This window comes from Zea mays, chromosome 2 (genome assembly GCF_902167145.1).
Source record: "Zea mays cultivar B73 chromosome 2, Zm-B73-REFERENCE-NAM-5.0, whole genome shotgun sequence".
Classification (NCBI taxonomy): domain Eukaryota; kingdom Viridiplantae; phylum Streptophyta; class Magnoliopsida; order Poales; family Poaceae; genus Zea; species Zea mays.
The window spans coordinates 84,789,579-84,861,667 of record NC_050097.1 but is presented as its reverse complement, the minus strand read 5'-3'; the positions used below and the strand labels follow the sequence as shown (position 1 = coordinate 84,861,667).

General features: G+C 43.2%; 1 protein-coding gene across 6 annotated transcripts; it reads right to left on the bottom strand.

Annotated features, from left to right (window-relative positions):
* Positions 1-28,673: 28,673 nt before the first annotated feature.
* Positions 28,674-43,028, bottom strand: LOC542319 (acetyl-coenzyme A carboxylase). Of its 6 annotated transcripts, none has more exons than XM_020548014.1 (34): positions 42,652-43,028; positions 40,935-41,220; positions 40,420-40,477; positions 39,572-39,938; positions 39,216-39,422; positions 38,979-39,140; positions 38,779-38,871; positions 38,110-38,205; positions 37,829-38,002; positions 37,660-37,753; positions 37,405-37,592; positions 37,267-37,317; positions 37,086-37,125; positions 36,886-37,010; positions 36,657-36,773; positions 36,488-36,562; positions 36,359-36,415; positions 36,164-36,268; positions 35,993-36,079; positions 35,620-35,811; positions 35,344-35,532; positions 35,011-35,121; positions 34,550-34,639; positions 34,303-34,479; positions 34,060-34,137; positions 33,854-33,976; positions 33,521-33,760; positions 33,023-33,303; positions 32,704-32,935; positions 32,251-32,603; positions 31,951-32,164; positions 31,639-31,818; positions 29,399-31,558; positions 28,674-29,180 (listed from the first exon to the last, which is right to left on the bottom strand). In XM_020548014.1, exons 2-34 carry the CDS (start codon positions 41,134-41,136, stop codon positions 29,124-29,126), a joined length of 6,975 nt encoding a protein of 2,324 aa, XP_020403603.1. In that variant the 5' UTR covers positions 41,137-41,220; positions 42,652-43,028; the 3' UTR covers positions 28,674-29,123.
* Between the last annotated feature and the right edge of the window lie 29,061 nt (positions 43,029-72,089).

Genomic DNA, 72,089 nt, shown 5'->3' with positions numbered 1-72,089 from the left:
AATTTTTTCCAACATAAGCAAAAACATCAATTACCTGAAGAAAATCTTGCTCAGTCATAGAAAGTCCATATTGTGACGCCTCGCTCTTACTGGTTGCTCGTCGTCCTTCACTACTCAACATAGCTTGATTAATCACCTGGATTCGAACATAGTACATCATATCCGCAACAACATCTGCCGCGTTCTTATGGAACACGGAGTGTGCATGCTCGGTATGAGTATCTCCATCAGGCAACTTATAATATTTCTGAAAAAGAAACATAGTCAAGAATCCATAATATGAATCAATCATTGAGCTGATAACTTCGCAAGAAGATAGATAAACATACCCAGAAGTCGTGCCAAACTGCACCATGCGCATTCCCATGTTGCGCGTTAACCGCAAGGCCGTATTGATCCCATCTTGTGACAGGGACCTCAATACCATTCTCAATCACCAATCCAGGCCATCTCATACGACAGATATTGTCCAACACTTTATTTACTTGCCTTACACGATCTTTGCCGGTGAAACTACTATCCAGCCAAGCCCTAACAACACAAGCACAATTGTCAAATTCAAAAATAATTATTTATCATCAATGTGTAAGACATAAGAACAAAGCAAATATGCTCTTACCCATCTCCACTCGGGATTATCTCAACCTTGTTAACTGGTTCTTTAGGAGGGGGGACCCAACTAGTCTTCCGCGGCTTCCGGACCCGTGAAGACCCTCCAACTCCCCCGCTTCCAGAACCTCCACCTGAAACACCAGCTTCTCCTTCCCCTGACCCACTAGCTCCCCCAACTCCCGACCCTCCATCATTGGGCCATTCACCCCACCCTGTCTCTTCCTCATCTTCCACTTGTCTCCACTCCTCTGTCTCTTCCTCATCTTCAGGCTCATCCTATAGATCAAAATTGATAATTTAGTTATTCGAACTCATACAAATATTACATTACAAAACAAATATATTGGTTACCTCATTCCTCTGTACGCCGACTGCCTGACCCTGCAACTCTGGAACATGCTCCAACAAAGCTCTACGCCTGCTCGAGCTTGAACTAGTGCCCTGGAACACTAAGTCCTCCTTTCTCCCAAAAATGGAGGCTCTCCTCGCTAGTCCCTTAGCGAGCTGCTTGACCTTTTTAGACATCCTGTTATTAAAACAAAATCAAATTAGTAATTGAGCATAATGTAAATGAACATAATGTATTGAAATGAACATAATGTAAATGAACATAATGTATTGAAATGAACAATAAATATATAATTACTTTTTAGTCGTATTCAAAATCAGGATCAAATTGTTTTCTACGATTCGATGTTTTCTTCTTTGACTTCCGTTTCCGTTTTTTGGGACTTACTACATCTTCAGGATCTCCCACTAATGATTCTGGCAAAACCTCAGTATCTATATTAAAATTGGTCGGAAGTTCATCTTCTTGGTAAATTTCTTCAACTTCCGCTTCGAACCATTCACCCTTGGTGTGTAACTGTTCACGAGGATTCACTTTGTACACTACCCATGTGGCTTCCAGCTTTATAGATGGATACGGTATGTAGTACACCTGGTCAACTTGGTGAGCAAGAACAAATTTGCTACATGCACTTGTTTTGAGCTCATGTTTGACTTCTACCATGCCAAAATGGTTTTCTACAGTCCCTTGATTGGGATCAAACCAATCACATTTGAAAAACACCACCTTAAGATTTTTGCTCCCGGCAAAGTCGTACTCGAGTATGTCATTAATAACTCCATAATAATTCATCTCTCTTCCACGATCATCGACTGCCCTGCATACAACTCCAGTATTTTTTGTCGCCGCAAATGGACGAGTACATTCAAATTTGGTCGAACGAAAACGAAACCCCTTAATGTCGTAACGACCGTAGCTTCTGACTTTTACGATTGCGTAAGACATCTGAAGCAAGTCCTCGTCTAAATTTGGAATTTTGTCACACTGCCAATCAGATGGTGAAATTAGATTTATAAAACAAAATATATAAAGTAGAACAAGAGTGTTAGGTTATTTACATAATTTCGAAACCAATTAATGAAATTGGGCTTCCCATGTCTTCCTCGAAGCGCGTTTTCATACTGCCTCGAGGACAATTTCTCATTAAGATGCGATTGGAATTCTCTGTTACAACAAGTAAACAAATGAGGTGCGGAACATGATTACTACAAGTAAACAAATTGAAATATGGAGTCATCTTACTTGAAATATTGAGTCATTTCATCCATATTTTCATACATATAGAGCAAAGCGTCCAACTTTTCTTCGCGCTCAGGATGATATTCTGTGGATCCACCAACAGTCTTGCCCTCAATCTCAAAAATTTGGAGATTGCTTCGGGTCCCTACTTTGTCATCATGATACCTCAATGTAGGGGCATTGATATTGTGCTCGTCTGCAAAGTATACACTCGTGAAGGCTGCTACCTCTTTATATTTGAATTCTTCAGCTATACACCCTTCAACTCTTCCTTTGTTACCAACCATTGAACTAAGCTTCTTTAATGCCCTTTCAATATGGTACATCCACCTGTATTGCACAGGACCACCAACCTTAGCTTCATATGGAAGGTGGACAAGTAGATGTTGCATTGGATTGAAGAATCCTGGGGGGAATATTTTTTCCAACTTGCATATAAGGACAGGAATTTCTGTCTCCAACTTCTCCATCACATCTTTGTTTATTTCTTTAGCACAAAGTTGCCTATAAAAGTAGCTTAACTCAGCTAAAGCCTGCCAGATACTGACTTTCAAGTACCCTCGGAACATTACAGGGAGGAGCCTTTCCATCATTATATGATAATCATGGCTCTTCAATCCAGTTATTTTATTTGTCTTTAAGTTCACAGCTCTCCTAAACCCGACCGCATAACCATCTGGGAATTTCAAATTTTTCAACCATTCCATTACTTCTTTCTTCTGTTTAGGTTTTAGACAAAATTGAGCACGTGGCTTTTTTCCATTTTCGTCGAGTTCCTGGGTTGGTCGGTTACAAAGTTTTGCTAAGTCCTTTCTGGCCTTTATATTGTCTTTTGTTTTGTCACCTAGATTCATGCAGGTACTTAGAATGCTTTCACCAACATTACGTTCCTGATGCATGACGTCAATGTTATGCATCAGAATCAATGCCTTAACATAAGGTAGTTCCCATAAACCACATTTATGTGTCCAGTTATGCTCGGTTCCAAAACCTATGTATCCATCACCACTTTCATTCTCTTTCAAATTATTAAGCATAGCCTCAATCTCTATTCCGCTAAGACGCCTGGGCGGTCCCTTTGTCACGATAGTGCCCTTCTTAAAGGTGTTAACCTCGAACCTATACGGGTGTTTTTGGGGCAAGAAGCATCTGTGGCAGTCAAAGTAACAGATCTTCCCTCCAAACTCAAGGCGGAAACAATCTGTATCCTTGCCACATATTGGACATGTCAGAGTTCCATGGCAGCTCCATCCAGCAAATAAACTGTATGCCATGAAATCATGAATGGACCACAAATATGCAACTCGAAGTGTGAATTTCTCGTTTTTGTAGCAATCGTATGCTTCGACTCCTTTCCATAACTTTTTGAGATCATCGATCAAGGGTTGCATCATCACATTCAGCCCTTTCCCAGGATGGTCTGGACCAGGAATAATTAGGGAAAGAAACATGTAATCATATTTCATGCACAGATGAGGTGGAAGGTTGTATGGAATAACAAATACAGGCCAACAAGAATATGATGCTGCGTTCGTATTGAAAGGTGTGAAACCATCTGTCACCAACCCAATTCGAATATTTCTCGCTTCACTAGCAAATTCTGGATCAAAGTCATCTAGAGCCTTCCACGCATCACTGTCAGACGGGTGCGTCATCACATGAGTGTCCCCTCGTTCACGTTCTTTATGCCATCTCATGTGCCTAGTTGTGTTCCTCGAAAGAAACAAACGCTTAACACGAGGCGCAAGAGGCATATAACGTAGTTGCTTTTGGGCTACAGTTGATATGACCATTTCACCATCATCGTTTTTAACCTCTACATATCTCGACTTGCCACACTTTAGACACTTACTATCATTCTCATGATCCTTCCAGAATAGCATACAATTATCTGGACAGACATCGATTTTCTGATAGTCCATACCTAGACCTGAGAGCAGTTTCCTGCACTGATACACGTCTTTCGGCATCTTGTGATTTGGTGGAAACACTTCACTGATTAAGTTCAAGAGCTCGTTGTAACAATTGTTCGAGAACACGAACTTGGACTTGATAGCCATAAGTCGAGTCACGAAAGCGAGGATTGAAACTGTTGTGTGTTCATGCAATGGCTCTTCTGCAGCCTTAAGGAGGTCGAAGAACTTTTTAACCTCTGGAGGAGGCGGCTCCTCATGATTTGGTGGAAACACCAAATCAGGATCCTCCCTTAAATCTTCAAGCATCTCGTCCATTCTATCGTACTCCACGTCGTCAGTGTTGTTGGCTTCCGGCAAATTTTCACGGGGAAAGTCCTCGCCGTGATACACCCATACTTCATAGTTAGGCATGTAGCCATATTTGCAAAGGTGCCCCGACAGAGTTCTCTTGTCTTGACATCTACAAATCCGACACATACTACATGGACAACGCACATCCGTGCCGGTTCTTGATATAGCAAAAGCACGATCAATAAAATCCTCTGTCTTTCTTATCCAATCTGCTGAGGGATCATTCATACGCCAACCTTCATACATCCATCGACGGTCCTCGCCCACCATATTTGATTCTAAAATAGTAGAACACATGATTCATAAATTTTTTCTGGTACTAAACGCATATCGATCGTGTCACTACATCTATAGGAAAAGATAGTTCCTAAACCCACCCATGAGTGACCGGTAGAGCAATGATTTATGACGAGCAACGAGTCCGAACGAAATTTCAGCAGCATAACCCCGTTGTTCTCCATTTACATGCCCATAAATGGTGCAATAGAGAACAACAGGGTTATGTCACCGAAATCTCGTTCGGACCCGTCATCGTCATAAATCCATAGCTCTATCATCCACTAACAGGCTGTCCAAAAAGGGACAATTTTGGACCAATACGAGTCATATGTGTATATATCATGTGACTCGTGCCTATCCGGAATGGGCGACACATAGGTTTCACAACACTACGACAATTTTGCAAAAAATATTACTAACACACAACAAACAAGAGACTAACATAATTCAATTACATGCATCACCTTGCTTATTAAGTTAATTAACCGTATTAACATAACTTTCTACGGTTTAAAAACAGTTAACTCTCGGAAGTTAGCATATTTAATATAAAAAACATAATATAAATACTCAGAAATAGTTACCTGAAGCGACGACGGTGACTGGCGGAGCCGGGCTGGGCAAGTAGCGGGCGGGGCGGAACGGAGACAACGGGATGTGGGGCGGCTGAGCACCCGGCGATGGGGAGGCGGCCGAGCAGACGGGCACGCCGGCGGACGAGCAGACGACGGTGGAGCACGACGGTGGAGCGAGCGGGCGCCGGCCGAGAAGGCGGGCGCGCGGCGAGCCGCCGGGCGGGCGGCGGTGGAGCGTGCAGGCAGGCGCGCGGCGGCGCGTTCCGGCGAGCAGGCGGGCGCGCGGCGGTGGCGAGCAGGCGGCGGTGGCGAGCAGTGGCGAGCAGGCAGGCGGCAGTGGCGGTGGCGAGCAGTGGCGAGCAGGCAGGCGGCGGTGGCGAGCAGTGGCGAGCAGGCAGGCGGCGGTGGCGAGCAGGCGACGGTGGTGCGCGGCGGCGAGCAGGCGCGCGTGCGGCGGCGAGCAAGCGGGCGGCGAGTAGGCGTGCGGCGGCGAGCAGGCGCGCAGGCGCGGCGTCGAGACGGCGTGGCGCACGGCGGCGAGCAGGCGCGGCGGCTAGACGGCGTAGCGGTAGCGGGCGTTCCAAAATGTGAGACGGGCACGCGCCGTTAGCCTAAAATAGATAACTTCCGAGAGGCGCTGAGCAAAACCGTCGGAAGTTAAGGCATACCCGGATCGGTCAACGTCTGAATACGTAACTTCCGAGAGGCGACGGACTAGCCGTCGGAAGTTAACTTAACTTCCAAGAGGCCGTTGGAAGTTAACTTAACTTCCGAGAGGCTCTTGGCCGGCCGTCGGAAGTTAACTTAACTTCCGAGAGGCTCTTGGCCGGCCGTCGGAAGTTAACTTAACTTCCGAGAGGCACTAGTCGCCACTCAGAAATTATTAATTTCCTACGGTTTTGAAAAAAAACCGTAGGAAGTTATTTGTGTCTCGGAAGTTGCTTATTTTGGTGTAGTGTGGAGAAAGATAGTTCTTTGGACCTGAACTTATTCAAGAGGCAGAAAAACAAGTTCGTATAATTTGAGAGAATTGGAGGGTAGCTCAAACCAGGCAAAAGAGCTATGCTGATAATAGAAGAAGACCACTAGAGTTTGAAGAAGGTGATCATGTGTACCTCAAGATGTCACCACTTCGTGGAATGAGGAGATTTAAAGTTAAGGGCAAATTGTTCCCTCACTTTATTGGACCATTCAGAGTTTTAGGCGAGTTGGAGAGATGGCCTATCAACTCGAGCTACCTGATAATCTATCTGATATGTATAATGTATTCTATGTGTCTTGACTTAAGAAGTGTCTTCGTGTCCCTAAGGAACAGTTACCAATGGAAGAGCTCAGTGTTCAGGGAGATTTGACATACACGGAGTATCTGATCAAGATTCTTGACACTTTGACTCGAGTTAAAGAAATAAGGTGATAAAGATGTGCAAAGTACAATGGAGTCACCACGGAGAAGATGAAGCTACTTGGGAGAGAGAAGAAGAGCTTCGCATAGACTTTCCCCATCTTTTCCCTAGACCTTCCTAAATCTCGAGGACGAGATTCTTGTTAAGGGGGGTAGGATCTGTAATACCCAAAATGTATAAAGTGATACTATATTGGATTTCCTTATTTTATGTGCCTTATTTGCATCATAAAAAGAGCATACATATAATTAAAAGTGACTAATAAAAACAAATGACACTAAAATAAAATAAAGTGCATGATGTTGGAGTTTTATATGTTTGTGCATTAAATAAAATAATAAGGATAATAATAATAAGATAATAATTACTAGAAGTTGAATTAAACCCTAAATCGAATATAGGGTTTGAAAATAAGAAAAGAGAAGGGTTATAAAAATATAAATAATATATTTAAATAAATATCCTCAAACTTATCACTTTTATTACACAAATATAGTTTGTGAATGAAGAGCCACCAAGTTTGAATCTAAATTTGAATTTAACTTGGGATTCAAATAAAAGGAAAATGGGATGGAAAGGAAAACGAGAAGAAATGGGAAGACTGCACTATTAGAGAAATCGGCCTTCTTGGCCCATTGGCTCCTCTCTCAGGCGGCCCATTTAACCCACGCCCGTGCTGCCAACCTCTACACGAGAGCCCCACTGGTCAGTCGCGCCACCCACTACTTCGCGAGTCCCATGCACCAAACCTACGACCGCGCGTAGTTGAGTCCGCTTCTGGTGCTGCGCTCTGGGGCTGGCTTGTCAGTCTCTCGCGCACACTCGCCTCACCCTCTCGCCGACGCATGGGTCGGCTTCGTCAGTGTCGTCCCCAACCTGGCGGAACGGCATCCCGCAGCTGGCGCGCGCGATGATCGGATCCGACGACCGAGTATCCCCTGGATAAATAGCGGCAGCCTCTCCTCTATCCTCGTGCGCATCCGTACGCCGCATTCGTTGACCACCTCGCCTCCTTCCCAAACCCTAAAATTGTGCCGCCGTCACTTGCCAGCACTCGGCGGAGGTTGGTCTACTGGTCATCGCGTCTCGCCGCCGTTCCGGCCCTGTGATTGGGTGCGGGCTGTTTGCTACCCGACACTGAAGGCCGCAGAGGGTTCGCTTCCGCCTAGAATAGCCCGACTCCATGGGGATTGCTCATCAGAATCCAGATTCACGTCGCGGGTCCGCCATTGCCAGTAATACCAGTGCTTGCCGCGCCTAACTCCGGTGAGTCGTTACTCATATAGTCCACCAGGCTATTTTCTTCGTGTAGCACCATTCAGGATAGAGAATGGAGCCCCGTAACGCCTAGTGGTCGAACTCCGGTAGGATCACCGTCGTGGAATGGGACCCGCTGCCCAAGTCCGGCGACTGCTGGCGCGGAGTAGCGTTGGGGTCGCGTGCGCCGTTGATCTAGAGGTTAACGGCTCGGATTAGAAGCAGGTCATACCCTTTCACGACATTAAATAGAGGTCGTTGATCTTCGATCGGACAAATAGAGTTAGATCTTGGATCCTCGTCGTTGAATCCTGATCCATCGGTTCTGGTTATACCCTGAGTTGCCGCTGCGGGATCTAATCCTAACCGCGAGATTTGAATCCAACGGCCCAGGACTCACCATACCTCTTCGCGGGTACGTCTTATAAAAGAGACCCTGTCTTTTAAATATATCAACCTGCAGTCCCAGTTTGACCGTAGCTGAGTCTTAGCACATTTTGCGAGATAGCCCTGGTCTTCCTAGAATTTGGCGCCTAGTCCAGAGAACAGAAAAACCAGAGAAATGAATTTAGAAATAGATTTCTAGTATTAAATAAATGCCAGAATTTATTTAATTCATATAAAATTCATATGAACTCCAAATTGGTCAATTCCAGTTCCTAAATTTTTGTAATATTATTGTCTATCCATTAGTGTCTCTGTTTTGGCATGAAAGACATATTAAAATTTATCTAGTACTTAATCTTGTATTAAATACATAAAACCTTAGAAAATTCATAACTCAAAATATATAACTCCAAATTTAATGATTCCAATTCCTATGATCTTATTTTAATGTATAGAGTATTATGGTGTATTTTATTTACATGTTTGGTGTGATGTTAATTTTTGCTATACTATGTATGTGTTGTGTTGATGCGAGTAGACGAGCAAGCTACAGAGGATCCTGAGGTTCAGCTGGTAGAGACTGCTGAGCAAGAGCTCGTTGAAGGCAAGTTGTGCCCTTGATCACTTCTTTTACCCATTCATGTTCTTATTAATCTTAATGATCTGCATAGGATAATTTTGATGGGACCCAATAGGTTACCCTAGATTTTGACTATCTTTATACCTTGTTTCACCACTGGTTTTACTACTAAATTTTTGGGTAGTACATGCTATTGCTTTATGTGGCTTTAGGTATAAAGATATTCATCACTCATTTTTATACTATTTATTATCTGTTTATTATTTACTATTCATGATAAGATCATTATGTTAATGGGAACATGGAGAACCACCTAGGAAAACAGTGCTACCACAAGGGTTTAATGGGATGCCCTTGGCTGATTAACTAGGAAAGCTAGTGGATGACTACCTTACCCGAAAGGGGCAAGGGCAGTAGGGGAGTGGTCAGTGTAGGGAGGTCCTTGGGTTGATTTTGTTGCGATGGCGGTCAGGCGAGGGATTCTTGCACTGGAGCTTCCTATAAACTGTAGCGGGTTTTCTGAAGCTAGTGGAACTTTGTAAAGGCCTCGTAGTGGTACCCTGCCTCGCTTCCTTGGTAGAGGTGTATGGAGTCTGATCAACTCTGTGGCAAATGGGTAACACGACTTGTGGGTAAAGATGCGCAACCTCTGTAGAGTGTAAAACTAGTATACTAGTCGTGCTCACGGTCATGAGCGGCTCGAACACTCACATGATTAACTTATGGAACTTAAACGTAATTTGTCATTTCATTGCATCTAGGATTATTTTATTATTACTTTTATTTATTATTTCTAAGGTTCGGAATTTACTTACACTTAGTAATTGCTAATAAAATTTTGACCAACATATAAAAGCAATGCTCAGCTTCAACTTTTATCTTATTGATCAGCCTTACACTTCACATGAACTCCCACCTTTGGTGAGTTCATGTCACATTATTCTCCACAACTTGTTGAGTGATGAACATGTGTGAGCTCACCCTTGCTGTCTCACACCCCCAACAGGAGAAGAACAGGTGGTCGAAGAGGAGCCGCCTAACACTGAGGCTTTCGACTTGATCTAGGTGGCGTCTCCCAGACAGCTTTCTGGCGCCAAGGATAGATTTTAGTTCCTGCTATATTCATCTTTTATTTTTTAAGACTTCCGCTATGTAATAAGTACTCTGATTATTGTGACATTTATCTCTATACACTCTGTTATTATATATGTTGTCTTCTTTGGCGCATGTATGAAATGCACCCGGCTTTGTTCCTTAAAGCCCGGGTGTGACAAACACCCAAGTGTATCTTGAGAAATCATCAACTATCACTAGACAGTAGAGGTTGCCACCAGCACTTGCATAAGTTGTTGGTCCAAATAGGTCCATGTGAAGTAGTTCCAGTGGCCTTGATGTTGACATGAAAGCTTTTGTAGGATGTGTGTTGGCAACTTGCTTTCCAGCTTGACATGCGCTACATGGCTTGTCCTTTTCAAATACAACATCCTTTAGTCCTCTAACCATGTCCTTCTTTAATACTTTCTTGAGTGTGCTCATTCCAACATGTGCAAGCCTTCTATGCCATAGCCATCCAAGTGATGCTTTGGTAAAGAGGCAAGTTCTTAAGTCTGCATCTTCAGAGGTGAAATCCACTAAGTAGAGATTGTTGTATCTAAATGCTTTGAACACCATTGATTCATCATTCATTTTTGATACAATAACCTCTGTTGGAGTGAATAAGCATTGAAGTCCAAGATCATAGAGTTGACCCACTGATAATAAGTTGAATCTCAAAGGTGCAATCAAGAGAACATTTGAAATTGATAGATCATTTGAAATTGTCACCTTGCCAGGTCCTTGAACTTTTCCCTTTGAATTGTCCCCAAATGTGATTTTGTCCTGTCCATCAACATTCTCATCAAGTGAGGTGAACATCCGTGGGTTGCCTGTCATATGTTGTGTGCATCCACTGTTAATAACCCAATGGCTCCCACCGGTCTTGTAGTTCACCTACATCCACAGACAAATCAAGCTTGAGTTTTGAGGGGCCTATATTGCATAGGACTAGTAACTTTCTTAATCAAGGACTTTGCAACCTAAATTTGTCTAGGTCTACTCTTGCTTGGTGGACCTAGGAATGTAACTTTTACTTTTCCTGTTGCTACTTTTCTTATAACATAATGAGCATTGAAGGCAAATGGTCTTGAGTGCTTTGGCAAGGGAGTTGGTGGTTTGGCTTTGCAGTTGAGGGCAAAATGACCTTCTTTTTCACATTCAAAGCATTTGATAGGCTTATGAGTCTGCTTTGGCTTGTATTGAGTTGTAGCTTTCTTTTGCACAAAGGAATTATATCCAATACCACTCTTGTTGTTTTTCATGACAGTATTCATGAGCAATTCATTTTGGAGGTATTGGCCCTTGTTGAACTTTTGCACACTTGTTGCAAGATGTTCATTTTCACTCTTAAGTTTCTTGACCTCATTTTTAAGCCTTTCATTATCCACTGCCAACTCATTATTGAAGTCATTGTTCTCAATGGCAACCTTTCCTCTAGTAGTTGCATCAGTCTAGTATCTCTTCAATTTTTTGTTGTCTAATGTCAAGACTTCAACTTTTCGGTCGGTTCATCATGTAGACTAGTTTGATCACCTTGACTCAAATCATCACATGAGGTTGCTACATCAATCTTAACAACAGGTTTAATAGCCTCATGTTTATTGCAAGATAAAAGTTCATTTTCAACAAGAAGATTATAATGATCAAATTTAATTTTAGTATAGTCTTCCTTAATCTTTACTAGTCTATCTTTAAATTTCCTATTAGCTTCATTTAACTTGTCACATTTATCCTTAGCATCTTCTAGGGAGGATGTAAGCTCATTTACAGTGGATGACATAGTATTATTTTCTTCTTTCATTTCATCACTAGCTTTCATAACTATGTCATATTTGGCATTCAAAAATTCATTTTCATCTTTCAACTTATCACATTTAGCTTTTGACTTCCTAATGATTTGAGTGTATTGTTTAAGCAAGTCAGCTAGTTCATCATAGGAAGGTGAAGCAAATTCATCATCACTATCACTATCACTATCATCAATAGTATCATTATCATTTTGTACCTTCCGTTCACCTCTAGCCATGAGGCATAGGTGAGAAGTCGATGATGGCGATGGTGGTGGTGAAGAGAAGTCCCCAGCGATGGCAGCAACTTTTTCATCATTTTCTTCTTCACTTGAAGAAGATCCACTTGATGATTCAATGTCAGTGAGCCAGTCACCAACAATGTATGCCTTTCCATTTTTCTTTTTGTGGAACCTCTTGTGCTTCCCATCCTTCCTCTTGAAGAATCTCTTTTCCTTTTTCTCATCATCACTGTCATCTTCTTTCTTGCCCTTAAACTTGTTCTTCTTGGGCTTGTTACATTGATGAGCAAGATGACCAAGCTCTCCACAGTTGTAGCAATCCATTTCAGAAATGGGCTTTCTTTTGCTGGAAAAGAATTTCTTCTTTCTTGAGTCAAATTTGATGCCTTCTCTGTTGAGCTTCTTTAACATCTTGGTGGTCTTCCTCACCATCAAGGCAATGTTGGCATCAAGATCATCATCACTTGAGGATTCCTCCTCAATTTGTACTTTAGCTTTTCCTTCTCTTTCTTGATTTGCTTTGAGAGCCAAATCCTTTCTCTTGGAAGATGACTCATCCTTGTCATTGATGTGCATGTACATCTCATGAGCATTGATCTTTCCCAAAATTTGTGTAGGAGTGGCAACTGAAAGATCCATCTGATGCAGCACAGTGACAATGTGTCCATATTTGTCAATTGGGAGGACACTAAGAATCTTACTCACAACATCCGGTTGTGAAATTTTTCTAAGCCCCAAGCCATTTACTTCCTCTACAAGAATACTGAGACGTGAGTACATAGCATTGGCATTTTCATTAGCAAGCATTTCAAAAGAATTTAATTTTCTCATAGCAATGTGATATCTCTCCTGACGATCACTTCTAGTTCCTTCATGTAGAGCACATATGTCCATCCACAAATCATGAGCATTTTTATGGTTTCTAACTCTATTAAACACATCTTTGCAAAGGCCTCTAAAAAGGGTGTTTTGGCCTTAGCATTCTATTTCTCATAGTTAAACTCTTCACCTACAAGATTTGTGGGCATTGAGAGCACCTAGAGGGGGGGTGAATAGGTGATCCTGAAAAACTTGAACTTAATGCCACAAAAACTTGGTTAAGCGTTAGCACAGTATTGCCAAGTGGCTAGAGAAGAGTCTTAGTGGAACACAATAACCACAGGAGAATCAACACAGGTAGACACAGTGGTTTATCCCGTGGTTCGGCCAAGTACAACACTTGCCTACTTCCACGTTGTGGCGTCCCAATGGATGAGGGTTGCAATCAACCCCTCTCAAGCGGTCCAAAGACCCACTTGAATACCACGGTGTTTGCTTTTCTTTTCTATATCCTGTTCGCGAGGAATCTCCACAACTTGGAGTCTCTCGCCCTTACAAAGATGTTCACAAAGAAGCACGGAGTAAAGGGAGGGATTAGCAACTCACACAAGACACAAAGATCACAGCAAATACGCACACACAAGACCCAGACTTGAGCTCAAAAGACTAGCACACTAGAACGGAGCTCAAATCACTAGAATGTCGAACAAGTGCGCAAGAATGGAGTGTGAGTGATCAAGAGTGCTCAAGGAATGCTTGGTTTTCTCCTCCATGCGCCTAGGTGTCCCTTTTATAGCCTCAAGGTAGCTAGGAGCCGTTGAGAGCAATCCGGGAAGGCAATTCTTGCCTTCTGTCGCCTGGTGCACCGGACAGTCCGGTGCACCACCGGACACTGTCCGGTGCGGATTTCCTTCCTTATTTGGTGAAGCCGACCGTTGGCAGCCTTGGAGCCGTTGGCGCACCGAACACTGTCCGGTGCACACCGGACAGTCCGGTGCCCCCTCCCGACCGTTGGCTCGGCCACGTGTCTCGCGCGGATCGCGCAGCCGACCGCTGGGCCAGCCGACCGTTGGCTCACCGGACAGTCCAGTGAATTATAGTCGTACGCCGTTAATTTCTTCCCGAGAGCGGCAAGTTCGCCTGAGCCAGCCTGGCGCACCGGACACTGTCCGGTGCACCACCGGACAGTCCGGTGCACCCAGACTGAGCAGACTTTGGTTGAACAAAGCCATCTCTTCTCCAATTTGATTTCTCCTGTTTCCAGCACTTAGACACAATACATTAGTCTCTAAAACAATGTACTAAGTCTGAGAAACATACCTTTATACTTGATTTGTACTTTGTCCACCATTTGACACTTAGGCACTTGTGTTGGACACTAAATCACCAAAACACTTAGAAATGGCCCAAGGGCACATTTCCCTTTCAATCTCCCCCTTTTTGGTGATTTATGCCAACACAACATAAAGCAAGTAGAACAAGTACAAAATCAATTCAAATAAGAACTCAAATTTGTTTCGAATCAAATTTGGCATATATGGATCATTCTTTGCCACCACTTGGTTTGTTTTTGCAAATCAAACTCAATTTCCTATCTCTAAGTCAACCACACATGTTGAAACATAAAGAGAGATATTTCACGAGAAATTGATCAAGGATTCAAAAACTCCCCCTTTTTCCCATAATTAAACATTCTCCCCACAGGAGACCAACTTTTGACACTAAGAGCAAATAAGAGTATTTTGACAAACAAAAACTCTAACTCTACTATTTTCAAAATTCACAAGTGGTAGTTGATCCATTTATTGCTTTGGCCTTATTTTCTCCCCCTTTGGCATCAAGCACCAAAACGGGATCAATTTTGGCCCCTTTAACCCCATTGCCTCACCAAAATCTTCAACTAAGAGTAAAAGGCAATAAGATCATAAAGATGAACTTGGAATAAGTTACCCTCTCATCGGAGTGCAGTGGAAGTCTTGCATGGTCCAGGTCCACCTTTTCCCTTTCAATCCTCCTTCGAGACTAAATCAAGCAAACTCAAGAACATGGTTAGTCTCAAATGGTCAAGTTGTAACACATCTCCCCCTAAATATGTGCATCACGTTGCAACGGACTTGTGAGGTCCGGGGAGTGCTTGTACAACTTGAGCACCATAAATAAGCAACAACATACATAAGGAACATGATCAAAGGCATAAACACATGTATGCTATAAATCAATCCAAGTTCCGCGAATCTAAGACATTTAGCTCACTACGCAACTTGCAAAAGGTCTGCTCATCTAAAGGCTTGGTAAAGATATCGACTAGCTGGTTCTCGGAGCTAACATGAAACACTTTGATATCTCCCTTTTGCTGGTGGTCTCTCAAAAAGTGATGTCGGATGTCTATGTGCTTTGTGCGGCTGTGTTCAATAGGATTATCCGCCATGCGGATAGCACTCTCATTATCACATAGGAGTGGGACTTTGCCCAAATTGTAGCCAAAGTCCCTGAGGGTTTGCCTCATCCAAAGTAGTTGCGCGCAACACTGTCCTGCGGCAACGTACTCGGCCTCAGCGGTGGATAGGGCAACGGAAGTTTGTTTCTTAGAACTCCATGACACCATGGACCTTCCTAAGAATTGGCACGTCCCCGATGTACTCTTCCTATCGACCTTACATCCAGCATAGTCGGAGTCTGAATATCCAATCAAGTCAAAGGTAGACCCCTTTGGATACCAGATCCCGAAACAAGGTGTAGCGAATAAATATCTAAGAATTCGCTTTACAGCCACTAAGTGACACTCCTTGGGATCGGATTGAAATCTAGCACACATGCATACGCTAAGCATAATATTCGGTCTACTAGCACATAAATAAAGTAAAGACCCTATCATAGACCGGTATGCTTTTTGATCAACGGACTTACCTCCTTTGTTGAGGTCGGTGTGTCCATCGGTTCCCATCGGAGTCTTTGCATGCTTGGCGTCCTTCATCCCAAACCTCTTGATCAAATCTTGTGTGTACTTCGTTTGGGAGATGAAGGTTCCATCCTTGAGTTGCCTCACTTGGAACCCAAGGAAGAAGCTTAACTCGCCCATCATCGACATCTCGAATTTCTGAGTCATCACCCTGCTAAACTCTTCACAAGACTTTTGGTTAGTAGAACCAAATATTATGTCATCGACATAGATTTGGCACACAAAAAGATCACCATCACAAGTCTTAGTAAAAAGAGTTGGATCGGCTTTCCCAACCTTGAAAGCATTAGCAATTAAAAAGTCTCTAAGGCATTCATACCATGCTCTTGGGGCTTGCTTAAGTCCATAGAGCGCCTTAGAGAGCTTACACACGTGGTCGGGGTACCGTTCATCCTCGAAGCCAGGGGGTTGCTCCACGTACACCTCCTCTTTGATTGGCCCGTTGAGGAAAGCGCTCTTCACATCCATTTGGAACAACCTGAAAGAATGGTGAGCGGCATATGCTAGCAAAATACGAATGGACTCTAGCCTAGCCACAGGAGCAAAAGTCTCCTCAAAGTCCAAACCTGCGACTTGGGCATAACCTTTTGCCACAAGTCGTGCCTTGTTCCTTGTCACCACCCCGTGCTCGTCTTGTTTGTTGCGGAACACCCACTTGGTTCCCACAACATTTTGCTTGGGACGAGGCACCAGTGTCCAAACTTCATTTCTTTTGAAGTTGTTGAGCTCCTCCTGCATGGCCAACACCCAATCTAGATCTAGCAAGGCCTCCTCTACCCTGAAAGGCTCAATAGAAGAGACAAAGGAGTAATGCTCACAGAAATTAACTAATCGAGATCGAGTAGTTACTCCCTTGCTAATATCACCCAAAATTTGGTCGACAGGATGATCCCTTTGAATCATTGCTCGAACTTGGGTTGAAGGTGCCGGTTGTGCTTCTTCCTCCATTACATGATCATTTTGTGCTCCCCCTTGATCACACGCCTCCTGTTCATCATCTTGAGTTGGGGGATGCACCATTGTTGAGGAAGAAGGTTGATCTCGTTCATCTTGTTCCTGTGGCCGCACATCTCCAATCGCCATTGTGCGTATTGCGGTCGTTGGAACTTCTTCTTCATCTACATCATCAAGATCAACAACTTGCTCGCTTGGAGAGCCATTAGTCTCATCAAATACAACGTCGCTAGAGACTTCAACCAAACCCGATGATTTGTTGAAGACTCTGTACGCCTTTGTATTTGAGTCATAACCTAACAAAAACCCTTCTATGGCTTTGGGAGCAAATTTGGAATTCCTACCCTTCTTCACTAGAATGTAGCATTTACTCCCAAAAACTCAAAAATACGAAACATTGGGTTTGTTACCGGTTAGTAGCTCATACGACGTCTTCTTGAGGAGGCGATGAAGGTAGACCCTGTTGATGGCGTGGCAAGCCGTGTTCACGACTTCCGACCAAAAACGCTCGGGGATCTTGAACTCTCCAAGCATCGTCCTTGCCATGTCTATAAGCGTCCTGTTCTTCCTCTCTACCACACCATTTTGCTGTGGTGTGTAGGGAGCGGAGAACTCGTGCTTGATCCCTTCCTCCTCAAGGTACTCCTCTACTTGAAGGTTCTTGAACTCGGACCCATTGTCGCTCCTTATCTTTTTCACCTTGAGCTCAAACTCGTTTTGAGCTCTCCTTAGAAAGCGCTTGAGGGTCCCTTGGGTTTTAGATTTATCCTGCAAAAAGAATACCCAAGTGAAGCGGGAAAAGTCATCAACTATAACAAGACCATACTTACTTCCTCCTATACTTAGATAGGCGACGGGTCCGAAGAGGTCCATGTGAAGCATCTCCAAAGGTCTTGATGTGGTCATCACATTTTTGGTGTGATGAGAGCTTCCCACCTGTTTGCCTGCTTGACAAGCTGCACAAGGTCTATCTTTTTCGAATTGCACATTAGTTAAACCTATCACGTGTTCTCCCTTTAGAAGCTTGTGAAGGTTCTTCATCCCCACATGTGCTAAGCGGTGATGCCACAGCCAGCCCATGCTAGTCTTAGCAATTAAGCATGCATCTAGACCGGCCTCCTCTTTTGCAAAATCAACTAAGTAAAGTTTGTCGTCTAATACACCCTTAAAAGCTAATGAACCATCACTTCTTCTAAAGACAGACACATCTACATTTGTGAATAAACAATTATATCCCATATTGCATAATTGACTAACAGATAGCAAATTATATCCAAGAGACTCAACTAAAAACATATTAGATATAGAGTGCTCGGATGAAATAGTGATTTTACCTAACCCTTTTACCTTGCCTTGATTCCCATCACCGAATATTATTGAATCTTGGGAATCCTTGTTTTTGACGTAGGAGGTGAACATCTTCTTCTCCCCCGTCATATGGTTTGTGCATCCGCTGTCGATAATCCAGCTTGAACCCCCGGATGCATAAACCTACAAGGCAAATTTAGGCTTGGGTCTTAGGTACCCAACTCTTGTTGGGTCCTACAAGGTTAGTCACAATTGTCTTAGGGACCCAAATGCAAGTTTTATCTCCCTTGCATCTTGCCCCTAATTTCCTAGCAATTACCTTCCTATCCTTTCTACAAATGGCAAATGAAGCATTGCAAGCATGATATATTGTAGAAGGTTCATTAATTTTCCTAGGAACATTAACACCATTTCTCTTAGGCATGTGATTAATAGCATTTCTCCTAGCTACATTTCTACCATGCATATAGGAAGAACTAGAAGCAAACATAGCATATGAATCATAAGCATGTGAATCAAAAGCATCATAACTTCTATTTGCATTTCTAGCATGTCTCTTGTCATGATACATAAAAGCATGGTTCTTTTTAGCACTACTAGCCATAGGGGCCTTCCCTTTCTCCTTGGCGGGGATGGGAGCCTTATGGCTTGTTAAGTTCTTGGCTTCCCTCTTGAAACCAAGTCCATCCTTAATTGAGGGGTGTCTACCAATCGTGTAGGCATCCCTTGCAAACTTTAGCTTATCAAAATCACTCTTGCTAGTCTTAAGTTGGGCATTAAGACTAGTCAATTCATCATTCAATTTGGAAATTTTAACAAGGTGTTCACTACAAGCATCAATGTCAAAATCTTTACACCTATTGCAAATCGTAACATGTTCTACACAAGAGTTAGATTTACTAGCTATCTCTAACTTAGCATTCAAATCATCATTTATGCTTTTTAAACTAGAAATAGAGTCATGGTATGTAGACAATTCACAAGAAAGCATTTCATTCCTCTTTATTTCTAAAGCAAGGGATTTTTGAGCTTCTACAAACTTATCATGTTCATCATATAAGAGATCCTCTTGCTTTTCTAGCAATCTATTCTTATCATTCAAAGCATCAATCAATTCATTTATTTTATCCACCTTGGTTCTATCTAGACCCTTGAATAAACATGAATAATCTATTTCATCATCATCACTAGACTCATCCTCACTTGAAGAAGCATAAGTACTAGTGTTACGAGCGCTTACCTTCTTTTCCCTTGCCATGAGGCAAGTGTGATGCTCGTTGGGGAAGAGGGATGACTTGTTGAAGGCAGTGGCGGCGAGTCCTTCGTTGTCGGAGTCGGACGACGAACAATCCGAGTCCCATTCCTTGCCAAGATGTGCCTCGCATTTTGCCTTCTTATAGTTCTTCTTCTTCTCCCTCTTGTTCCCTTATTCCTGGTCACTATCATTGTCGGGACAGTTAGCAATAAAAGGACCAACCTTACCACATTTGAAGCATGAGCGCTTCCCCTTTGTCTTGGTCTTGCTTGGCTGCCCCTTGCGACCCTTTAGCGCCGTCTTGAAGCGCTTGATGATGAGAGCCATCTCTTCATCATTGAGCCCGGCCGCCTCGACTTGCGCCACCTTGCTAGGTAGCGTCTCCTTGCTCCTCGTTGCCTTGAGAGCAATGGGTTGAGGCTCATGGATTGGACCGTTCAACGCGTCGTCGACATATCTTGCCTCCTTGATCATCATTCGCCCGCTTACAAATTTCCCAAGAACTTCTTCGGGCGACATCTTGGTGTACCTAGGATTTTCACGGATATTGTTCATCAAATGTGGATCAAGTACAGTAAAGGACCTTAGCATTAGACGAACGACGTCGTGGTCTGTCCATCGTGTGCTTCCGTAGCTCCTTATCTTGTTGATGAGGGTCTTGAGCCGGTTGTATGTTTGGGTTGGCTCCTCTCCCCTGATCATTGCGAATCTTCCAAGCTCGCCCTCCACCAACTCCATTTTGGTGAGTAAGGTGACGTCGTTCCCCTCATGTGAGATCCTGAGGGTATCCTAAATCTGCTTGGCATTGTCCAAGCCGCTCACCTTATGATACTCGTCCCTGCACAAAGAGGCTAACAACACAGTAGTAGCTTGTGCATTTCTATGAATCTGTTCATTGATAGACATAGGACTATCTGAGCTATCAAATTTCATTCCACTTTCCACAATCTCCCATATGCTCGGATGGAGAGAGAACAGGTGACTACACATTTTGTGGCTCCAAAATCTGTAGTCCTCTCCATCAAAGTGAGGAGGTTTGCCAAGTGGAATGGAGAGCAAATGAGCATTTGTACTTTGCGGAATACGAGAGTAGTCAAAAGAAAAGTTCGAATTAACCGGTTTCCTTCTCTCGTAGTCGTTGTCGTCGTTGTCCTTTTGGGAAGAAGTGGACTCATCGCTGTCGTCGTAGTAGACGATCTCCTTGATGCGTCTTGTCTTCTTCTTCTTCCCATCTTTGCGTTTGTGGCCCGAGCCCGAGTCGGTAGGCTTGTCATCTTTGGGCTCATTGACGAAGGACTCCTTCTCCTTATCATTGATCACAATCCCCTTGCCCTTAGGATCCATCTCTTCGGGCGGTTAGTCCCTTTCTTGAAGAGAACGGCTCCGACACCAATTGAGAGCACCTAGAGGGGGGTGAATAGGTGATCCTGTAAAACTTGAACTTAATGCCACAAAAACTTGGTTAAGCGTTATCACAGTATTGCCAAGTGGCTAGAGAAGAGTCTTAGCGAAACACAATAACCACAGGAGAATCAACACAGGTAAACACAGTGGTTTATCCCGTGGTTCGGCCAAGTACAACACTTGCCTACTTCCACGTTGTGGCGTCCCAACGGACGAGGGTTGCAATCAACCCCTCTCAAGCGGTCCAAAGACCCACTTGAATACCACGGTGTTTGCTTTTCTTTTCTATATCCCGTTCACGAGGAATCTCCACAACTTGGAGTCTCTCGCCCTTACAAAGATGTTCACAAAGAAGCACGGAGTAAAGGGAGGGATTAGCAACTCACACAAGACATAAAGATCACAGCAAATACGCACACACAAGACCCAGACTTGAGCTCAAAAGACTAGCACACTAGAACGGAGCTCAAATCACTAGAATGTCGAACAAGTGCGCAAGAATGGAGTGTGAGTGATCAAGAGTGCTCAAGGAATGCTTGGTTTTCTCCTCCATGCGCCTAGGGGTCCCTTTTATAGCCTCAAGGCAGCTAGGAGCCGTTGAGAGCAATCTGGGAAGGCAATTCTTGCCTTCTGTCGCCTGGCGCACCGGACAGTCCGGTGCACCACCGGACACTGTCCGGTGCGGATTTCCTTCCTTATTTGGCGAAGCCGACCGTTGGCAGCCTTGGAGCCGTTGGCGCACCGGACAGTCCGGTGCCCCCTCCCGACCGTTGGCTCGGCCACGTGTCTCGCGCGGATCGCGCAGCCGACCGTTGGCCCGGCCGACCGTTGGCTCACCGGACAGTCCGGTGAATTATAGCCGTACGCCGTTAATTTCTTCTCGAGAGCGGCAAGTTCGCCTGAGCCAGCCTGGCGCACCGGACACTGTCCGGTGCACCCAGACTGAGCAGACTTTGGCTGAACAAAGCCATCTCTTCTCCAATTTGATTTCTCCTGTTTCCAGCACTTAGACACAATACATTAGTCTCTAAAACAATGTACTAAGTCTGAGAAACATACCTTTATACTTGATTTGTACTTTGTCCACCATTTGACACTTAGGCACTTGTGTTGGACACTAAATCACCAAAACACTTAGAAATGGCCCAAGGGCACATTTCCCTTTCAGAAACCTTGTGTGGTGGCTTTGTAGACACCAATGTCTATAGCCTCTAAATAAGCTTCCATACGAATTTTCCAATATGGAAAATTGTCACCATAATAAACGGGAGGAGGTCCATCCCCACCGGACATCGTTACTCTAGCGGTTAAGCTAATCTAAGAGCAACAAGGCTCCGATACCAATTGAAAGGATCATGGTGCCCAAGAGGAGGTGAATTGGACTTTTCTAAAAAACAACAGTAATTAAAACCTAAGTAAGAGCCCAACTTCACCCCGACAACTAGCAATAAGAGAATAATACTAAAAATAGAACAATGCTAAGACAATACTTCAAATACTTGCTAAACAAATACACAATGTAAAATGCTTGAATTAAGTGCGGAATGTAAAGCAAGGTTTAGATGTCTCCTCCTCTAATTTTTCCCGAGGTATCGAAGAGTCGGCACTCTGCCCTAGTCCTCGTTGGAGCACCCGCGCAAGGGTATCGCTCCCCCTTGGTCCTCGCAAGAACCAAGTGCTCACTATGAGATGATCCTTTGCCACTCTAGCACGGTGGATCCCTCACGACCGCTTACAAACTTGTGTCGGGTCACCAACAAGATCTCCACGGTGATCACCGAGCTCCCAACGCCACCAAGTCGTCTAGCTGATGCCGATCACCAAGAGTAACAAGTTGTAGACTTTCGCTTGACCAAGAGAAGCCTAATGCATGCGATGTGGGCTCTTGGTGGCTCTCGCTAGCGCTAATGAGGTCCAAATGCGGGATTAAGATTCTCAAATCACCTCACTAGGCTTTGTAGTGCTTGCAATGCTCTACCAATGTGTAGGAGTAAATGTGGGCAGCAAGACAATCAATATGGTGGGTGGAGGGGGTATAAATAGCCCTCACCCACCACTAGTTGTTACCACGAATCTGCTACGCATGGGCGCACTGGACAGTCCGGTGCGCCACCGGTGCGCCAACGGTCGACTCCAACGGCTAGTTCTGACAGCTAGTCGTTGGGCAAATGGCACACCGGACAGTCCGGTGGGCTGTCCGGTGTGCCACTAAAATTCAACTCGCGAACAGCGCGCTCTCGGGGTTCTGCGCGCAGGAACCTCTTCCCTGGGCTAGGCTGGCCCCACTGGCCGATGCACACCGGACAGTCCGGTGCCCCAAAGCCAGAAACCCTAGTTTCTGTTTTGTGTTGTTTTTCAATTTGGTTTTCGTTCTAACTCGTGAGTATGTTCTAAAGTGACACATAGCACTATATGTGAGTGTGAATATGCACCAACACTACACTAGAACTCTCTTGGTCAGACTACTCATCGACAACCCCTCTTTATAGTACGGCTAAAACAAAATAAAAGACCTAACTATATCACGAGTGTTCGCAACTCCTCGGAATACGAAGACCTTCACTTTTTGTTTCGTCGCTTTAGCCGTCGCTTCAAGTTCTTATCTTCGGGATTGTTTTCACCGTTGTAGTACATCTACCTGTAATGCGACCTAACTTACCATTTGCCTCTGCAAAACACACGTTAGTCACATATAATATTACGTTGTCATTAATCACTAAAACCAACTAGGGGCCTAGATGCTTTCAATCCACAAGAGTTTGCAATCTCTACCTTTTCTCTTTAGCTTCCGTCTTTACATTAAGTACTTAAGTTTCAATCTTTCAATTCCTAGTTTAGAATACTTAGGATTGGAACTTAGGTTGCATAACTCCTTTTACGGTACAGATAGAAACACTTAGACAAAACCTAGTTTGCATAGGTTTTGTTTAGGAGAATTATTTTTGCCTAGATTAGCGAGAATTTTAGAAGTCCTAATTCGCTCCCCCTCTTAGGCATCCATATTCCTTTCTCACTACTCTTGAGATCAAGTCTCTAACCGACCGATCCACTCGAGACACCAATAATTCTAGTAATTAATGGTCATTGCTTTTGTACTCTTTCTGTCCCAAATATAATTCGTTTTAGACTAAACATGCATTCATTAATCAAGCTATGAATGTAGTTTGTATGAGTGTCTATATTCATTATTACTCATTCGAACGTGGACAGAAAAAGAGTGTCAGAAAGAACTATATTGTGGGACGGAGTGAGTACAAAAGTAATGCTTTGCCCATTATTTTATCATGTTCTTTATCCGTTCCAAAATAAATTTATCCCTTTCTTTCAAAAAAAATATAACCCCTAGAATTTATTTAAATCAAATCAAGTCTATGATACTACATAAGTGTACTGTAAAAAAAGTTATTCTAAATTAAACCATACTAGATAAGTATACTAAGTATATATAAATTTATTCTACTATGCAAGTTTTTGGGCTATGTTTGATCATGTGGTCTATATTTTTGCATATGGTCTTGCAAAAGACTGGTTCATAGAGTTAATTTTGAAATAGAAAATGTAGATGAGTAAGCTGTTGGTGATAACTTAAGGCGCTCTGTTTGGATCTTATCAAGTCGAGTTTATAAGGTGTTCTATTTGGATCTTATGATCTAAATTTAGATGATCTAGGTTATAAAAGCTCTATTCGAATGCTATGGTCAAATTAGCTAGAATTAAGGGTTAAATTTTAAACATTTAGATTTTAGTTAACTAAAGTTAAATGTGGAACTTCAAACCATCTTAGCTCACCTGTGAAATTTTAGTTAACTGAAGTTAAGTATGTTGAACTTTAAACCACCATCTTAGCTCACTTGCGAAGTGGGAATGGCAGGGGGTAGCAGTGGCATGGCAGGAGACCAGTAGTGGTATGGCTGGCACACGTCGAAGCGAGAAAATGGGCGAAGTGATAAGAAAGGGATCTGATAGACGACAGTGGAAGAAAACATTAAGCACTCACATATGGGTCCATAAGTTAGGCCGTATATTAGGGAACTACAGAAACATCTCTACCAATAATCCTAAAAATAGTATTGGAAGAACCCGTTAAAACATTATTCTGAGAGAGATATTAGAGGACTACTGGATGAAGCTATTTGTAACACCTCAAAATCTCATTTTGAGAATTATGTAAAATTTTCCCCTCATGTTGAGTTAAAATATATTTTTCATAAGAATTACCTTACCTTTGAAACTATACATCCTAAAACAATGTTTCCAAAAAAAGGAGCTCAGTAATAATTTGTTCCTTTGATAAATCATATCTTCTAGACTTTACTCTTAAGGATCTTTTAAAACTAGAACTAAATTTTTTAAAATACATATTTTGTGCGCACATTTAAAAGCATCAGCATAAATGAATGAGATGAGAAATAAATAACATAAAATTATATTTTGCATGCGGAGGTGTTGTTATAATGATGCATATGAATGTGAATCCTGAACCTAGATTCGAATTTGAATTCAAAATAATTGCATCATGCTAGAATTTTGGATGAGCATTTAAAACACATAATTGAATTCAAGTTTGAAAACTAGAAATGGGAAATGGAAATGAACAAAAAACAAAACAATTCTACCTCACCTGGGCCGAAATTGCCCCATGCGGCCCATCTCCCTTGCTCTGCGCAGCCCAACCAGCCGAGCTCATGCTCGTACTCACCGCCTGGCGGGTCCCGCCTGTCAGTCGGCCTCTGCGCCCACCAAACCCGCTATCTCTGGCGCTGGAACGTGGGTCCCATATGGCAGCTCCGCCATCTTTATCGAGTCGCACCAGATCACAGAGAATCGCACCCGAACGGACTCCGTCTTCTTCGCTGGATCTGCGCGAAGCTTAACAACCCTCCCTCTGGTGATCTTGGTGGCTGTTACAACCGCCGCATCCGCCTGCTGCGCAACCACGCGGGCTCAGGACCGTATAAATACAGGCGTCGCGGCAATGAGCATCGTGCAGCGCGAGCAAACACATGAGAGGTGAGAGAGAGAGAGAGAGAAAAAAGGTGTGCCGCCATGGTTCCTCGCCCCAACTGCGTTCGGTGTGCTCGGCCCTCGCTGGCAATCGCTCGTCGCCGGGGTGTCGTCATTCCCGCAGAATCACCGTGCACCATCGCGGCTCGGCGACGGGGGCTGGAAGATGAATGGTGGTCACGCAGGAAGCCCTGGCCCCTTCGACTGAAGCCTCGTCCGGGTAGGCATCTACCTTTCCTTCCCTTTAGGTTCTCGTTCTTCAGTACGTAATGTCGATCCACTCTGGGTTGGGTGCCACGGTTGGTCTCTTCCGCGTACCTGGATATAAACTCGAGACCCCTGGGACTCCCGCCTCACATCTCCGAGCTCAGCCATCCTCAAATCTTCGCTGTCGGTGCCCACCCCGTCGTGGCGGATTCGAGATCCAATTCATCAACTGGGGCGGCTGCCATTGGTGGCGCTCGGGGCCCTAGATTGGGCAATGGAGGTCGCCGTGGTATGCCTGACGTACTCATTGCGGTGTTTTGTGTTGTGGGCGACTGGGAGCACGACAATTGCTCGTCGTAACTCCATCACCTCTGTAGTCCGCACCTCCCTGTGGCCGAGCCCCCACTTCATCTTCTGACGGTGGTAAGCACCTTCGTTAAGTTCCCCTCGGTCCCCACTATGCATAGCTTCATTTGGACCAGAGAATTAGTCACCGCAGCTCAATTTCGCACAACCCCGGCGATGGCGCCGCTGCCCTGGGCACTTCCGTGCTGCCCCTACTCGGGTTCAGTCGGGAGAAGAAAAAAAACTGCGACCGTTGATCTGGCCTGGGCGGCTACGATCAAAACACCTCGTACCTGTTCGCGAAATAAAATCTGTGCCGCGGATGGACGATCCGATGGTTGGGTCATGTCGGTGGCGTGGCACTTTCTAGGCCGTAGATCTCGGATCAGTCGGTCGTCTGCGCATACCGGTTGGGGCAGCTATGGATCTAATCTGAACCACAGGATACAAATCGGGCGGCCAGAATTAACCGATACCCTTTCGACCTGCGCGTTTTGCAAAAGAGACCTCCTATTTAACTATAAACAACCCGCAGTCCTGTTCGCGGGGAAGCCTGAGTCTTAGGGTAATTGTGATTATGGCCCCTGTGTTTTTCTGTTATTGGCGCCCAGTCCAGAGCTCAGGAAAAATCAGGAAAATGAATTTAGAATTTGATTTTCAATACACAAATAAATCTAGAAACTTATATAATTCATATTAAATTTATTTTAGCTCCAAATTAATTCATTCCAGAGACATTAATTTTGTTTTAATCTTGTCTACCACCTAGTAACACTGTCTAACCATGAAACTTGAATTAAAATTGTTCATTTGAATTAATCTATTCTAAGTGCTTAATAATTTAGGAAAACCATAACTTCATAACCGTAACCTCGAATTTAGTGGTTCTCGATCCCCCGATCTCATAGCGACGCGTAGAGTATTATTACGTAGTTTGTTCTTATATTTGGTGTGATATTTATTTTGCCTATACTATGTTTGTTTGTATTGCTACGATTAGCAGTGAGGTCACGAGAATCTGAAGAATCATCCTGGTACCTGGAATCTCAAGTCCCAGGCAAGTTGTGCCCTTGATCACTTTTGTTACCTAACAATGTTCTTTATAATCATTTACCATGCATAGGCTTAATTTTGATGGGACTCAATAGGTCACCCTAGATTGTTTATCACATTACCTTGTTTACCCCTGAATCACTTGGGTAGTTTGTTATTGCTTTACATGGTTTTGGGATAATCATTTATTATATCTATGTTCCAATTCTTTTGTTATTCTATTTATGTTCATGTCAAGATCATTAATGTTAATTGGAACATAGAGCTTAACTTGAGAAACACGTGCCACCACAAGGGTTTATGAACGCCCTTGGCTGATTAATTAGGAAAGCTAGCGGAAGACTACCTTACCCGAAAGGGGCAAGGGCAGTAGGGGAGATGCATGCAAGGAGGTTCTCGGGTTGATTTTGCTGCGATGGCGGTCAGACGAGGGATTCTTGCAAGTGCGCTTCTCATAAACTGTAGCGGTTTTCGGAAGCTAGTGGAACTTTGTAAAGGCCTCGTAGTGGATCCCTAGCCATTCACCTCGGTAGTGTCTAAGGGTCTAGCTAACCCTGGCGACATAGGATACACGACTTGTGGGTAAAGGGTACAACCTCTACAGAGTGTAAAACTGGTATACTAGCCGAGCTCACGGTCATAAGCAGCTCAGGACTCTCTGATGATTAAATTATGGAACTTAAACTTAATTTGTCATATGCATTGCATCGCAGGTGAGGTTGTTACTTTTTGTTCTGCTACTTAATTGGGTTGGTATTTACTTATACTTAGTAATTGCTAATAAAATTTTGATCAACTTTAAAAGCAATGCTCAGCTCTAACCATCCTCTTTGGTAAGACTTACACTTCACGTGAGCTCCCACATTTGGCGAGTTCATGCACATTATTCCCCACAACTTGTTGAGCGATGAATGTATGTGAGCTCACTCTTGCTGTCTCACACCCCCCACAGGTCAAGAACAGGTACCACAAGATGAGACACATGAAGGATGATGTGACAAGTTTGTGAGAGATCTAAGTCATCGTCTCCCAGTCAACTTTGGGTTGCTGGACCATTGTCTCCATATAATGTATTTATTTATTTATTTTGTACAAAACCCCGATTATATAGTAAAGATGTGACATTCGATCATGTGCCATGATTCATCATATGTGTGAGACTTGGTCCCAGCACACCTGATGATTATACCTGATGATTATGTTCGCGCCCGGGTCTTGATGCCCCGAAATCCGGGTGTGACACTATTACACCTCCCTAAACCATACAAAACCTAGTCCTAACAAATTCTGATGTCGAATGCTAATTCAACAACTTTATTTCACGTAGAGGTACGGTACATATGCTTACAAAGAACATGTTATTTGAGTTCAAACTTTAATGAACCGCTAAATTGTTTATTTGTATCCGCATTATACACCCTAAAAGTACAGCATGGCGCCACTGGTAATACATCTCAGAACTACGGTTTAACAACTTTCTGCCTTACTGAACCACTGCAAAACCAGAACAGGTTCACTCGCTCTTGCTCTCGGTCTGTCTAAACCTTTGTGCTTACACCTGGCAGAACGCACATATCCAATATACATCCATCAACCATAGCACCAGGTCCAAAAGAAAATTCCAAGAAATAATAGTCGACTTAAATCAGACATGATCAATCAAGACCAAGCAATATCCTTCTATGTATGTACTAGAACAAAAAGATGTGACATGCACACATTGTGTTGGATGTGTTGGTATCATCAATCAAGGACCTTCTTGACTTCCTGAACAAACTTCGCTCTCTGAGAGGGATCCATCTGATGAGCAGCATCCAAAGACAAAGCAGGGTGAGAAGGCAATGGTTATGTGTTAGAATCATCTACTGATAAGATGTCATGTATGTTTGGAATTAAGTGCCCAGCAACATGCAATTGAAATAGAGCTCTAAAGAAGTGAGACGCAACAGACACCAACCAATCGAAGACCACAGGTTAATTGCAAATAAAAAATAAGGTGAAACTGTAAGCAAATTTACCTTATCTAATAGCGTAGAAAGACCCTGCGAGAATGCTTGCAGATCTGAACTGGAGTCAGCAAGATCAGAGAGCGAATGAGACACTTTTTGAGCCCTAAGCTTTTGGATATGCCCCTTGTAGTTTTCAGGACTGTCCTTCCAGGCAACAAAAGCATCATCGTCATCCCATCCAGTGCTTCCTGTTGTGGCCTGAGAAGCAAGGTACCATTCCTTGATGAGCTCCATTGCTAATTGGTGCGTAAATTTATCACCGACTATCTGCCTTATTTCTTTTGCAAGAACATCTTCTGCGATCCTCCTCCGTAGCCTTTTATAGAAGAACGAGCGTGATTCTTCCCAGTCTACAACTTTCTTAATCACACCTTTAGCTGCCATTCTTAGGGAAGTATCATGCAATTCAGCAAACCGTATTGCAATCTGGGTATATAAAGGCAGCAACTGTTTCGTACGTGCTTCTATACTCTTCCGAATCCCTTCTATGTCTGGTAGACTTCCATTTCCATGATTTACATCTTGGAGTTTTGCTTTCAGATTTATCAACTCTGGGTCAAGCCTACCCATACAGTCTTGGAGTTCCTCTGACCTGAACTTGATTTCAATTAACCCTTGAGGTTCGAGAACATTACCTTTGGCAGTCCTTTCAGCATAACACTCAATGCGGTCTGGATTTATTTTGCTATCGACCACAACCCAAGCTCCTCCACGAAGCTCTCCAGCCATAGGAATGTACACAAAAGCAGGCTGATTATATGTCCTAAGGTTCTCGACAATTGTTGACCCAGCCTGAAGAATTCCTTCAAAGAGATCTCTTTGTCCACCAGAGAAGCCTCTCCAATTAGCCAGGATGAACAGAGGCAATCCTTCACGGTTGAAGTCTAATAATGCCTGAGCGGTCTTGGTTGCAGAATCTGGGAACCACACTTGTCCAGCACGAGGGACAGATCGCTCATGGGAATCAAGCTGACCTGGATCAGCAGGGATGATCTGCATCATGGTCTGTGTCTCCACAGCTATGACGCCCACAGGAATTCCTCCAAGCTTTGCTCTGCCAGTAACCACTGTTTTTGCCCATCCTTCAAATGTCTCCACAAAGCTGTCTTTGTCAAACATACCACCCAACCATTTCCCTTGGCTGTCATCTACACCACAGATAGCTGCACGTGGATCGCATGTGTTCTCAGGGATGTAAGCAACAGGTCTGTCTGGAGGGTCCAGAGGTTTGGTAATAGGAAGAGGTCCACCAATGTTTGCAGGAACATAGCTGAGCCACCTCAATATATTGGAAACACCTTCAAGGTCATCTGGAACAGTGAGGTGGACAACACCATTGGTCGCCATGATCTTAGGACCACCAAGCTGCATGTGGGAGCTGTACACTTCCCGCCCAAGGAGCTTGTTCAGGGCAGAAAACCCTGTTAAAATAATAGGCTGGTCAAGACGCTGTATGCACCGTATACCAAGTCGAGCAAGATAAGCTCCTATTCCTACAGTCCGCCCAGTCACAAATGTAAGTGTAAATGTCTCCTCATATGCCCTAGAATAAGCACTGGCAATAGCAGCACTTCCATGTATGTTCTCGACACCAAGCCCATCCTCCTTGCCCACAACAGAGTCAATAATCCACCTAATTTCACCACTATCTAGCTCCAGCTTATGTGCTATAACAGAAGAGCTAATGCGAGCATAGTCTTCTTCAGTCAGATAGATGTACTGAAACCCTCGTTCAGGACTGCCTTCGTCAGACCATCCAACACGGAAGCAAGATTTTACTTCATCAGCTATGCCAATCCTAGCACCAGAGTTTGCTGCCAAGTATATAAGAGGAAGTTTCCTTTCGCAAGCCAGGTTAGTGACAGTTTCAAAAAATGCATCTTCCCTTGGGCCAAATGATCCAGCTCTGAAAGTGATATCATTTGCTACAACAATAATCTGCCTGCCATTGGGAAATTCAGGTGTTGACATCTCCATGATCCAAGCGACCATACCAATGTCGTTGAGCCCAGCAGGGCGTTCCATCGGAATTATAGGAGTGCCCCAGGACCCATGTTTTTCAGCAAACACTAGCTCAGTTGCCTTCACGTAGGATTTACTATTTTCATTGCCTTCAGAAACAGTAGAGCCATTGGACTGCCATGACTTCTGCAGTGCAGTTTCAAAGGCCTACATTTTTTCCATCATTATGAGCTTAGGTTAAAAATAACTACAGATGGTTATTGACAGGGGAAGGGGGGTCAACTCACCAGCGGAAAATCATAGCAATATGTTGTTCTGTTGTTCCTAGCAGAGCAGCGCTTTAGATCAATCACACTCAAAGGTTGATATGGATTATTCAGTGCAACACCATGCAATGGTCCAGCTGACGAAGTGGCTGAATGGTACACTAACTTCTGCGATTCTATTTCCTCCACTTCTCGGTATATCTAAAACCATTAGAAGTACTATGTGCTTCAGAAAATAATGACATGGATGGCAGTTAAATATAAGAACCACACATTGACTTGTATTGTGATGTGTGCAATGTACAGAATACTAAAACAGTAGGGACAACTTACATCAATGGTGCAGGTGTGACCAGTAACATTTGTAGTTACAACTCTCCAGGTACCACTTGCAGGGCCATCACAGTCCAACTTGAGTTTCACCTCCCACTGGCATACAGACAGATGATGCATCCTTGCACCAACAAGCTCATGTATCTTCAAAGCCATTGATTTTAAAAGTGAACAAGCGGTAGCTTCATCTTGGCCAACATCAACAATTGTACTCCTGAGTAATACGAAAAGCTTGTTAAGGAGACTGATATAATAGTCAATGCATAAACATTTCCTGAAAATGATTATGTGCACACTTACCCTGAAAATGGAATGAGGTCAAGAAGCTTTTGCTCTTTCAGTATGCACAAATACATGTGAGAATGACCTGTCCTAATTGCATGAAGCTCTAATTCTTCAATAGCAGTCATCAATGATCTTAAGATGCTATTTGATGTAAATGAAAGAGATTCTTCGGGACATCCTACTTCAGCGTCGCTGATCTGAGCCGATGTAAACTTGTTGCCTGCATTGGGTTGCCTGACAATAGTTCGGAAAAACACCCTATGCAACATTTTGGGGTTTTCAGTATTTCTTAGTGTGTAGATATGCCATTGGCGGTCACGCGAAGGAGTATACTTCATTTCATTGTATCCTTTCACCTTCAACTTATCCTGTATTCATAATAGGCAAAATCAGTAGTGAAGAAAATAAGCATAAAATAACAATAACATAATGTAGCAAACAAGCATGCAGTTATTTTGATAAACAGACCAATTCAAGAAGTGTAGAGAGGGGAGGCTCCACATGCCGGAGAATCTGCTCTTCTTCATAACAACTCTTGTCATCCAACCAGAGGAATGTGTGGCGCATTGGCATGCGAGCTTCATCTCTTTGAACAATGCAACTTATAACCTTCAAACCAGCAGCTTGGAGATCACTTGCAACGCTAGTATCCTTCAGTATCTTGCTAAGCTTTTCCATCTTATGTTGAGCTTGATCATCACTGCTGAAAGAAATGAACTCAGTTAAAAAAAGAGTAGCTCAACATAGACAAAAACTCCTTTGGACCTAATATTGCATTAGAACAAACCTTATTCCACTTATATTACTTTCATTTTCAGCACTCAATAATGCAATGTGCATCATGTTGCCCTCAGAGCTGTTGAACTGTGCCGAATCCTTTAATGCAGCCACAATGGCTGTTGACGCAGATTCAAGTGATTTGAGAACGACCATGGCACCCCATCGCTTCCCACCAATAATAGCCCCATGTCCATTTCTAGTATCAACATGCCCTTCATAAAATTCCCAAAAAGTAATAGCACCAGATTCCTTGAATTTCATTTGGATGCTATCCTTTACAAGATGAGGCTGAAAAAAATATTGGCAAGTTAGCCAGCACATTGTGCATTAACAAGTTGGGAGATCACAATTTCTCACACCCAGTTAATTTCAGCCAATCGTCAGCATCTCATTTCTCAATGTTTCTTTGTGTCAAATGAAAAGATGAGCATTCCATGTAGGGTATCTAACATATCAGATATGCTTAGTGAGACTATGGAAGACATTAAGTTAGTTGATATAATACCTGGTACAATCGTGATATGTATGTCTCAATCACTTTCTGCTGAACAGTTCGATCACTGTAATCAAACAAAGAAATCAGAGCATCTTCAACAGGTAATGGGGCAGAGACTAAATCTTCCATGTTATCCTTAATACTCATTTCTCCCTTATGCATCCCCAGATCCGAAAGGCTTCTTGCAACGCTTGCACGGAGTTCACTTAGTTTGGTTTGTTCAAGAAGTTCACTTGCTTTAAGGGCCAACTGTGTTTATTAAGATGCATGGAATTCATTAGGAAAAATATCAAAATAAATTATAATGGGAATATCTATCTAAGTTATTTCTAACCACTGCACCTTATAATATCTTTTATGATTGAGGGAAGAAAAGCGAACTAACAGATCCCTGTAACCACCAGGATTTGGATAAACCAGCTTTTCCATAAGTGCCGTTACAAGCTTAGCTTTGTTCCTCACACCCTGTGAATAAAATCACACTATCAATAACAAAGATTGTTTCACTAATCATTTGCATAAATGTCACCAGCCATAAAGAAATTTACCTGGTGAGACAACACAATGTCTACAACCTTCTGCAGGTCTTTACTGTGCTGATGCCGCAATGTTTCAATCACGTCAGACTGCCATGAAATAAATAGAGAAAAATAGCAAGTCAGATTGTTCAAGTAAATTCCAGCTGAAGCAATGCAAAAAGTCTCTCCTAACTAAGATAATGGAAAGTACTGAACATTTTGTGTGTTTTTTTTTCTAATACTGATCTGTTCAGTCTTATAATGTGCAATAACCTGAATGCCATCACTAAAAAGTTCTTCCACTGTAAGATACTCCTCGAAAAGAGACTTGACAACAAAATGTGCATGGCTCTCTCTCCCACCCTCATATGACTTCAGTAGGTTCATAAGAGGCTCAACAAGCCTCTCATTTGTAGCCTTTTCCTTCTCTGAACCATAAGAAAGATTTTCCTGCAGAGAAAGCACCAGTTAAGACAATAGCGAACAGTTTAAGGGATACCACAAAAGAAGCATAACTGACCTCAATGATGTCTCTTAGCAACTTGGATGGAAAGTCCTCGTTTTTTCCATGGTAAAAATTCAACTTGTATTCCTTGTATTTATCCTCTAACTGCATGCATGAAAGATAAAAACATCAGAGCTAGAACAAAAAAGGATTATGTAAGGACATACCAGAAAAACTATAATCACAGAATCAAAACAAACTTACTGAAAGATTCAAATGCTAGAGTGAAATATTCTGAGTTTTCAATTTAACAATCAAGACAATTTCAAATTTTACAAAACAAACTGCAGCAAACTACAGGGTTTGTGAGCATAACACGGTGCAAACTAATGTTATAAAATACCATAGTTTCTCTGATGGCTTTTTCTGCCATCAACATAAGCCAATGTGTAAAAATAAGATAATATATCTATCTACTAAAATGGATCATCTTTCCTTTAATCCAGATTGGCTATATCTTGCCAATTGTCTCATACCTCACTCTTGAGATTTCTTGGAAGCCTCGTTGCTAGAACAGACATAAGTTCATCCCACTGTAGGAAAGGAAGCTCAGGGTTGTCCAGGCAGCATACCAAATCTTGAACGACCTGAAAAGAAGTGTTTAGCATGAATCAATTGATAATGGATAATAATTAAGTGCTAAGAAGTTAATGAGACAGACACCAAAGCATAATAACTTCAAATCAATGTACAATTGGAAATTGTCAAACTAGAAGATAGTTCTGAAAGAATGAAAACAATTTGTGTAGCAGATAAACTTGCAGTTCCACACTGAACAGAATGTGGTCACAATAAGATGAAATGTTTACTTCATTAATATTGTGCTCATATCCTGCAAGGACCATTCGAGCAGCATTCAAACTTGCAGCATATCTTTTGTGTACTTGACTAGAGACAGCAACAGGGAGCTCCATTTGTGGAAATATTCCATCAAATGGCTCAGCTCTTTTCACAGCAGAAGGGTCATCAAGATCCAACCTTGCTATAAGATCACCAGCCTAAAACAAAATATAAGTTGATAAATGTTACATGAAATATTATGTGATGAAAGCACAATGCAAGGAATGGACATGTGCGAATATAACCTGCAATGCCTGGCCCTCAGACATCATACAATGAATGACACCAGAAGCAGGTGACAAGAGAGGCATGCACATCTTCATAACCTCAACTTCCGCGTATGGTACATCCGCATCAACATGAGCACCATCAGCAACCAAGAAACGAAGAAGTTTGCAGGGTGTCTCAGCTAATAACTTTGATGGATCATGGTCATTCTGCAAGAAAACAAAGATTAATCACAATTTTCTTATGTGATGTCGCCTGCTGAAGCAAACAACAGAACCCATCTTTTAAAGATAAGTTAGTGGGGTGAAATGCAATAATAAATTATACAAATAATCTAGCAAAGTTATACAATCAGACAACAAGAATATAAAGGAAGAAGGGAGTATTTACCTGCAATAAACATGTCTTTCCATCAATCTGAAGCCGTGTACCACCAGCTTCTTCTTCTGCATAAATTACATGGCTGTTTCCATCCAACTGGAGCCATTGCAGTTTAACAATCAGAAATCGAAACCATTTATCCAACTAATTAATAATAAAGCATAAAAAAGAACTAGTTACCTGCATTAAGAGGCCACCATCACATAAAGATTGTACATTCGCTTCAACTGTTGAATCATTCATTCTCAACCTGTAGCTACCATGTCCAGTCCTTACAGTTTCAATCTACGACATGATGCAGACGAAACTCAGGATGATGCCAATCTAACTTTATTGTCAACTAAAATAAATTCCCTTATGGAATGTCAAACTTACTGTGTATTTGCTCCCTTCTATATTCAAATTAACTGTAGAATTGACAAGGGATATATGCTGCATATAAATACTATTCATCAACCATTTTTCACCTTAAAAAATATCCAGAGTTAATCCCACAAAACATACCTTTGGTGGAATCTGGCCCTTGGTGAGATAACTAACATATTCAGAAACAGTGGCTGCATTGGTGGTTACTGTTTTCTGTAGCATGTGACAATTACTTAAATTAGACCTTGCATTGGTATGTTTTCGCAGTAGCTTGACAAAAGATGTTAGCATGATATCTTTATCTTACATATAAAGCACCCCCAACCACTGAAATATACCATGGGGGCCTCTCAGCTTGAACACGCATAGCTATTCTGGTGTCGAGCCAACCAGTATGAATCTTGTTTTCTCTAAAGTCTGAAGCCTGGAATAATAGGAAAATAGCACCACAGGTTTAGCCATAATAGAAAATCAAACTTAATGATATGAATCAACATAATGAAAATGTGATTTAAAAGGTGGTTAATATTTCTTACATTTAAGAGGTCAACTGTGTAATCAACATTTGAATGAATTTCTCCACGAATTTGAATCTCTTTTAATGCAAGAGTCATGTTTGTTATTGCTGCTGATCTAGAGAGCCCATATGCAAAAACATGTCCTGTAACGGAAAGAGCAATATTTCAAAATTGAGGACCAATATAAATTACAAAGAATACTCTTGGTTTACACATACCGAACTGAGAATCAGCAAATTCATGAATGCCTCCACCAGACTGAAAGCAGATAAGGGGAGGGGGGTCAGTGCAAATATTTGTGTGCTAAATGAGACGATGGATGGTTGAAATACAAAGAGAACCGTTCAAATTATTTTCACAAAAGAATAATGTGACAGCGTACTAAAGTTAACAAGTTACCTTTACTGAGAAGTAGGCCCAAACATTAGGCTTGCTTTTAAAACTTATCTCCTGAAAGATAAAAAATCAAGACCTAGTCATTTAACCAAACTTAATCTCTTTGAACGATATATAATACATGTGATCTAGAAAACTTACCTTCACTTTCCCACCAGTAGGTTTGAAACCATCATCTGGGTCCTCACTAGTAATTCTAACTGCTACACAATGGCCCTTTGGCCATTGAGAATCTACTTCATCAAAATTAAATGGTGTAGCAAGAGCTGCTGTTTTCCTCCAAATGTCATACCCTCCTCCATAGTCCATTCCATAGAAACGTCTGATTTCTACATAAGTAGAAAATTAGAGAATAAAACAATAAGGAACTAAATAAGTTGGTAAATTGGTAATTACCTGGAATCTGCCAAAGAGGTATGCCCATTCCAACAGCAACTTGAGCTGCAGGCAGATTTACTTCAGCTATCCACTCGGTGACTGGATGCTCAACCTGCATGAAGATAATTTAAAATTGTAAAGGATTTCCCCTACATATTAACTAGTCAATGGAGTTCAAGTAGCAAACCTGTAGTCGGGGATTAAGTTCCAGAAAATAGTAGTCTCCAGTTTCCATGCTGTAAAGATACTCAACAGTAGCAGCACCAACATAACCCACAGCCTTAGCAAGCCTCCTTGCTGCCTGCTCAAGTGCTTTAACTGTCTCACGAGGAGCAACAGTAACTGGACCTTCTTCAATAATCTGTTGTAGCAAAATGTGAATGGAGCTACAATTGAGAAATATATTGCATAACAAAATACATGGTTCTATAAACTTCGTGTTTATGGCTGGGTGGGTGAGGGGCAGACCTTCTGGTGTCGCCGTTGCACACTGCAATCACGACTGTGAAGTGCTGCTACATTACCATATTGATCACAAAGCAACTGAACTTCAAGATGCCGACTCTACAATAGAGAATAAGATTTAAGATCAAATATAATGCATGACTACAGATAACAGAGCACAATTCCAGGCTTCCATCTAAAAAATAAAGGTGTAAAGTATGAAACATGTTTTGGCTGTTTGACACAGCAGAGTTCAATAATCATGAGAATATTGAAAACTTATACAATTTAGTACAAAAAGTAATTTTAGAAAAAAAGGTAAAACATCTTCTCCACAAGTGTTGAGAAACAAGATGTGTTGTTTCTCTCCAGCCATTATGACAACCTTTCCATGATACCGACTGTAAATTGACACAAATGGACCATGTAAAACATGGCACTTCATACTAAGAAAAGCTTAGTCCAACTCCTAGAAATGCATGTTTTTTATTAAAAAAACTGTTAATTATCTGCTCAACCATTGTCATTTTCAAGAGTTCCCATCAATTAAGATAAATATGTTAATCTCCAAATATGATGACCATTAGTGCATTTGTCAATAATGCATCAGATGAAGCTTCCAGAAAATACAAGGGTAACTAAAGGTGAAAAGGTATGGAATATAAATTTCAGAAAGGAAAAAAAAAAACTAACCTGGGATGCAAGCCTCATGACAAATATTGGGGAGCCAGGGACTTCACCTTGTACTTGCTTAAACAGCGCTCTAACCTCATCATCATTATGAACCTGCCAGGGAAAATGATTTAATCATGTCAAAAGGGGGGTAGCTCCCCACACCAAACTCCAATGTGCACAGTTCTTCACAGATAGTTTAATCACATAATAAAGCACACCTTTCTTATTCCTTTACCACCACCTCCCCAGGATGCCTTAATCATGGCAGGATAACCAACCACTTGACAACTTGCAACTGCTTCCTCTGTGGTAGTAACGCAAGCTTTTCTATACATCTCCTCAGGTATCGCGTCTAAGCAGCACTCTAATGGAACTTCAACCTAAATTTAGTGTCATTAGAATATGAAAGAGAGAGCAATGAGACAGGCAGATAGTAATCAAAGAGTGAGACTCACATGTGATCCACTCCAAGCAAGAGTTGGGACCCCGGCTGCTTGAGCAATGAGAGCTGAGCCGACCTTATCTCCCAAAGCATTCATTGATGATGCAGGTGGGCCAAGAAAAACGATCCCTTTTGCGGTCAATACATCTGGCAGTTCAGGATTCTCAGAAGCATGACCCCAACCAGGCCAAACAGCAGAAACACCTAGTTTTTGTGCCATCTGCAATATTTCACAGTTAATGGTGACAATTGGACTTCCACAACAGCAGAGGAGAAATATAAATTTCTCTACTTAAATATGTCAATCATTATACAACAAATAAAGGAAACAGCAGACCAGTAGTAAACTAACAGATTAGCAAGGCTAACCTCCACTATGAGTTGAACATTGGCGTAGTTATTATTGTTTGTTCCACCAGGCACCTCTACGAATTGGTCAGCAATTCTAATGTGTTCTGCATTTATCCTCATGTCTTCCGGAGTTGCCATAGCTATGAGTTGAATTGCCTTCTCAGATCCAAAAGTATCATTAGCCCATGTCCGGACACTCCTCATAAATTTTGCTGCTGCCATTCCATTGTTGGCCACTAATATACTGTGAATTGGTGTTTTGCCACCTAGTGCCGCACAAAATTCAACAACCTTGGACACTGAGGCATGTCTTCCATTATGTGTTTCATTGATAATCCCATTCATTTGATAAGAATCTGTTGGCCCCCTAGGATCCTCAGATCCACTGGAAAAAGACAAAAAAAAAAGATTAGTATTGTTTTCACAACACTGACAATATGCATGGATGTCAAAAATAAACAAAGTTCAAATCAGCTTTGTGTCTATCATATATGTCCAATTTAGGCCAAGCATTTAAATTTTTCTCAAAAAATGCAGGCATTTACAGCAACAGAAGTCACAAATGTGTATGCAGATATGATTTATAATAAGTGACCATTGTCCAGCAAACACTGCAACTAATTCTTCAACATGAGCTATAACTACATCATATAACTGAACCAGAGCATTCACCATGCTCTAAATAACAGGTCCCTGGCTGTGTTGCAACAGTTACATCACATATTTTGCAGCATTTACTATGAAAGATTGAGCATACAGCACCAGGACATTAAGACAGCATTTCAGTATTAGCGAAGCTAGTATAAATAAGCTGAGAATATTTTCTTTTTCCAAAACAAACGTACGCAAAATATTGTAGTCCTTACTGTGAAATATCCACTTCGGAAGGTGCCTCACTTGGGAGGTCGATAATGCCAGCAAGACCTACATGCAGACAAACATTTGAAACTGAGCAGTGAGCATATCTATATTGGTACCTAGAATGAGGCTTCAAACATTACCATGTTAAAACAACTAAAAACTCGACCTACAGGGTAAGACAGCCCTTGGACATTGTATTATTAAGATCTTCTAACAAAGGTCAAGAAAACTCTTAAACCCCTGGCCCGCCGATACACAATGACATCGTAGCCTATATGAGGACGACCACGACCGGACTGTGCAGATTCGGGTGGGGGTGGGGGGGTAACCCTAGCCTAAAATTCGCTCCGACGGAAAATCAAACTCAAGACCTTAAGGAGTGGTACTCAGGCCACCTAACCAACTCAACTAGAGGCCCTTTCGCATGTTAAAACAAATAAACAACACCAGCCAAGAAAGAACTCTTTAATATATATTCTGTAGCAAAATTTTAGCTTGTATCAAAAGATATTCACAGTACCTTGACGAACAGACTGGCTGTGCTTTTTGGCATCTGATACCCCATCTCCGCCATCACGGAGTGAACGAGTACGGCTTTTCCTTCTGTTTAAGGGCCTCGATAATGAAGATGATGAGAATGTAGTCCCAGCTGAACTTCTCTGGCGATTAGGGAGTAGTGGCAAGGCCTTTGAGGCAGCTGCGGCTAATCCAAGCTGTGACATTGTCGTTCCGTGGCCCAGACAGCACAATTGAAGACCTTCTCAAACGCACAGTGCCATAAAAAGGGAAGAAAACTCCTGGAAAATCTGACAGAGGCAAAAGACACCATCAGAGCTCTAGCAGAATACTCTTAGGAAGTTTTGAATATCAAAGAAATGAAAGCAACATTATAATTTATAGGCCACTCGCTAAAAAATATTTGTGATGTTTCCAGTTTTCCTCTCATTTTGAAGGAACCTGCCATGTTGAGATCTTATCAAGTTTATTGGCCACCATTCATGAAGATTTTAGAAAACTATTTACTAGTGAAATATGTCCAAATATACAAAGGTCTCTTCCACTCAAACTTGCCAGAACCTTTTACCTATAATTATACTATGTTTCTGCTGTTTAGTTTTATTTTCCTTTTTTGTCATACGAAGCCCAAATGTAGTGCAAAATCTTTTTCAATGGAGATGGTTGTATAAGAAGGGGCCAAGGGGTGGCAGTGGCAAGGAAACCTCAACCTGAGCAGGGGGGATAATGAGTACACAACAAGGTCCCCAAATGGCAACAGGTTCTTTTTCTCATTCTATGAATCACCTATTTGGTTTTTTTATCAGAGCGATGATAAGGCTTCATGTGGCTTGTGAAAGTAAGATCAAGATCAAATTTCGTGGCTCAGACAGTAAGAAAATTGTTTGTTTGGAATATTCTCTCTGAAGAAAGTAAATCAAATTTTCTTTATACTAAATGATCACTGCCTTTCAGAAAGGTTTGTTTTTTCTCGAAAAAAAAAGTTGCAGGTAAAACCTCCTTTTCCTTGTGCACAGAGCGCTAAGAATGCAAAACATTGTTTTTTCAGAATTGAGATGTACAACAAAAGGATGTAATCTATATGATACATAAAAGAAGGTCATCAGTTACATGCAGGTATTAGACAACCAGGGGAAGCAAAAAGATGCACAACCACCAACCATCATAGAGTGCAATGTTACAGTAACCCACTTGGTAGAATGACACATGAGCAAAGACTAGCAGGGAACGAAGCCAAGTGCATTCCTTATGCACCCACACAAAGGAAAAGGTGTGCTTAAACCCTGATTCATGAGGTTACCTACTGATACTACAGCTTAATAAACCTTACCGCCACCTACCATTAGAATGGCACCTATCAATCTAGCATGGGCATGGGCATCCCTGAATAAACCACAGTCAGCAACGCTAGACACTAGCAGAGGCGGCCCAGAGGCTACCCATCCATCCTGCAGTGCAACAAGAGACAACCTACATTTAGCCCACGCAGCTGCCACAAACAATTGCGTAAGCCGAGACCATTCAGCCACCCCAGTAACCCTGGGGTTGCCATTGCCGTACAGGGCTCACGGAATTCCGCTCCAGTCGGGCGCATGCAAAACCCCGGCTTGGCGCTGACGAATCCATACCAAGCTTAAACCCTGTATGTACGTACCCACGCAGAGCAACGAACCCGGCACCCCGGCAGCAGCCAGGAGAGCAATGGCGGCGCGCGGTCTCACCAGCAGTGGCGCAGATCGGCGTGCAGCGCGCGGATCTGACGAGCTCCACTGGGCCGCGACAGAGGGAGCGGCGCTGGCGACGAGCCGGCGGAATAAATAGCGCGGGGGCGAGCTGGTACCTCGGTAAGAAAGACAGCGGAGAAGGCGACGCGCGGGTGTTGGATCCTTGCGGCGGCGGGGCGGAGCAGAGAAGGAGGCGGAGAGAGGCGGCGGGGCGGAGGCGGAGAGACCGAGGGGCGGGGGCGGGGAGGTGCGACTGGCGAGCCAGGAGGAGGGCGGGGGCGGAGGGATGGGGGGTGTGCGGCCTATAATAATAATTTCGCTGGCCCGCATCGGCATCGGGGACTCCGCCACGGTGGAGTGCAGTGGGCAGTGGCACGTGGTAGGGGAGGAGGGCGATGGAGATAACGGTGGGGGCAAGTGGAGGGCCCCGATGCCGCCGGGTGGATAGGGTTGGGAGATCGGACGCGCGTGGTTTTGTGTCCGTGATGACGGGGCCTGGGGACACTGTGGAATGGGCATTTTCCTTCCGTTTCCGCCAGGGTTTGGCTGCTGCGGCCTGCGGGCGATGATGCCCCTGCGCCTGGCTCTGGCGTCTGCTGTCTTGGCGTTGGCTAGCTGGCGTGCCCCCCCTGGTTTGGACGGTTTGACACTTTGACGGCTGCGCCCGCCTCCGGTGTACGGGTTGGGGTTAGCACGGAAGTTGCCAACTATTATGCTTGTGTGGTTGAGCTGACCGCACTTGCCCCCCTGATCGTGACCCCATTCTTGGCCTCTCCCCTCCCATCTCCCTGATCGTGACATGGACCTGTAATTATGCAACCAATTTATGCTGTGCAGGTGGTCATTAATATGGTGGGCAGTGATCAAATTCAATCGGTTTTTGGAAAAGGTCATATGGTAAAAACAGTTTTAGGAGCTTTTAGCTGTTGCCTTGCCGCTTTCTAAGTTGGCAATAATAAAAAGTTGTGCAGCAATGGCGTCCATGTACGACAACGACAAGGATATTTTGGTTTCGAGTGACATTACATGAACAATGCGCTTTTATTTATTATATATATGGAGCACCTTACTATGAAGTCTGTTTAACTAGCAAAAATAACCCTGCTAAAGTTAGTAGTAGTTCCCGTGACAAAACGAAATCCCTAAAAAAATTAGGGCATCGGCAAAACTATCCCTTGTACAGATTCTGGCCTCTAGGGCCTAGCATAGATTGTTTCTTTATGAAAAAGTATAGCCTAGTTTTTATATAGACACCTACGTATGGTGGTACGTTGGTCATTGAATAAGTGATAAAGTTAATTACTACTGTTGAAAATATATAAACCTATATTAATATAAACGGTAAGTGATAGTGTGGTGTATACTTGTCGCTTTAGACCAACTCCAAAAGAATATCTATATTCTTTCTAATCTATATAAATAGATATTTTTTAACAATTTATCTAAATATAGGCATTTTCTATTGTGAATTTCTCACTAGTCAAATATAGAAAACTAGTCAAATATAGAAAACGTGAATGAATTTCTAGATTGCAAACAAGATGTAGAAAGGATGTTGGAGACTAAAAAGATATAGAAAACGGTTTTTGTGCAAATAACCATTAAAATGATAATTTAGATGGTGAAATTTAGAAAGACTCTTGGATATGCTTTTATGGGCGTTTGAATGCACTGAAACTAAAAGTTGACCTAAAATTGATGAGTAAATTTCAACTCAAAGCGTTGTTAATATCTTTCACTACGGTCTTTACTACTAAGTGTGTGGCAGAACCTCCCAATTTATAAGGCCCACACGCACATGTTCTCGTCTCAAAGACTTCAGACGGCTATGCATGTGCACCAAATAACTTAACAGGATCCGTCCGAGTGTCCCAAGGACCCTGGATAAACCACTTATAATCAGGATCGCAAGATTAATTAAACACAAATCACACACCAACATTTTTGCTGCGGAAATTTTATTACCAAATTTTACAAGTTACATCAAGTTTACAATATACACAATCAGAGTAATTACAATACATTTTTTATGTATAAACCTTTATAAGTTTGAAATATATGCTAGTTCAGTGACAATCCTTAATAAGAAGTATAGAAGAGCTACTCAAACCTATAAGAAGGTCGTACCCACCGGCGCTTAGCACCATCCACAGGAACACACGATCAAAACCTGCAACGGTGGGTTCAAAGAACCCTGAGTACAAAGGTACTTTTGCAAGTCTTACCTGACTAAAGAAAAACTCTCAAGGATATGCTGGCCTTTGGGAATCAAGGTAAAGCTCAGCAAGTTTCAAAGACTCCTTTTGCAGAAAAGCTTACTAGAAGTGGATCCTTAAGCCATCTTTTAATTAGCAAATTAAGTTCTTTCCTGGTTCTAGATTTTCCTGATATAGAGCATTCACTTGTCCCATACTATCTTCCTTTTACCAAATTCTTATTCCACTTATTAACTACAATGCATGTCAGTGACCAAGTCTTCATGTCCGAGAAGTAACGGCGATCTGAATCGATTAATACCCAGCCGAGGATCTCCAACCACACGACATATGTAGCACTTAACCCTTGCATATGTCAACTCGCACGGGTTCACGCCAACCAAGAGCACAGATACTCCATCGTCCAGGCTCTTGCCACAGAGGGTACACGCTACTCTCGCCATCTCTCCACTCCCATTGCGTGGTAGCCTTTCTGGTATTGGTCCAGCCAAGGCAAAGCTTACCCATAACGAGGCATGTAGCCAGTTAAAAGGTCCTCGATCATCAAGCCTACACCGGCTCAGTCCTTAAACGACTAAGACGGAGACACCATACCGAGACTCCCTTCTCATGCAAGTCAGTCGCACAGTCTCGATTTTAACTTATTTCCCAAAACTTGGTACCTGGCAGAGGTACTCTTTTCAGATGTTGAATCCATCATGGCCATATGGATTCACCATCCTAAGTTGTTTTTCAAAAAGTTCCCATATCCCATGTTACACAGCATTATTTTGAAAACAAGTTTTAATCTTCTAATCAGGGCTAAGCATCATTAATTCTCTTTATAAAAGAGGTATCGAAGAATGGTAATCAATTTTCCAAGGAAGGAAATGCATCAAATATTTTATCACACAACTCCTACTACTTAATGCATCATATAAGGTGATAAATGTTTTGAAATAACAAGGAAAGGGTACATGCATTGGGGCTTGTCTGGGATAAACACTAGTTTAGTGTTGTTAGATGATAATCACTTGATGATCATCCTTTGTCTTAGTACTCATTCAGTCCTTCCATCTCGAGATCGGTTCGCCGACACCGTTCCTCGAAGTAGTCGACCCTTGGCATCACTTGGGGTCACACGGCTCTTGTCAACCACATCACGTGATCAGCTAGCGTACCTAATGATATGCATAATGCACATGGATGAGCATACAAAGGAATAGCATACTATAACATAATACTTCATGGAAGTGGATTAAACACTTAAAGCAAGGCAACACAACCCTTAGGAGTAAACACTATATAACTTTGACTCTACAACAATCATAATCTTCGAGTTAAATGAACTTAACATAAAGATCAAGCAACAAAAACTAAACACAAGCCTCCAACTAGAGCATAGTATCGATAGTTTACACTACTTAGACTTGCTACTTCTGGACACTCAAACTTGGAATAAGGATATGAGTCCCTTATTAACTCTTTAACCCAACAAGGTTTTGTGCAAGCATCAAAGAAGCAACATGTAAGGAAAATGGACCCCGGGCCATTTGGCTAAATAGATTTTGGTGTTTGATGATCAACACAGCCTGTGGACTAATGTGTTTGCTAGTGTTTATGTTTGTAGTTCATAGGATGCTAAGGTTACTTGGACTAAGGCATTGCAAAAAGCAACACCTCAAAAGAAGGCATTATGAAGATCAAGTAAAGATCAACAAGTATCAAGCAAAGTCCAAGAAACAAAGACAAGTGTTGCCACACGTAAACTGTCCGGTCGAGGACACCGGACTGTCCGGTGCACCAGGGAACAGTAAGCCCACGGCTAGTTCTAGGTGGCACTGGTGGAGAGAAGCCACCGGACTATCCAGTGTAAAAGCCTGTAGCGCCAACGGTCACCTGCAGTGTTAGCCCAACGGCTAGGCGCACCGGATAGGGGCACCGGACTGTCCGGTGACCTCACCGGACTGTCCGATGTGACACAGAGAGCAATAGCTTTTCTCCAACGGCTAGATTTGTGTTGGGGCCTATAAATACCACCCCAACAGGCCATTTCAACGTGTGGGAGCCTAAGCAACATACCAAGGCATATAGTAGACATTTCCAACTGCTCATACACCCAAGTGCTTAATAGAATCACTCGGTGATTAGCGTAGGTGCTTTGTGAAGTGCTTAGGTTAGTTAGACCGCTTTAGCGATTGCTTTAGGTGAATACTAGTTAGTTGAGTGAGTTTAGAAAAATCACATAACCCCTCGGCTCTTGTGCGAGCCATTGTAATTGTACCGAGTGGGGCGAGAGTCTTGCGAGACCGTGACAACCACATTTGTGTCACATTGCAGTAGAGATAGAAACGCTTAGACAAAACCTAGTTTGCACATTCTAGTTTGATTATTCCCATAGGTTTTGCTCTAGGGATTTATTTGTGGTCTAGTTTAGAGAAAGTTTTAGAAGTTCTAATTCACCCCCCCTCTTAGGCGTCACCAGTTTTCCTTCAATTGGTATCAGAACATGGTTTGGCTCGTTTGAAACACTTTAGCTTCATCGCTAGAAGAGCCGACACTTTTTAGAGAAAGGGGATGAATACCCATAGGCCACCACACTTAGACGACACTAACTTCCCATATTATAGTGCTGGAATGGCTTGTTACCTAGAGGTCGTTAATCTAGGTGTTTGGAGAGTCACTCATGATGGGATGAAACCGCCCAAAAATCCCGAGGAACCCACCACGAGCGAGAAAAAATAAATTCTTTTAAATGCTAGAGCCAAAAATTGCTTGTATAAATCTCTTACCATGGATATTTTTAATAAAGTTTTTACATTGAAAACTGCTAATGAGATTTGGCTAAAATTGCATGAACTCCATGACGGCACATCCAATGTCCGTGAGCAAAAACATTGCCTAGTCTTAAATGAGTATAATTCTTTTGCTATGAAGGATAATGAGCTTGTTAGAGATATGTATTCTCGTTTGAATCTAATCATCAATGAGCTCAATTCTATTAGAATTAATAAGCTATGTGATGCGGATATTGTGGGGAAGATTATCTCCCTGCTACCACAACAAAGATATAGAAGCATCATCACTATTCTTCACAACATGGAGGACTTGAGTACAATGACGCCGACAATTGTGATTGGGAAAATCGTGGCTTTTGAGATGTCGCGAAAAATGTGTCGGGGAGAGGATCCCACTTCTTCAAGACCATATGCTTTTGCATGTGATGAAAGAAAAGGGAAAAAGAAGGCTCCCACTCCAAGCTCCTCAAGTGAAGAAGAAAGTGATGATGAAGAAGATAATCAACCATCAACATCATCCTCCAAGGACGAAGAAACAATCCAACGCGTCAGAATGGTAATGTGGATGATTGTAAGATTAAGCTAATGGGTGTGCCCCTACAGGTAGAGGATCTTCTCTTTAACATTAACAGGAAAAAGCAAAGAAAGAGAGGATGCTTCGCATGCTGAGAGAAGGGCCACTTCAGGGACAGTTGTCCAACTATGGCTGAACCAAAAAAGGGAGGAGCAAAGGCAAAGCGCTAACAAGTGTCAAAACTTAGGATGATTCTTCAAGCGAAGATGAACCTCCAAGGACGCGCAACCACCGGTCTTCATCACGCTCATCACGGTCATCACACAAGTGCCTTATGGCAAGAGGTAAAATGAGTATTCCATCCTCTAGTGATGAAAGTAGTAGTGATGATGAAGGTGAGGGAAAGCCCTCCGTAGATGAGCTTGTGGAAGCCGTAAATTTTTTTTAGGATGTTTGCACTAAACAAAAGGTTCAACTTAAAACCTTGAAACATAAGTTGATTAGCTCTCAAAATGATTATAAAGGTTTGTTAGAAATTTTTGAAACATTTGAAAATTTAAATTGTGAGCTATCAACTAAAATTGAGCAATTATAGTATAGTGCTCCATCCACAACTACCGATGATGGCCTTATTAAAAAGAATGAAAAACTTAAGGCTAAGTTAGCTAGCTCCCAAGAAGCTATTGAAAATTTGCTACGGAAAATGGAAATTCTTAGCATACATAACAATGAGCTAACTACTAAGCTAGAAAACATTGGTAGCACCCGAGAGGCATTTTTAGTTGAAATTCCTGAAATTATTAAGAAAGATGCTTCTACTTCTTGCTTTGATTTAATTGATAATTGTAACCCCTGCAATCAAGTTCTTGTTAAGAATGTTGTTATAGAAACATGTTCGGACGAGATTGCAATGGAGAATGAGCAATTAAAGCAAGAGGATGGCTCGCCTTGGCAAGGCTTTATATGACAATAAAGGCAAAGCCAAACAAATCCAACCTCCACAGGATAATACTGCGGGAGTGAACAAGTCTATAGAGGGCGAAACTGTGATTTGTAGGCTATGTCACAAAGAAGACCACAAGTCTTTCCAATGCAAAGCGAAGACTGAGGATAAACAAAAGCTCAAGCAAAATCCAACAAGCAAAATCTCCAACACCTACATCAACAAGGTAGATAAAAAGGCTGCTACAACATACTTGATCAAAAAGAAAAAGAATGGAAAGGTGATAGCAATCAAGGCCAACAAGCAAGCTAACAAAGGAAAAGGGACCAAACACATTTGGATGCCAAAGGATATTATTTCAACCATGAAAAGCACCAAGAAGGTTAGGATCCCGAGAGGGAAGTGAGATGTCCGAAGGACCTCGGGGAATTTTGAGACTTAGCAAATTTGGGATGCATATCATGGGATGCATCATATTGGATCGAGTCTATTGCCAAGTGGGTTAGTGCATACTTTGGACCCAAATTCCCCACCCATGACTAAGGTAACTAGATTTATTGTATTACTTGTTTTTAGATATACGTATCTATTTTTCTTGTATCTAGTTTTACCTTTCATATCTAGTACTACACAATTCGTATTTACTTTTGTATAAATGCATGCATACTAGGTAAAACATATGGTAGGATTGCTCACTTTAAATTCGTACTCTTGAGCAAACCTACATGTTGGTCACTTGTTCTCAAATGCTATGAGTTAAGAACAAGGCAACACAAATATTAATGGTTAAAGACCTTCGTCCTTCGAAGCATTATCTCCCTTAGGATATAATAATCTTCAGACGAAGGTTATGAAGGACAAACCTTCATCATCTCGATATGTAATAATAAAAAGCAGGAACATATAAGACATATAGAGAACATGAATAATCATATCAAATCATTAGAATATCTATCTTTTCATTATATGATCATGTAAAAACATTAATGATATTGAATTACATTTGTACCTTCGGCTTGATAGAAGGTAAGAATCCAAGAGTGACGTGCGAGTGATTATAGGTCAACGTGAACAGTACAGTGTTACTGTTCATCTATTTATAGGCACAACTTCTTCATCCATAGCTTCGAAACTGATTCATCTTTCTTTCAGACCGCTCCTTTCATATTGTGTGCACCTTCATCTTAAAGTCGAAGGTTCCTGTAACAGTATATTACACTTGGAAAACATGTTAGTCGTGTTTTTGAGGACCTTCGGAAGACGAAGGCCCCCAATAGTAGCCCCTCGTAGTATTAATTTGTTCTTGTGTCTAACAAATTCAGACTACGACGTGAACGAAGGCCTTTAGCCGAAGGTCCGAAAAACACCTTCCCTTCGCTAGAATAGCGAAAGTCAATGACAAATGGGGCCCACCAAGTTGCAATGCACTAGGCATATAAATAGAAACCCACAGCGACAACATTTACTACGCCATTTCTGTTTCTTGCGTTATTTTCTCAAATTTTTAACTCTTGCTCATCAGCTCTCACTTGATTTTCGAGCTTCGTGATATAGACAAGTGCTTGTTCCATGTCTGAAGAGAAGAGGATGTCTGAAGAGAAGAAGATATCTGGGGAGAAGAAAGTTGTGGACCCTTTTCTTGATAGGTTTTACGAATCTATGGCAAAAACAAATATAGAGAAGATCACAAAGAAAATAATGGCGGATTTATCTGAAGATTCTGACGATAGCGATGACTATGATATGGAAAGTGCGGATGAAGATTCTAAGGACCGGCCCTGGCGGCCAAGCCATACCATCTTCGGAAAGTCGACCATTAAGCAAATTCAAATTGACGCCATGAAGGGAAGATACTTTCATGATATGTCTATTGTGAGGGTTAGAGGAGACAGCACCGCCCCTGCTCCTGAAGAAAATGAGGTTGTTGTCTATAGAAGCTTTATGAAGGCGGGTCTTCGGTTCCCATTAAGCAGATTTTTGGTTGAAGTGTTGAAGATATTTCAGATCTTTCTTCATCAACTTACTCCCGAAGCTATAATCAGAATGGGTTTATTTGTTCGGGCTATGAGAAGCCAAGGGCTGGAACCGAGCGCGAAGTGTTTTTGCAGTATGCACGAACTATTGTACGAAACGAAGGCCACTGGCAAAGAGCAGTATCACAACAACTTCGGTTGTTATGAATTCATTGCTCGTTCTAATGCAAGCTACTCGGTTCCAACATTTCGGAAAAGGTGGCCTGGGTCCTGGATGGAGGAATGGTTTTATGTTAAGAATAATTTGATTGAAAGGGAGGACATAAAGGGGATCATCCAATGCCCCATATGGTCTCGCTTCGGCCTTTGAAGGCCGACCGTGGCGATTGAAATGATGCCGAAGCATGTCAAAAGGCTTTCAGCAATGTCTGTGCTTTCATTGGTACAAGCGACCTGATCAAAGAGCACATAGCCTACAGGGTATGACCACTTATGGATAATTGGGAGATGCCGAAGGAGACTGCTGCCGGGTCCAGTGAAGGTGGATTAATTCGTTTGAAATATGCCTTCAGATACAGAGACTGGTTTGACGAACCAAATGACGACTGACTAAAATGTATTGAGGGTACTAGCGACGAGTTACTTGGGGCATATACTAGAGTCAAAGATGATGCTTTATCCTCAGCCTTCGGGGGTCGGGGCAAGAAAATATTGAACAGGGTTTTCGATGCAATTGGTTTCATATACCCTGATTACTGCTACCCTTCGCGAAGGCAGGGAAAAAACAGGAAAATTGTCGCTTCTGCCATCTCTGTTGCGCCGAAGGGCAAAAAGATCAAGGTTCTGATGCATCGGCCGAGGTGAAAGGGAATTAGGCTTACACCTATTTTCCTAATTGATTTTGGTGGTTGAATTGCCCAACACAAATAAATGGACTAACTAGTTTGCTCTAGTGTATAAGTTATACAGGTGACAAAGGTTCACACTTAGCCAATAAAAAGACCAAATATTGGGTTCAACAAAAGAGCAAAGGGACAACCAAAGGCACCTCTGGTCTGGCGCACCGGACTGTCCGGTGTGCCACCGGACAGTGTCCGGTGCACCAGAGGACTCCAAGTCGAACTCGTCACCTTCGGGAAAATCCAGAGGCGCTCCGCTATAATTCACCGGACTGTCCGGTGTACACCGGACAGTGTCCGGTGCTCCAAGGAAGAGCGGCTCTGGAACTCGCCAGCTTAGGGAATTCGCAACGACTAGTCCGCTATAATTCACTGGACATGTCCGGTGTACACCGGACTGTCCGGTGTGACATCGAAGCAACGGATACTTCGGCGCCAACGGCTACCTGCAGCGCATTAAATGCGCGCCAGCGCGCGCAGAAGTCAGGCACGCCCATGCTGGCGCACCGGACACTCTACAGTGCATGTCCGGTGCGCCACCGAACATCCAGGCGGGCCCAGAAGACAGAGCTCCAACGGTCGGAACCCAACGGCTTTGGTGACGTGGCTGGCGCACCGGACATGTCCGGTGTGCACCGGACTGTCCGGTGCACCATGCGACAGACAGCCCCACCAAACGGCTAGTTTGGTGGTTGGGGCTATAAATAACCCCAACCACCCCACATTCAAGACATCCAAGTTTTCACACTTCCAACCACTTACAAGAGCTAGGCATTCAATTCTAGACACACTCAAGAGATCAAATCCTCTCCCAAATTCCACACAACGCCCTAGTGCTTAGAGAGAGAGAGATTTGCTTGTGTTCTTTCAAGCTCTTGCGCTTGGATTGCTTTCTTCTTTCTTGATTCTTTATTGTGATCAAACTCACTTGTAATTGAGGCAAGAGACACCAATCTTGTGGTGGTCCTTGTAGGAACTTTGTGTTCCAAGTGATTGAGAAGAGAAAGCTCACTCGATCCGAGGGACCAGGGAAAGGGTTGAAAGAGACCCGGTCTTTGTGACCACCTCAACGGGGAGTAGGTTTGCAAGAACCGGACCTCGGTAAAACAAATCCGCGTGTCACACCTCTTATTTGCTTGCGATTTGTTTTGCACCCTCTCTCGCGGACTTAATTATATTTCTAACGCTAACCCGGCTTGTAGTTGTGATTATTTTTGAGAATTTCAGTTTCGCCCTATTCACCCCCCCTCTAGGCGACTATCAATTGGTATCAAAGCCCGATACTTCATTAGAGCCTAACCGCTCGAAGTGATGTCGGGAGAACTCGCCAAGAGGGAGATGGAGACCGGCGACAAGCCCGCTACAAGCCACGGGTCGACTTCATCGGAAGAGTCCCGCAACAAGAGGAAGGAGAAGAAAAACTCCTCCAACAAAGGGAAGGGGAAGGAGAAGAAATCCTCTTCCCACAAGTCGGATCGGAGAGGCGACAAACACAAGAGGATGAGGAAAGTGGTCTACTACGAGACCGACTCTTCATCACCATCGACCTCCGACTCCGATGCACCGTCCGTTACTTCTAAGCGCCAAGAGCGCAAGAAGTATAGTAAGATTCCTCTACGCTATCCCCATGTTTCAAAACATACTCCTTTGCTCTCCGTTCCATTAGGCAAACCACTGGTTTTTGACGGTGAAGATTATAATATGTGGAGTGACAAAATGAGGCATCATCTAACCTCACTCCACACAAGCATATGGAATGTTGTTGAGTTTGGTGTACAGGTACCGTCCATAGGGGATGAAGACTACGACTCAGACGAGGCGGCCCAAATTCACCACTTTAACTCCCAAGCCACTACTATACTCCTCGCCTCTCTAAGTCGAGAGGAGTATAATAAGGTGCAAGGGTTAAAAAGTGCGAAGGAAATTTGGGACGTACTCAAGACCGCGCACGAAGGAGACGAGGTGACAAAGATCACCAAGCGGGAAACGATCGAGGGGGAGCTCGGTCGCTTCATGCTTCACCAAGGGGAGGATCCACAAGCTATGTACAACCGCTTGAAGACCTTGGTGAACCAAGTGCGCAACCTCGGGAGCGAAAAATGGGATGACCATGAGATGGTCAAGGTTATTCTTAGATCCCTCGTATTTCTCAATCCTACACAAGTTCAATTAATTCGAGGTGATCCTAGATATAAGCTAATGTCTCCCAAGGAAGTTATAGGAAAATTTGTGAGCTTTGAGGTAATGATTAAAGGCTCAAAGAAAATCATCGAGCAAGGCACCTTCTCCATACCCGAAGCACAACCGGTCGCGTTCAAGGCGACGGAGGAGAAGAAGGAGGAGTCTACATCGAGTAGACAACCCATCGACGCTTCCAAGCTCGACAACGAGGAGATGGCGCTCATCATCAAGAGCTTCTGTCAAATCCTCAAACAAAGGAAGGGGAAGGACTACAAACCCCGCTCCAAGAAAGTGTGCTACAAATGTGGTAAGCCCGGTCATTTTATTGCAAAATGTCCAATATCTAGTGACAGTGACAGGGGCGATGACAAGAAGGGGAGAAGAAAGGAGAAGAAGATATACTACAAGAAGAAGGGCGGTGATGCCCATGTTTGTCGGGAATGAGACTCCGACGAAAGCTCTAGCGACTCCTCCTCCGACGAGGACGCCGCCAACATCGCCGTCACCAAGGGCCTTCTCTTCCCCAACATCGGCCACAAGTGCCTCATGGCAAAGGACGACAAAAAGAAGAAGGTTAAATCTAAATCCTCCACTAGATATGAGTCTTCTAGTGATGAAAATGCTAGTGATGAGGAAGATAACTTACGCATTCTTTTTGCCAACCTCAACATGCAACAAAAAGAGAAACTTAATGAATTGGTTAGTGCTATTCATGAGAAGGATGATCTCTTGGACACCCAAGAGGACTTCCTTATTAAAGAAAATAAGAAGCATGTTAAGGTCAAAAATGCTTACGCTCTAGAAGTAGAAAAATGTGAAAAACTTTCTAGTGAGCTAAGCTCTTGCCATGAAACTATTGACAACCTTAGAAATGAAAATGCTAATTTGTTAGCTAAGGTTGATTCTCATGTTTGTAATGTTTTAACTTCCAATCCTAGAGATGATAATATTGATTTACTTGCTAGGATTGATGAGTTGAATGTTTCTCTTGCTAGCCTTAGGATTGAAAATGAGAAATTGCTTGCTAAGGCTAAAGATTTTGATGTTTGCAATATTACTATTTCTAACCTTAGAAGTGAAAATGATATATTACATGCTAAGGTTGTAGAATTAAAATCTTGCAAACCCTCTACATCTACCATTGAGCACACTTCTATTTGTACTAGATGTAGAAATGTTGATGTTAATGCTATTCATGATCACATGTCTTTAATTAAACAACAAAATGATCATATAGCAAAATTAGATGCTAAAATTGCCGAGCATAACTTAGAAAATGAAAAATTTAAATTTGCTCGTAGTATGCCCTGGCATCAAGGATGGCATTGGCTTCCAAAGGGGAGACAATGTCAAACTTAATGCCCCTCCTAAAAGATTGTCTAATTTTGTTAAGGGCAAGGCTCCCATGCCTCAGGATAACGAGGGTAACATTTTGTACCCTACCGGTTATCCCGAGAGCAAGATTAGGAGAATTCACTCTAGGAAGTCTCACTCTGGCCCAAATCATGCTTTTATGTATAAGGGTGAGACATCTAGTTCTAGGCAACCAACCCGTGCTAAGTTGCCTAAGAAGAGAACTCCTAATGCATCAAATGATCATGACATTTCATTCAAAACTTTTGATGCATCATATGTTTTAACTAACAAATCCGGCAAGGTAGTTGCCAAGTTTGTTGGGGGCAAACACAAGGGATCCAAGACTTGTGTTTGGGTACCCAAAGTTCTTGTTTCTAATGCCAAAGGACCCAAAACCGTTTGGGTACCTAAAGTCAAGAACTAAACTTGTTTTGTAGGTTTATGCATCTGGGGGCTCAAGTTGGATACTCAACAGCGGGTGCACAAACCACATGACAGGGGAGAAGAAAATGTTCTCCTCCTACGAGAAAAATCAAGATCCCCAACGAGCGATCACATTCGAGGATGGAAACCAAGGTTTGGTCAAAGGATTGGGTAAAATTGCTATATCTCCTGACCATTCTATTTCCAATGTTTTTCTTGTAGATTCATTAGATTACAATTTGCTTTCTGTATCTCAATTATGCAAAATGGGTTACAACTGTCTTTTCACTGATGTAGGTGTCACTGTCTTTAGAAAAAAGTGATGATTCAATAGCATTTAAGGGAGTGTTGGAGGGTCAGCTATACTTGGTAGATTTTGATAGAGCTGAACTCGACACTTGCTTAATTGCTAAGACTAACATGGGTTGGCTCTGGCACCGCCGACTAGCCCATGTTGGGATGAAGAATCTTCATAAGCTTCTAAAGGGAGAGCACATTTTAGGACTAACCAATGTTCATTTTGAGAAAGACAGGGTTTGTAGCGCATGCCAAGCAGGAAAGCAAGTTGGTGCCCATCATCCACACAAAAACATCATGACGACCGACAGGCCGCTTGAGCTACTCCACATGGATCTATTCGGCCCGATTGCTTACATAAGCATCGGCGGGAGTAAGTACTGTCTAGTTATTGTGGATGATTATTCTCGCTTCACTTGGGTGTTCTTTTTGCAGGAAAAATCTCATACCCAAGAGACCTTAAAGGGATTCTTGAGACGGGCTCAAAACGAGTTCGGCTTAAGGATCAAGAAAATTAGAAGCGACAACGGGACGGAGTTCAAGAATTCACAAATTGAAGGCTTCCTTGAGGAGGAGGGCATCAAGCATGAGTTCTCTTCTCCCTACACCCCACAACAAAATGGTGTAGTGGAGAGGAAGAATAGAACTCTATTGGACATGGCAAGAACCATGCTTGATGAGTACAAGACTTCGGATCGGTTTTGGGCCGAGGCAGTCAACACTGCCTGCTACGCCATCAACCGGTTATATCTACACCGAATCCTCAAGAAGACATCTTATGAACTCCTAACCGGTAAAAAGCCCAACATTTCATATTTTAGAGTCTTTGGTAGCAAATGCTTTATACTTATTAAAAGAGGTAGAAAATCTAAATTTGCACCTAAGACTGTAGAAGGCTTTTTACTAGGATATGATTCAAACACAAGGGCATACAGACCGGACAAGTTGAAGTTTCTTGTGACGTTGTGTTTGATGAGACTAACGGCTCTCAAGTAGAGCAAGTTGATCTTGATGAGATAGGTATTGAAGAGGCTCTGTGCATCGCGCTAAGGAACATGTCCATTGGGGATGTGTGTCCTAAGGAATCCGAAGAGCTTCCAAATGCACAAGATCAACCATCCTCCTCCACACAAGCATCTCCACCAACTCAAAATGAGGATGAAGCTCAAGTTGATGAAGTAGAAGATCAAGCAAATGAGCCACCTCAAGATGACGACAATGATCAAGGGGGAGATGCAAATGATCAAGATAAGGAGGATGAAGAACAAAGACCGCCACACCCAAGAGTCCACCAAGCAATCCAACGAGATCACCCCGTCGACACCATCCTCGGCGACATTCATAAGGGGGTAACCACTAGATCTCGTGTTGCACATTTTTGTGAGCATTACTCTTTTGTTTCCTCTATTGAGCCACACAGGGTAGAGGAAGCACTTCAAGATTCGGATTGGGTGGTGGCAATGCAAGAGGAGCTCAACAACTTCACTAGGAATGAGGTATGGCATTTAGTTCCACGTCCTAACCAAAATGTTGTAGGAACCAAATGGGTCTTCCGCAACAAGCAAGATGAGCATGGTGTGGTGACAAGAAACAAAGCTCGACTTGTGGCCAAGGGATACTCCCAAGTCGAAGGTTTGGATTTCGGTGAAACCTATGCACCTGTAGCTAGGCTTGAGTCAATTCGCATATTATTGGCCTATGCTACTTACCATGGCTTTAAGCTTTATCAAATGGACGTGAAAAGTGCCTTCCTCAATGGACCAATCAAGGAAGAGGTCTATGTTGAGCAACCTCCCGGCTTTGAAGATAGTAAGTACCCTAACCATGTCTATAAACTCTCTAAGGCGCTTTATGGGCTCAAGCAAGCCCCAAGAGCATGGTATAAATGCCTTAGGGATTTCCTTATCACTAATGGATTCAAAGTCGGAAAGGCCGATCCTACTCTATTTACTAAAACTCTTGAAAATGACTTCTTCGTATGCCAAATTTACGTTGATGATATTATATTTGGGTCTACTAACGAGTCTACATGTGAAGAATTTAGTAGGATCATGACACAAAAATTCGAGATGTCTATGATGGGGAAGTTGAAGTATTTCCTAGGATTTCAAGTGAAGCAACTCCAAGAAGGCACCTTCCTAAGCCAAACGAAGTACACTCAAGATATTCTAAGCAAGTTTGGAATGAAGGATGCCAAACCCATCAAGACACCCATGGGAACCAATGGGCATCTCGACCTCGACGAGGGAGGTAAATCCGTCGATCAAAAGGTATACCGGTCGATGATAGGCTCTTTGCTATATTTATGTGCATCTCGACCGGACATAATGCTTTCCGTATGCATGTGTGCAAGATTCCAAGCCGACCCTAAGGAAGCTCACCTTACGGCCGTAAAACGAATCTTGAGATATTTGGTTTATACTCCTAAGTTTGGGCTTTGGTATCCTAGGGGATCCACGTTTGATTTAATTGGTTATTCGGATGCCGATTGGGCGGGGTGTAAAATCAATAGAAAGAGCACATCGGGGACTTGCCAGTTCTTGGGAAGATCCTTGGTGTCTTGGGCTTCAAAGAAGCAAAATTCCGTAGCTCTTTCTACCGCCGAAGCCGAGTACATTGCCGCAGGCCATTGTTGCACGCAACTACTTTGGATGAGGCAAACCCTTAGGGACTATGGTTACAAATTAACCAAAGTTCCGCTTCTATGTGATAATGAGAGTGCAATTCGCATGGCGGATAATCCCGTTGAGCATAGCCGCACTAAGCACATAGCCATTCGGTATCACTTTTTAAGGGATCACCAACAAAAGGGAGATATCGAGATTTCTTACATTAATACTAAAGATCAATTAGCCGATATCTTTACCAAGCCTCTTAATGAACAAACTTTTAACAAACTTAGGCATGAACTAAATATTCTTGATTCTAGGAACTTCTTTTGTTAAATTGCACACATAGCTCCTTTAAATACCTTCTGATCATGTCTCTTTCATGTGCTATGACTAATATGTTTTCAAGTGAATTTCAAACCAAGTCATAGGTATATTGAAAGGGAATTGGAGTCTTCGGCGAAGACAAAGGCTTCCACTCCGTAACTCATCCTTCGTCGTTGCTCCGCGCAACTCTCCATCCCTTGGGGGAGAGAACATGAGTCCAAAGCAAAAGGACTTCGTCTTTGGTATAATCTTCACTCATTTATTTATGACCAAAGACGGAGAAAGTAATTCAAAGGGCTCTAATGATTCCGTTTTTGGCGATTCATACCAAAGGGGGAGAGAGTATGAGCTTTAAGCAAAAGGACCGCACCACCACCAATTTGTAAAAATTTAGTTTTTCAAAGAGTATTTTCAAATTAGTATCTTACTTGTGATATAAAATTGGTATACCCTCTTCAAAATTAATATCAAAACCCTCTTGAACACTAAGAGGAGGATTTCATTAAGGGAGAGTTTTGTTTAGTCAAAGGAAAAGCATCTGAAACAGTGGGAGAAAATTTCAAATCTTGAAAATGCTTTGCAAAATCTTACTCATTCACCTTTGACTATTTGCAAAAGAACTTTGAAAAGGATTTACAAAAGAAATTGCAAAAACAAAACATGTGGTGCAAGCGTGGTCCAAAATGTTAAAAACAAAGAAACAATCCATGAATATCTTATAAGTTTTTACATTGGCTCAATTCCAAGCAACCTTTGCACTTACATTATGCAAACTAGTTCAATTATGCATTTCTATACTTGCTTTGGTTTGTGTTGGCATCAATCACCAAAAAGGGGGAGATTGAAAGGGAATTAGGCTTACACCTATTTTCCTAATTGATTTTGGTGGTTGAATTGCCCAACACAAATAAATGGACTAACTAGTTTGCTCTAGTGTATAAGTTATACAGGTGACAAAGGTTCACACTTAGCCAATAAAAAGACCAAATATTGGGTTCAACAAAAGAGCAAAGGGACAACCGAAGGCACCTCTGGTCTGGCGCACCGGACTGTCCGGTGTGCCACCGGACAGTGTCCGGTGCACCAGAGGACTCCAAGTCGAACTCGTCACCTTCGGGAAAATCCAGAGGCGCTCCCCTATAATTCACCGGACTGTCCGGTGTACATCGGACAGTGTCCGGTGCTCCAAGGAAGAGCGGCTCTGGAACTCGCCAGCTTCGGGAATTCGCAACGGCTAGTCCGCTATAATTCACCGGACATGTCCGGTGTACACCGGACTGTCCGGTGTGACATCGAAGCAACGGATACTTCGGCGCCAACGGCTACCTGCAGCGCATTAAATGCGCGCGAGCGAGCGCAGAAGTCAGGCACGCCCATGCTGGCGCACTGGACACTCTACAGTGCATGTCCGGTGCGCCACCGGACATCCAGGCGGGCCCAGAAGACAGAGCTCCAACGGTTGGAACCCAACGACTTTGGTGACGTGGCTGGCGCACCGGACTGTCCGGTGCACCATGCGACAGACAGCCCCACCAAACGGCTAGTTTGGTGGTTGGCGCTATAAATAACCCCAACCACCCCACATTCAAGACATCCAAGTTTTCACACTTCCAACCACTTACAAGAGCTAGGCATTCAATTCTAGACACACTCAAGAGATCAAATCCTCTCCCAAATTCCACACAACGCCCTAGTGCTTAGAGAGAGAGAGATTTGCTTGTGTTCTTTCGAGCTCTTGCGCTTGGATTGCTTTCTTCTTTCTTGATTCTTTATTGCGATCAAACTCACTTGTAATTGAGGCAAGAGACACCAATCTTGTGGTGGTCCTTGTAGGAACTTTGTGTTCCAAGTGATTGAGAAGAGAAAGCTCACTCGGTCCGAGGGACCGTTTGAGAGAGGGAAAGGGTTGAAAGAGACCCGGTCTTTGTGACCACCTCAACGGGGAGTAGGTTTGCAAGAACCGAACCTCGGTAAAACAAGAGCCGATCTTTGCTTGCGATTTGTTTTGCACCCTCTCTCGCGGACTTAATTATATTTCTAACGCTAACCCGGCTTGTAGTTGTGATTATTTTTGAGAATTTCAGTTTCGCCCTATTCACCCCCCCTCTAGGCGACTATCACGAGGTACATTGAGACGGCCACAGTGCCAAAATTTGGTGAAGAGACATCTTCCGCTGCCGAAGCGGAACAAGCTGCTCCCGCCGCTCGAAGCGCTGAGGAATCAACTATAGTGCCGAAGGTGCCTATAGTTGAGCCAGTCGAAGCTGAATATGGGGCAGCCAAGAATCCAGAGTTAGAAAAAACAATAGTGCTACCAGAAATTCTGAGCCCGCCGGTAGAAGCAGAATTTCCGAAGGTTGCAAAAGCTCCCGCCACAACTCCCAAGAGGAGAAGAATGGCCAGCGTGTTAGACGCCGTCATGGAGACAAGAGCATTGACTCATGCTCCTATAAAAAAGGTTGTCGAAGCTGCTATGGCTCATACTGAAACCGAAGCTGGGCCTTCGGTGCCTGCTGAGACGAAGCCCGCTGTAACTGAGGAAAGGGCTGAACAAAAATCTCCAGATATTGGCATAGCTATGGAGAAGGAAGTAGCCAAAGAAGCTAAATCTCCTGCTCTCGAAGCAGTGTCCGAAAATCTTGATTTTATTATTCGACATGCTTCGGGAAAAAGGCTATCTGAAGAAGAGATTGCAGAAGCCAAACACTATGCCCGAAAACTGAAATGCCCGAAGGGGGACTTAGTGTTCAATGGTATGGACGAAGATGATTTCTTTTACTGTCTCCCAGACAACAAAGAGATATCTATCTGCCGGGAGATGTCTAAAAGTATGGGATTTTCGAAGCTCGAGGTTGGCCTCTCCGCCATGTCGAAGGATGACCTCGCGGACAGCCTTGCATACAACAGCCTGAAGGTACAAAAATTATGAACTTAAAGTCTATGAACTTGGAAATAAAGTTTTATTCTCATGCTAAACCTTTATCCTTCTTTTTTGCAGGGTTTAATTCTTAGCAACGCTCTGAGGGCGCAAAAGAATGCAGAGGATGAAAGTTGCACGATAGCTCTTGGAAACCTTCGATCAGAAGTCATTAAACTGAGAAACGAAGCCTTGGAGAAGGACAAAATTTTATTTTCATTGGTGGATAAAGTGAAAGAAGATGAAGCAAAGTTTAACACTCAATCCAAAATTTATAAAGCCGAAATTGAAGACCTTCGGAAAAAACTTGCCGAAGCCAATGAGAATTTTGTAGTTGCCAAGGCTAGTCAAGAAATTAGTGATTGATCGAAAACTAGGCTAGAGAAAAATGTTGAGGAGCTTCATGAATCCAAGGAAAGGTGGTTCGAGAAATGCTTGGATTGTGTGAAAAAATTGAAAACCAGCTTTGCGAAAGTAGGCGCCTATTCTTCTGAAGAAAACTTCATCCGAGGCGACCTCGAGGGCGTTATTGATTGGATAAGCGGGGAAGCCGAAGCATTTGAAGAGATTCTGAGCGATCATGGGGATATCTGTGCTTTCTCCAGTGCTCGAGGGATTGCGACTATCCTGAAGAAGGTTGGTTGCGATCATGTTAAAGCTGCGGCCCAGGTTGAAGCCGCCTTCTCCATAGACGACACAAAAGACCCTTCGGCTGAAGCTACATTAGTGGGCAGAAAATTTTATTCCGATATATGGGTGAACGGTGGCCGGGAATTGGCCAACAAAATTATAAAGAAGAATGAAAAAGAAACCCATGAAGCCTGGGAAGAAACTAGGCGAGCCGAAGAAGCTGCTGAACGCGAAAGGCGCATAGGTATTGTTTTTTAATTTTAGCTTCAGCGTTTATTTTATAGCTTCGAACTAACATTTTGTCTATTACAGCTGAACTGTCATCGCTGCCCGAGCCGTACAACCCCTAGCCGATCCAGTCATGAAATAAGCACTGGATATAATGGGCGTTGCTAACTCCATCATCGACGAAGTCGTCGACAAACTGCTGAACGAAGCCGCAGTGAAAATACTTAAGGAAGATTAAACTTTATTGTAATGATACTATGTAACATTTGGTGTATTGAACAATTAATCAGACATGTAAATTGTTGTAATATATTTCTTTGTGATGCATGAAATTTATGTACATACCATTTTTGAGCCTTCGGCGAAAAAACACCTTTCCTTCTTTTCATACTTCGTAAAGAAAGATGTATGATGTAATGTTATGCAGAATGATGCGGTGATATGATGCAATATGATGGTGATGCCGAACACACACACGCGCGCGCCCACAATGAGACACACAAGACTCTGCATCCCCTTAGGGACATCTTTAGAGTCTCTAAGCTCTGCATCCCCTTAGGAACAACTTTAGAGCTTCTTCACCTTATATTTCGGTGGTATTTAAGCTCTGCATCTCCTTAGGAACGACTTTGGAGCTTCTTCACCTTCTATTTCAGTGGTATTTAAGCTCTGCATCCCCTTAGGAACGACTTTGGAGCTTTTTCACCTTCTATTTCGGTGGTAATTAAGCTCTTCATCCCCTTAGGAACGACTTAGGAGCTTCTTCACCTTATATTTCGGTAGAATTTTTGGCTCTGCATCCCCTTAGGAATGACTTCTGAGCAGAAAACTTACTCTGCCCTCCCTTAGGAACGACTTTTGTAGCTTCGGAACTTACTCCGCGCCCCCTTAGGAACGATTTTTGTTGACACAAGCACAATTATTACATAACTAGTTGCCGTCTTCGCTGAACAAAGGGAGCGCAAAGGGAGGAAAAAGGGGACGCGCTTCAGGAGCAAAGGGAGGAAGAAGGGGATCTGAAAGCTGGGATCGCATACCTGAGAGCACACGGCGGGTTGGTGCCGTCTCCGCTGACCGAGGCGGTTGAATCTCAGCGCCATGCCCCTACTGGGATTGCTTGTTGCCATCTCCCTCAATGTCGTTGCCACCACCTCGCCCAAGCACGGTGGGGAGTTCGGGCATGGGTGCGGGGTGCGGGTTCAGACTCGCGCTGTACACCATGAGCTCTGTCCTCGTCTTCGCCACGTGGGCGCTGGTCGGCGCGGTGCCGTGCCAGGACCTGGCGTCCGCGGCCACCGGCCCCCCGTCGCGCCGCCGAAGTAGGCGCAGTGGGCGGCGCCCATGTCCGCGCTCCAGGAGCGGATCGCGGAGGAGTGTAGGCGCAAGGAAAAGAAGGGATCTTGCTCTGGCTCCGCGACCAAGTCGGGGCTCCTCGCGGAGATGCAGGTCGTGGAGCGTGCCGCGCGCGAGCTCAACAGCGTGCTCGAGGAGATCGCCGAGGAGGAAGAGGAGGAGGACGACGACGAGGGGCGGCGATGGCAGGGGATCGTGGACGAGGAGCGCGCGAGGGACGTGACAAAGCGCGCCGAGGAGCTGGCGGTGGCTTGCCGGACGCTCGAGGAGACCGGCAGCGCCCTGTGGAGACCGACGCTGTGCGGCCCCTGCTGGACCTCATGGCCGACCCGGAGGGAGCGCGGGATTCGAGGGTGGGGGATCCGCGAGGATGGAAGGGAGCGTTGGGGATCCGCCCGTCAAAGCTAAAAATGGAAGGAGGGCGGCGAGATGAGGGCGATGATGGAAGGAGCGCGGGAGGGCGGCGAGATGCGGGGCTGCTGGCGGGGTGCGGTCGTGGGGCAGATGCAGGGCGGGCACGGCAGAACGTGCGCCACAGAGAGTGTGGACGCCTACGTTACTTACATAATTAGTAGTAAAGAAATAGAAATTTAGTTCTTCATGACTTGTTTCTCATACAAAAATTAAAATGGCATAAAAAATAAAGATACATCAAGAATAGGATATTCTTTAATAGATATGCTTGGATTTTGGCACAGTGCTGTTGACTGTGCGAGCTTCGGATGCCTCCCGAAAATCATGCTGCTGTTGTGCACGTGGGTGCCCTTCTGGCTGCTGGCTTCGGGTTTGAGTGGGTGGTAATGGTGGTGGTAATGGGAGCTGGGCCCAGAAAGCTTGAGAGTGACTTGCCCAAGCGACAGAAGCTGAAGGTTGTTGATTGCCTACGTACTCTGGTATATAGGGAGAGTAGCATGATGCAGTATGTAAAACCTGCTTTGGCTGATTCTGTCATGCTTCAACTTCGGCAATCTCCTTTTGCTTCTGTATTGTGACTTGGCATGTTCTTGTGGTGTGACCCTTATCTTCTCCACAGAATAAGCAATATAGCCTTCTGGGTTGATCCTTGTACCTTCCTCCGAAGCCCCTGCCGCCTCTGCCCCTTGGGGCTAGTGGCCTGAAAGAGCTTTGTTGTTGCCTGAAGATTGGGAGCTGTGTTGTGGCCTTTAAGGCTGGCTTCCTCTGTCATCACTTATGCTGGAATTATGGATTGATCTGACATACCTAGGGTGGATTCTTCCTCTGAAGCCCCTGGTCATCTCAGAAAACCTGTAGGCTTCTTCCCTTCTCTACCGGAAATCATTATCAGCCCGGATATATTCATCCATCTTCTAAAGAAGCTTATCCAGGGTTTATGGGGGCTTCCTTGCAAAATACTGAGCCATAGGTCCTGTCCGAAGCCCTTTGATCATGACCTCAATGACAATTTCATTGGGCACTGTAGGCGCTTGTGCTCTTAGATGCAGGAACCTTCGGACATAAGCCTGAAGGTACTCATGGTCTTGTATGCACTGAAACAAAGCCTGAGCAGTGACTGGCTTCGTCTGAAATCCTTGGAAGCTAGTGATTAGCATGTCTTTAAGCTTCTGCCATGATGTGATTGTCCCTGGCCAGAGAGAAGAGTACCAGGTTTGTGCGACACTTTTGACTACCATGATGAAGGATTTCGCCATGACTGCAGTGTTGCCTCCATAAGAAGATATAGTTGCCTCATAGCTCATGAGAAACTGCTTCGGGTCTAAGTGCCCATCATACATAGGGAGCTGGGGTGGCTTGTATGATGGGGGCCATGGGGTAGCCTGTAATTTTGCTGCTAGAGGAGAAGCATCATCAAAAGCAAAATTGCCATGATGGAAATCATCATACCATCCGTCATCGTTGTTGGAGTTGTCTTGACGAAGCTCTCTGTATTGAGGTCGTCGGTCTTAGTCATCTTAGGTGAGATGACACATTTCTTCAGCGATCTCATCAATCTTCTTCTGAATGGCTTCGAGGTCCCTGATTTCTTGGTCCAACTCCTCCTCCTGAGGTGTTAGATTGGTAGCCTTCCTTTTTTGGCTCCTAGGTTCGCGTAATGTGTCCTGATTGACGTCAAGTGGCTGTAGCGCAGCCCCTAGCCCTGAAGACTTCTTCGATGGCATGACGAAGGTCAGAGGTTGCCGAAGGTGGTCAAATGAGTTCACCGGAGGTGGGCGCCAATCTTGGTCACTTGTTCTCAAATGCTATGAGTTAAGAACAAGGCAACACAAATATTAATGGTTAAAGACCTTCGTCCTTCGAAGAATTATCTCCCTTAGGATATAATGATCTTCAGACGAAGGTTATGAAGGACAAACCTTCATCATCTCGATATGTAATAATAAAAAGCAGGAACATATAAGACATATAGAGAACATGAATAATCATATCAAATCATTAGACTATCTATCTTTTCATTATATGATCATGTAAAAACATTAATGATATTGAATTACATTTGTACCTTCGGCTTGACAGAAGGTAAGAATCCAAGAGTGACGTGCGAGTGATTATAGGTCAACGTGAACAGTATGGTGTTATTGTTCATCTATTTATAGGCACATGACGTAGCCTGGGTAAAATTACATCCAAGTCCTTGACATTTACTATTGACTAAGGAGTAATCTGTCGAGGACTAAGCAGTCTTTTCTCCTTTAGGTCGGCTTCATTCTCCATCATTGTCTTTGGGCTAAGCCGAAGCTTCTTCATCCATAGCTTCGAAACTGATTCATCCTTCTTCCAGACCGCTCCTTTCATACCGTGTGCACCTTCATCTTAAAGCCGAAGGTTCCTGTAATAGTATATTACACTTGGAAAACATGTTAGTCGTGTTTTTGAGGACCTTCGGAAGATGAAGGCCCACAACACTACATGGTTTAAAATTATAAGCACGACACATAACTTATTTAACACTCCTAAGAAAATGATACATCAATTGATATTTTTAAATACTACAAGTGGTATAATACTTCAATTATGCTTCAATTGGTATCATTTAACTTATATGTGCCAAAGCTCGGATTGTAGATAATTTGTCCCTCTTGATATCGAATCAAAGTGCATGTCTTCTACAAGTATTCAAAACTTGTATGCACACTTTCAGGGGGATGTTACTCTATAATCTAAGTCTTTGAGACTAATACCAATTTTCAAGTTTATTTCATGTAGTAGTCTCATTCTAAGGAAAATGGAGTCCCCGGAGAAAGACAACAAGCTTCCATTGCAAATCTCCGAGAACTCTTATGTCTCTCAAGACTGCCATTGGTCTTCAATTGGTCCGCAATTGACTTTCAATTGGTATCTTTGAGACTACATTTGGTATCATTTACATGTCTTCTCCAAAATTTGGTTAGACTATATTTCATATCCTATACTTCCCATGTTGCTATACATGCATAAGTTGTTAACTCATATTTGTTACTTATGCATAAGGGAAGGTAGTCTAATCAAATCATGTCTTGCACCTCTATTTTTCACATGCTTTTTCCGAAGTAGAAGATCTCTATTAAGGGGAAATTTCTTTGTCTCTAAAGGGGGAGAAAATTCTTTCTAAAGGAGAACACTCATTTAGGAGGAGTAATAATTTTTTGGTGCTTCAATTGGTATAAATTGACAAATCTTTTATGAGGGCAAGTCTTATTTGCTTCCTATGTGCTCTTAATGTCTTCCTTTTTGGTGGTTGATGCCAAAGGGGGAGAATTTAGGGACCAAAGCAATGAAAATTGTATCAAACACCACCAAATTAAAAAAATTTCATCCTTCAAGTGGTTTTGGCTCTTTAGTCTAAAATAGGAAGAAAGTGAATTATGGAGTTAGGGAGAGGCTTAAGTCCATAATATCACTTTATGGGGACACTCATGAATCCTAGCAAGTAGATTGCATATTTTCATTCAAATGTTTGTTATATTTTTTTTGCTTTGGTTGTGTTGTCATCAATCACCAAAAATGGGGAGATTGTAAGGAAAATGGACCCCGGGCCATTTGGCTAAATAAGTTTTGGTGTTTGATAATCAACACAGCCTGTGGACTAATGTGTTTGCTAGTGTTTATGTTTGTAGTTCACAGGATGATAAGTTACTTGGACTAAGGCATGGAGGAAAGCAACACCTCAAAGATCAAGTGAAGATCAACAAGTATCAAGCAAAGTCCAAGAAACGAAGACAAGTGTTGCCACACACGGACTGTCCGGTCGAGGACACCGGACTGTCCGGTGCCACACGTCGGACTCTCCGGTGCACCAGGGAACAGTAGCCCAACGGCTAGTTCCAGGTGAAACTGGTGGAGAGAAGCCACCATACTGTCTGGTGTGACACGCGGACTGTCCGGTGTAAAAGTCTACAGCGCCAACGGTCACCTGCGGTGTCAGTCCAACGGCTAGGCGCACTGGACAGGGGCATCGGACTGTCTGGTGACCCCACCGGACTGTCCGGTGTGCTGCAGAGAGCAGCAACTTTTCTCCAACGGTTAGATTTGTGTGGGGCCTATAAATACCACCCCAACCAGCCATTTCAAGGTGTGGGAGCCCAAGCAACATACCAAGGCACATAGTAGACATTTCCATGTGCTCATACACCCAAGTGCTTAATAGAATCACTCGATGATTAGTGTATGTGCTTTGCGAAGTGCTTAGGTTAGTTAGATCGCTTTAGCGCTTGCTCTAGGTGAATCCTAGTTAGTTGAGTGAGTTTAGAAAAACCACACAACTCCTCGGCTCTTGCGCAAGTCACTGTAATTATACCGACTGGGGCGAGAGTCTTGCGAGACCGTGACAACCACGTTTGTGTCACGGCCGCCATCGTGTACCGAAGGGAACGAGGCTCGTGACGTTTTGGCCGGAAGCTCGATAGTGGAGACGGCGGGGAGCGTCTGAGAGGAGCCAGAAGCGGAGCACCACTTGCGCGTGGAGAAGGCCTGTGACTCTCTACGGAGATACTCTACCGTGGTGCTTGGCCCTCGCGTGGGCTTCCCTTTGCGTAGGGGCATCAACGAGGATTAGTCAGGATCTTGCTTGGTTCCAGATACCTTGGTAAATTACCGGCGTCATCCAGGAGAGTTTGCATCTCTACCTTGCTCTTTAACTTCTGCATTTATATTAAGCTTTTAATTTTCAATCTTGTCTTTATACTTGGATTGTTTAGGATTGAAACTTAGACATTGCGGTAGAGATAGCAACACTTAGACAAAACCAAGTTTGCACATTCTAGTTTGATTATTTGCATAGGTTTTGCTCTAGGGATTTATTTGTGGCCTAGTTTAGAGAAAGTTTTAGAAGTCCTAATTCACCCCCCTCTTAGGCGTCACCTGTTTTTCTTCACAGCATACCAAACACATGACACAAGGCATTTTAAACATGCACTTTATTTACAACTACAAGAACACAAGAACATATGCAAGGCTAATTCTAAGTCACAAATATCATGGCCGATGGGTTACCAACTAGTTGAGCAACATGATCATATTTACTTAAGAAGGCATCGACTCCTTACAAATAAATGGAAAATTCATTATATGTAATACTGACAACACCTATCAGCGAGACGTTGGAAACTCTAGACTTATCCTTTATAATATTAATTTGACCATACGACATATACATGTCTACTTTTACTTCTTGCATAACTTGTATTTTGAACATAAACTTCACCATATCTCACCCATAGCCTACATATTAACGAATACATTCCTAGCATAATATGCATCTTAAACCTAAGCTTTATGCGGCGCGATTATTTCTCAAACATATAATAAAACGATAATGTGCCTGTGCTACAAACAAGATATTCATCACGACTAACATATTTGTTCAATATGCCTAACAATTCGACTAATCGGCATGATAAATAAACTCACCATATTAAAATTTGACGCGAACTTCGTAAGAACCATGATGATCTCCAGTTCAGGCGTTTTGTCGAGCAAATGGGGAGCAACGCTCCTGGCTTTGATTTTTCTTCCATGCACCCTCCTCGGGCGAGACACAAGGCATGGACGGCATGCGGGGCTAGCGGGGTGTCCAGAACGACAGAAGTGAAGTTGTGGCCGTGGTGATGACGAGGTCGACAGAGCATATGGCGAGGACATAGGACGTGTTGGATTAATGTGGGCCTGGCCCAAATTAATATTCAATAATAGTCAATACTAACGGCCCATTTTAATGCTACGGTGTATTAATACTTTAGTACCATAACATAAGTTCAAGGGACAAATAAATCAACTTAAATAGGTGCACCATTGGTGCATCTATTGAGAAGTTGAGAAAAGGATGAAGGATTGCCACACACGCGTCCGGCGCTGGTCAGGCCGGGCCGGGCTGTGATGGAACCTCCCAAGGTATTAGGCCCACCTACAGATGTCCTTGTCCTACGGACCTCAGACAGTCAAGCAGGTGTGCATAATGACTCGGTAAGTTCGGTTATCTGTATCGTCATCATATCGCCCAAGAGCGCTCAACCCATCATGCAGACATTACACATAATCAGAGTAGAGAATGAGCAGAAAGGATTACAATAATATAATTTGCATTCAAATAAAAATATACAAAGAGTAATTATTACATAACCGGGTGTTTGAGTGCGGAACTTATTATTACATCACCGGGAGGCAAAACATCCTCCCCAAATAAGTTTAGTGTTCTTCCTCCTGCTTGGGCACCATCTTGGAGCAGAAATAGCAGAACTCAGCTGTTTCATCACCTACAACAACATGGGTTCAAAAACCCTGAGTACGGAGTGTACTTTCACAAGTCTTACCCGTCAAAGGAAAAAGACTCTCAAGGATATGCTGGCTTTTGGGAATCAAGGTAAAGCTTAGCAAGATTCAAAGACTCTATTTGCAGAAAAGCTTACTATGAGTGGATCCTTAAAAATCCATTTTTATTATCAGGTTAAGTAGTTACCTGTATCTAGAGTTCTTTCTATTCTAGATCAAGCACTTGGCCTATGCTAGCCATCTTTTATCATCCCTTCAGTTCACTGGATTGCTACGTGTAAGTCAGTGACCAAGTCTTCATGTCCGAGAAGTAACGGCGATCCAAATCGATTAATACCCAGCTGGGGATCTCCAATCACACGACATATGTAGCACTTAACCCTTGCATATGTCAACTCCCCACCGGTTTTCTCAAGACCAGAATGGGTTCACATCAACTGAGAGCACAGATACTCCACCGTCCAGCCTCTTGCCACGGAGGGTACACGCTACTCTCGCCATCTCTCCACTCCCATTGTGTGATGGCTGTGCTGGTATTGGTCCGACCAAGGAAAAGCTTACCCATGACGAGGCATATGGCCAGTTAAAAGGGTCCTCGGTCAGCAGGCCTACATCGGCTCGGTCCTTAAGCGACTCAGACGGAGACACTACACCAAGACTCTCTTCTTGTGCAAGTCACCCCGTTCGGTCTCATCTTATCATTCATAACCCAAAGTTTGGTACCTAACAGAGGTACATATTTTCAGATATTGAACCCATCCCGGCCATGATGGATCCACCATCATAAGTCTTTTCTTTGTAAAAATCCCCATCCCATATGAAGCATCACCTTTTGTTTAAAACAAAACATTTTGTTTTCTAAAGCAAGGCTAAGTATCAGAAAATTTTAAGTAAATCAGGTAACAAGGAATGGTAATCAGCTTTCCAAGGAAGGGAATGCATCAATTGTTTAGCACACAACTCCTACCACCTAATGCATCATATAAGGTGATAAAGTTTTTAAAACATCAAGGAGAAGGGATAATGCACCGGGGCTTGCCTTGTGTTTTAGGAGTTTTCGGGTCTACTC

What these genes read in the sequence shown, in the direction of transcription:
- LOC542319 (XM_008670418.3), bottom strand. Translation starts at nt 41,136, where the DNA reads ATGTCACAGCTTGGATTAGCCGCAGCTGCCTCAAAGGCCTTGCCACTA. An exon ending in TTGCTTGGAGTGGATCACAT is followed by an intron (nt 39,141 to 39,215) that starts GTGAGTCTCACT and finishes CACTAAATTTAG; the next exon opens with GTTGAAGTTCCATTAGAGTG. An exon ending in CTACTGGTGGGAAAGTGAAG is followed by an intron (nt 37,318 to 37,404) that starts GTAAGTTTTCTA and finishes TTTATCTTTCAG; the next exon opens with GAGATAAGTTTTAAAAGCAA.